Here is a 71569-nt window from a genome sequence, read left to right on the forward strand (position 1 = left end):
AGACTTAAAGGTTCTTCTTCTTCTTCTTCTTCTTCTTCTTCTTCTTCTTCTTCTTCTTTTAGTAATTTTTACACTTAATGTGGGGCCCAAACTCACAATCCCAAGATCAAGAGTCCCATGCTTCTCCAACTGAACCAGCCAGGTGGCCCAGGACTTAAAGATTCTTAACATTACACAGAGTTCCTTTTCCAAAAGACCCATCAAGATTCTTCAATAAACATTAAAAAAAAAAATTTTTTTTAATGTTTATTTATTTTTGGGAGAGGGAGAGAGAGAGAAAGCAAGAGAGGGAGAGGGGCAGAGAGGGAGGAAGACAGAGGATCTGAAGCGGGCTCTGCACTGACAGCAGAGAGCCTAGTGCAGGGCTCGAACCCACAAACCGTGAGGTTACGACCTGAGCCAAAGTGGAACGCTTAACCGACTAAGTCACCCAGGCACTTCTCTTTAATAAATACGGAATCCTTATTGTGCTTTGCAATGCTCAAGATGCAGAAATGGAGGAGATATTTCTGTCTTTGAAAATAAACTTACAAAAAAATTACAATGCAATGAAGCAAGTACTTGAATATGGGCCTTTTCCTGTCACCCCAGAAATGGATATCAGCACTCAAAGCTGAGAAAAAGCATCATCAAATACCCCACCAACTGAAGAAAGTCGAAAACAATGAGGAGTCAGGCATTCCTCCAAACTTCTCACCAACCCGAGCACTTTCCCAGCCTACCTACACAAGCCACCCGCTCCTTCTGCCTACCTCACAGGGGCGAGCAGGGGGATGGTGTAGAGTAGTCTGCCCTCCCACCTCTGGTGTGGCAAGGACATGGTGGGCCAGCAGTCATCCTCTCCCTCCTTGTTCATTTTCCCTTCAGAGGCCTTTCCCACAGCCTAAAAAGCAATCACCAGCTTTTCTGACAATGCTTTAATCATCGATCTGGCTTTGAGACAATCTGAGATACCCTGGAGCTGCATAAACCAATATGGTAGCCATTAGCCACACGTGGGTATTGAATATTTGAAATGTGGCCAATAGGAACTGAAATGTGCTGTGAAAAATATACACCGGAGTTTGAAGACTTGGTACAGAGGGAGCAAATGTAAAATATCTCATTAATATTTTTAAATTGATTATATGTTGAAATGACAATGCTTTGGGCATAATTATCTGGATAAAATATATTCTTAAAATTAATTTCACCTGTTTTACTTTTTTAGTGTGGCTAGACCGTTGAAAATAACAAATGTGGTTCACGTTATATCTCTATAGGATGGCTCCGCCCCGGGAGTTACAAAACCAGAGCTGAGGAGCCCTGCCTAGTCCAGTAAAGTTTTATAACGCATGGAACCATAGGGGGCGCTAACGCAGAGCAAAGCTTCCCCCCGCGGGACTCCAGAGGGAAGCAGGCTGGCTTCTTACATTTTTTAATGCTATCGTTTAAAGGTAGTTTTAAGCTCTAACATTTAAATGGCTCATACTGTATTAACATAAGTAATTTCTCTAGGCAGAAGTCCGAAACTCCTGAATTACGACATTCAAGACTAGAATTTTAAGGACGCTGCAAGTTTCACTGTCACAGCTAGGGACAGATCCTTTAACCCAGTAATTCCATTCTAGTAATTTATCATAAGGAAAATTTTAAAGTGCACAAACATTCAGCTACAAGGATACTCACCCAGCATTTGTAATACACCCCCCATCCTGCCAAATCGATAAGCAAACTGGACATTAATAAGTGATTAGTTAAATCAGTTATGGTACAGCTACAATGTGGAATGTTTTGTAGCTATTACCATGAATGTAAATGGGTACTTACTGATATGGAAAGACATTTATGCTAAATTCTGTGAAAAAGGCCAGCTACAGAACTGCATGTCCAGTATGTGTGTCAATTTTGCCTTAAAAAGAAATAAATAAATAAAAGTGTACATTTGCAGACAATGGGCTCAAAGGATATTCTCCAAAGACTTTTAAGTCTTCTCTGGACAAACTATGGGTGGCTTTCTTTCCTTATTTAAAAACTGCTTTTTTAAAGTTATTTTTAAGCATCCCTACTCAGTCTTCTTTACAAGTGACACCTTCTTTCCCAAACTTTCCTGAGCCCTCACCAAAGAAGAACCAATAATCAATGACTTTGTTAAAATCCCGACACTTCCCAATATGTAGCTTGGAGCTTTAACCGCGTTCCGGGTGGCCCTCTAGCCCCTGTGTGCACATCTTCTCCCCGACACACCTGGGCAGCTCGGCACCAGGGTCCTGAGTCTCTCTTCTCTGTCTCTGCCACACCGCCTGGATCAGACCCTGCCTGACCCCGCTGGGCTGTTGTAAAACGCAAATAAGATCTGGCCTGAAGGTTTCGGAATCGGTTGAATGGGAATCCAAAGGTTGACACCGCTGAGACAAAGTGCCAGGCCGGGAACCAAGAACTCGGCGGCCCAGCTGCACACCTCTCCCCCGAAGGGGAGAACGCGGCGCCGCCAGCTCGTGGCTCTGAGGGTAGCAGGGGCGGAACGAACTCCCCCGAACACAACGAGGAGTTTGCGCGGCGAAGTTTGTCCCTCTGGAGGCGCCGTCCCTGTCTGCGCTCGGTTCATGTCACGTGAGCTAGACGCGCTCCGGGCCTGGGGCGCCGAAGGACGCTAAGAGCTGCGGGATCCCGAGCCGCGCGGACGGCGGGCGAGATGGAGGCGACCTTGGAGCAGCACTTGGAGGACACGTGAGTAGTACGGCCTCTTGGCTGACCTGAGGTCGCGGCGGGGGACTTGAGCGGGACAAAGGGTGCGCGCTCCGGGTGCGGGCTAGGCGTGTTGGGGATCCTCTGGCCGCGGGGTGAGGCCGTGAGCCCTGTCCCGGGACCGCGGAGTGGAGGGGGTGGCCTGGAATTAAAATCCCGCCAGGGCTCCGCACCCTCCGTCCCAGAGCTGGTCTCCGCGGCCCAAAGCCAAGGCCAGAACCGCCCGTCGTGTTGCAGTTGTCTGTATGGGCAGGGTCGTTCTTCAGGAGTTTTCAGAAATGGGTTCATTTGGGGGAAGGTTGTACCAGGGGTGCAAAGCGAGCCCTGCAACGTAAATACAAACACACACGTATCTCCTTCCGTGTGTAACCGATCAGTTACTTGGCGCTTGAGAAAATGAAAGACATCTCTTAAATTTTCGAACAAGTTCTCTCCACGTAATAAGCAATTGGAAAACTATGAGGGGTGCCGGGGTGGCTCAATCGGTTAAGCATAGGACTTCCGCTCTGGTCATGATGTCTCGGTTCAAGGATTCCAGCGGCGGGTTTGGCACTGTGCTGACACAGAGCCTGGAGCCTGCTTGGGGTTGTGTCCCCCTCTCTGCCCCCGTTCCCCATTCGTGCTCTGTCTCCTCTTTTTAAAAAAATGAATAAACGTTTAAAACAACAACAAAAAAGAACCAGAGAAGCATGAGGAGGCGTACAGGGAAACAGCTCGCTCCCACCAATGCGCCTCAGTTTCTCCCATTTCCCCTCCTGGAGACAACCAGCCTTACTTTTTGTGCATTTTTAATAATGGTGACAAAATACTGATATTGCAATATTTGCAGTCTCCCAAAGCTCAGCGGCACCCAACACAATCTTTTCTCCCGTCAGACATAAATCGGTTTAGCTATTAAGTTTAAATAAGTTCATTGTAATTCAGTTTTTCTCGGGGGTAGTGGGGAGTGGGTGATAATGAAAAAAGATTGAGAAACACTGGTTTAAAGCCCAGCAATGCCTGGTGCATAGAAAAACCTAAATGTGTTGTTGTAATTATTTAAATTCATTTTCTGACATCATCTGCTTCGTTCCCTGGGTGTTCCTGGAATTTTAGAATGAAGAATCCATCCATTGTTGGAGTCCTGTGCACAGATTCACAAGGACTTAACCTGGGCTGTAAGTATCTTGACTGTCAACCCTTTGTTGGATTGCATAGCATCTGATACTGATTCGGAGCCTAGTGTGCTGTTCTCCAGTTTTTACTTCCTGTTATCCTGCCACTGGGTACTTTTGTGAGAGTACAGTTTATCTCCAAACAAGATTAGAAAATTAAAATTTTTCAACTGGTATTTATGAAGGTAGAAATGTGCCTTGCAGTTCTAGTGCTACAAAGTTGTTTCTGCTAAAATAGTATTCGAATGGTTTTAAATTGGGTCTGGAAAGGACTTCACATAATAGCAGCAGGAATCATTTATTGAATGTGGACTGCTAGGCTTTGTATATACATTGTCTCTAATTTGCACAGTAACCCAGCAAGATGGATGTTGCTGGGTTTTTTTAGTTCACCTACACTTAACAGTAAGAGAGTAGGCAATAAAAACAGGGGTTTCGGAGTTCGACACACTTGGGATCAACTCCCTGTACTTCCCTTTGCTAGCAATGTGAACTAGGACCAAAAATAGCCTTTCTGAGCCTCAGTTTCTTTACTAGGTAATGGTTGGTTGGTTGGTTGGTTTTATAGATTTATTTTCAAAGGGCAAAAACACTTAAGCAGTTTAAATGCAAGTTTAAACAGAATTACTCTGTCCAAGTCAGCAATAATGCCAAAACACATTCTCACTTCCAGACACTCACCAGTATCTTCCTTGTCTTCTCTCAGTGAAGAAAGGGGGTCTGATATTTTATTCATATACATCCTCCTTATCTGCATTGTAATCTACAATTTCTTGTGGATGCATTACCTTCTCCGTATCTGTATCAGGAATTTCAGCCCAAAGTCGTCCTCCATGTCCATGATAGTCTCTACTTGGTCCAAACGGTCTAAGCTGTTTGGTCTTTTCATTAAATGGGAATTTATTTAGAGCTTTTCTGGGTCAGTTTTATCCTTAAGTTTTAAGCCATAAAGAATATGGTCCTTGATTCGCTCTAACGTCAAAGGAGGCATGTCATTATACTGGCAGCCCACTTGGGTAACTGTACCCGGAAACTGCCTGAGCACCAAGGCCACCCGCAGCGCCACAGTCCTCGTCCAGTCCCCGGGGGGGGCACAGGATGGTGCTGAGCAGCCAGGCCTTGGCCAGGGTGGGGGCCTTGGGCAGCAAAGATCAAGAGCAGTTGGCCGACATGCATGGAAAGGACACCGAGCTGCCATGGCTGTGCCGACCCAGCATCTCTTTACTGGGCTGTTGTCTAATAATGACAATAATTACAGAATTGCATTTATTGAGCTCTTACTGTGTGCCAGGCATCATTCTAAGTGCTTTACACATATTGAGACATTTGATGCTCATAACAACCCTGTGAAGTAGATAAAGAAATCAACGCACGGGTTGAGTAACTTGCCTAAGGTCATGCAGCTAGGGTTGAGCTAGGATTTGAGTCTTGCTCCAAAATCTCTTAGTCACAGTGCTAGAAGATTATGTAATATGTGTAAAACACTCAGCACAGAACCCAGACATAATGCTCAATAAATGTAAGAGTTACGGGTGAGGAGATAAATCCTGAAAAGTAAGTATCTAAAGCATTCAAATAATTCATGTCAGAACTCGTAAACCAAGGACTGCTGACTCCTTACTCCTCTTTACTGCAGGAATTTTTAAAGCTCTGAATTTTTGCTGGGAGCGTAACTGAAAGAGGGCATCTGCGTAACTCCGATTTCACACAGCTCATTAACTTGGGAGGAAACAGGCAGGTTTACTCGGGGTGCTTGCTGATGAGAAGGCTCAAGTTCAAGTGTGGAAATCTAAAATGAAATAAGTTCCTTCAGGAAACCTTCAAGACCCGAAAGACTGCACTGTCCGTCCAACCAGTGTTTTATGTAACAAGAGTAAATCCACCAGCGCCATTGTGGCATATGCCTGTTACCTGACAGTTTCAGGCTTGAGCTTGTGTTGCCTTTATATGTGGAAATATACTGTGAACTTAGTAACTACTTTTTGTATCTGATACCCAAGATTTAATTATCTACCGGCTGAAACAAACATTAGCAAAAAGCCAGGTAGGTTGATATTTGAAAGCAGCCAGCTTATTCTAGTAGAAATAACTGCTCATAGAATATTCACGTATACTGTCAAGGTGATCTTACAGCTGAACTCCTGAATAAAGGCTTTTGAATCCTTAGAGGTTGAGCTCGGTGAAAGGAAATCAGATTTCCCATGAGGAATTAATTAGTTTCAACAAGGCTCTTGCCCTTGCTGACTGCTTTTTGTCAACTTCACCTCTGAATTTCTTGTTGGTTTCAGTAAGGTTCTTGTAAAATGATTTTATGCCTTTCAGATTGAGTTAAATTTACAGCTTCCTTATACGCTTGAGAAGGTGATTAGAGATGGTGATGAGAGCGACTGAAAATTGAGTGTCAGGGCTTTATTGATTTCAGAACTGTTGTCTGGTTTTCTCATTTCTGGAACCAGCCGAGTGGCAGGGCAAAAGTATTTCATGTCAGTACCTAACCTAAAAGACCGTGAACTGAGCCGCCTTTTTGTGACTACATCCTGAGAGATCATATTATAGCTCTGTCCTCCTTTTTGGACAATCAGGTGACATGATTACATCTCTGTCTTCCAGGCCGTGGGACCCTGTCAGATGAGCACGCTGGGGTGATATCTGTTCTAGCCCAGCAAGCAGCCAAGCTAACCTCAGACCCCACTGATATTCCTGTGGTGTGTCTAGAGTCAGATAATGGGTGAGTAGATGTTAACAGTTCCTCTTCTTTTTAATCAGAAAAACCCCTGGGAAACTTGCGTGGGGCCTGCTCTGTGTTATTAGTGATGGTGCATTCAGAGAACTTGGAGGAAGGTTCTTTACCCTTTGGACCACAGGAGGAAATAGACTGATCTCTGAAGCTAATGTGCTTTCAGACCACAATGACATGTAAATGAAGAGTAAAAATTGTCATGAACTATCAGTCTATAAAGAAAAAGAAAGTCATAAATAGCATAAAGACCAATCAAAGGACAGAAACTACTTCTGTAGTAATAGAAACACTAAAGATCTTCCAAGTGAGCATCCTCAGAATAATAGTAACAAAAGCAGACTACAGAACCATGCACAGTATGATCACAGTTTTGTAAAAAGAGGGAGAAAAAAATGCATGTATAATACACATGGAGATTTAAAAAACAGAACACATTAGTTGTGGTTTTCTCTGAGTGGTAGGATTATAGGATTCATTTTCATATTTTGTACTGTTCTGTATTTCCCATGTTTTCTTGCGTTCATATATTGCTTTCATACATAGAAAAAATGATGCATAATATTTTTTTAGTTGTGTCCTAAACCAAATAGCATCTTTAGTCTTCAACAGACTCGCACTTGTAACATTTTACCGACTATCTTCTGCTTTGCCTTTCAGGAACATTATGATCCAGAAACATGACAGCATCACGGTGGCAGTGCACAAGATGGCCTCGTGACATCTCATATCAGTTCCCCAGCCGCCTGTCATAGACGCTAGATCCTACCTATGTTAATTATCTTGTAGGACTAGGGAAGTCCCAGTAGTTCGGCCATTTATTTAGTGTACATTGGGCACTTTTCTGTCCATTTTAGAGTGAGTTGCTTTTTGACACTCAATGGGCTGACTTCTCAAAATATTAAGAAAGGATCATGTTTTGAAGCAGCAGGTCCAGGTCACTTTGTACATAGAATTTTGTTCAATAAATCTGGTCAACGGAAAGTGTGGATCTTTTCTGGGTTCCTTAAATTCTTAGCAAGTGTTCGTTTATTTCAATTATCAGAATATAATCTTTTTCTAAAGTCTTTGCTCCAAAGTACTCTCTTCTGTTTCAGAAGCTTCCCGAAATACGTATATTCTCACACAAGTGTCCGTGGATGTTAAAAGCAAATTAAGCTTATTTCCACCCCATAATAATAACAACACAATAGCTAATAGCATTAAGTACTTCTAGTATATATGGGGAAGTCCTTTAATTCTCACTGATAACCCAGATGCTATGTTCCGTTAGCTGCCCCAGTTTGCATGTGTCTTAACAAAGGCTAAGGGGTTAGCAGAATAGCCATTTGGACTTGAGACCAACTCAGGGGCACCTGGCTGGGTCGGTCAGTGGAGGCTGTGACTCTTGATCTCGGGGTTGTGGGCTCAAGCCCTACATTGGGTATAGAGTTTACTTAAAAGTAAAATCTTGAGTGGCACCTGGGTGGCTCAGTCAGTTGAGCGTCTGACTTCTGATTTCGGCTCAGGTCATGATTTTCTGGTTCATGGGTTTGAGCTCTATGTCAAGCTCTGCACTGACTGCAAGGAGCCTGCTTGGGAGTCTCTGTCTCCCTCTCTCTGCCCTTCCCCAGCTCATGTGCTCACTCTTTCAAAGTAAATGAACATTAAAATAAAATTATGTTTAAAAAAATAAAATCTGGGGCACCTGGGTGGTTCCATCAGGCATCCGACTTCAGCTCAGGTCGTGATCTCACAGTTCATGAGTTCAAGCCCCACGTCAGGCTCTGTGCTGACCTCAGAGCCTGGAGCCTGCTTCGGATTCTGTCTCCCTCTCTCTGCCCCTCCCCTGCTCGCACTCTGTCTCCGTCTCTCTCAAAAATAAACATTAAAAAAAGTTAAAAAAATAAAAAAATCTTAGGGTCACCTGAGTGGCTCATTTTAAGCGGTTTTTTGTTTGTTTGAAGATCCATAAGAACTATACTGAGAAGAGAGGAAATGGGACAGAAATAGAGCAGGGCACAAAGAGAACTTTAATGTTATCTAACATTTTATTTAAAAAAGTATTTCCAGAAATATGGAAAATATGAAAAGCCTACATATATTAAATCTGAGTGGTAGAGGGGTGCCTGGGTGGCGCAGTCGGTTAAGCGTCCGACTTCAGCCAGGTCACGATCTTGCGGTCCGTGAGTTCGAGCCCCGCATCAGGCTCTGGGCTGATGGCTCAGAGCCTGGAGCCTGCTTCCGATTCTGTGTCTCCCTCTCTCTCTGCCCCTCCCCCGTTCATGCTCTGTCTCTCTCTGTCCCAGAAATAAATAAACGTTGAAAAAAAAATTAAAAAAAAAAATCTGAGTGGTAGACACATAAGTTTCCACAATACTGTTCTCTCCAGTCTTCTAGATGTAATGTTTCATTATTTCCAAAAGTGAAGGAAGGTAATCTAGAACTATAAAGATATAGGGGTGCTTGGGTAGCTCAGTCGGTTAAGCGTCTGACTTTGGCTCAGGTCATGATCTCACAATTTGTGTTTGGGCCCTGTGCCGGGCTCTGTGCTGACAGCTCAGAGCCTGGAACCTGCTTTGGATTCTGTGTCTCCCTCTCTCTGTTCCTCCTCTGCTCATGCTCTGTCTCCCTGTCTCTCTCTCTCTCAAAAATAAACAGTAAAAAAAAATTTAAAAATAAAATCTTAAAAGACTCCAACTAAGCCTGTACTCTGAACACCCAGACCACTATAAAAATTGGCATGTTTGGCCAGAAAAAAATTCTACCATCTGAACATATAAGACATTTTCTTTAACCTTTATAGTTCTCAATAAAAGAATGGTGCACAAGCAGGCACAGATGAACTCATTTTGTTGAATTTGAATGCAGTTCCTGGTACTCTTTAGCAATTTAGTATTTGCGGGGTTTTTTCGTGTTTATTTTTGAGAGAGAGTGTGAGTGGAGAAGGGGCAGAGAGGGACAGGATCTGAAGCAGGCTCGGAGCTGACAGCAGCAAGCCCAATGTGGGGCTCAAGCTCACAAACCCTGAGATCGTGGCCTGAGGCGAAATTGGACATTCGACTGACTGAGCCACCCAGGCGCCCCCAGGAATTTCACATTTGACAATATAAAAAAAAATCTCCAGGATATTATTATTACTGATTCAAGAATGTCAAGCATCTACAAATCCATGAGGATACAAAGATTTTGCATAAGACCTGGTTCCAGCCTTTGAGCTCGTACTTTGATAGAAGGGGATGTGCATGTATGTTGTCTTCCCCGTACTTCACCCAAACTTGACACGTGGTGTATATGTTTGCTTTGTTATATAGTAAAATATGTTTGTGTGTTATGTTTGCCTGTCTTGACTGCCGTTGCATAGGCTTTGAGGACAGGAACTTTGTCTTATTCACACAAGGGTATTCCAAGTACTTAGAACAGTACTAGGACATAGTAGGCACTGAACACCTGCTGGATAGAAGAACATGTAACTAACACAAGGGAGTTTTGTGGTATGACATAGGCCTTTCCAGGCAGAGAGAGTGGCAACAGCAAACACCGGTGATAAACCAAGAGGAATATGTATGTAATACTGAATGCTTTAGTTTGGTCTGTGAGGCAGGAGGCAAGAAAGCTGGCAGGCAGGGCGGCTACCTCAAGGAATTTGCTTTCTAAGGGTCCCGGGCCTTATCCTGTTAACAGAATGGAGTTTGGAATACGTGAGCATCAAATTTGAGCTTAAAAGCTAATCTGACAAGGTAGACCAAACATGCTTTTTTCAGGCAGAAAAACTTCCTCTTACTTATGTATAGATGTCCAGTTCTTAGCCCCAAGTGACAAGAGCCAGCCTTTAAGTTTTGGCTACGTAATAGACCCAAGCTAAACAATTTACGTGCATTTAGCTCATTTAATCCTCTTACAGGGTATTATCCCTGTTTCAGAGAGGAAGAAATAGGCTCAGCAAGATAAAGGAGCTCAGGATCAAATATGAGAGACAATTAAAAAAACAAATTGGCAGGAAGGGAACAGAAGAGAATTAAGAATTAAAGATAATTGAATTGTCGAATCTAGAGAGCCAGCGTGCCTTGGAAAGAAGCAGTCAGCTCAGAGGGAAGGACTACAGAGCAAAGATGGCTGGGTTTGATTTTAGATAGGTCGAATTTCTGACAGGACGTGCTGGTGGTAAAGCTCAATAACAAACATGCACTAGGGGCTTTGTGGCAGGCACACCGCTGAACTTAGAACAAAGTCTGGAGAAGATATTTGCAAACCACATATCAGACAAAGGGCTAGCATCCAACATCTACAGAGAACTTACCAAACTCAACACCCGAAAAACAAATAGGCCGGTGAAGAAATGAGCAAAAGACATGAATAGACACTTCTCCAAAGAAGACATCCAGATGGCCAACCGACACATGAAAAAATGCTCAACGTCACTCATCATCAGGGAAATGCAAATCAAAACCACAATGAGATACCACCTGACACCTGTCAGAATGGCTAACATTAACAAGTCAGGCAACAACAGATGTTGGCAAGGATGCGGAGAAAGAGGATCTTTTTTCCACTGTTGGTGGGAATGCAAGCTGGTGCAGCCACTCTGGAAAACAGTATGGAGGTTCCTCAAAAAATTAAAAATAGAACTACCCTACGACCCAGCAATTGCACTACTAGGTATTTATCCAAGGGACAGAGGTGTGCTGTTTCAAAGGGGCACATGTACCCCCATGTTTATAGCAGCACTATCAACAATAGCCAAAGTATGGAAAGAGCCCAAATGTCCATCGGTGGATGAATGGATAAAGAAGATGTGGTATATATATACAATGGAGTATTACTCGGCAATCAAAATGAATGAAATCTTGCCATTTGCAACTACGTGGATGGAACTGGAGGGTATTATGCTAAGCAAAATTAGAGAAAGACAAATAAATATCATATGACTTCACTCATATGAGGACTTTAAGGTACAAGACAGATGAACATAAGGGAAGGGAAGCAAAAATAATATACAAACAGGGAGGGGGACAAAACATAAGAGATTCTTAAATATAGAGAACAGAGAGTTACCAGAGGGTTTGTGGGGGGAGGGGGGATGGGCTAAATGGGTAAGAGACTTAAGGAATCTACTCCTGAAATCATTGTTGCACCACGTGCTAACTAACTTGGATGTAAATTATAAAAAATAAAGAAATTACAGAAAGCATCTGCTCAAAAAAATAAAATAAAATAAAGACAACACAGTGTTAATGGTCAAAAAAAAAAAAAAAAACCAAAACAAAGTCTGAAATTGTTACCCTGGTCTCCCAAGCCTGCATGATCCAGCCCCCGCCCACCTCTTACGCCTCATCTCAGGCCCCTCTCTGTCCACACATATCCCCTCTGTCTAGCAAGGGCCTGGCACGAAGGAGGCAACTTTGTTGAATGAAATTAATAAGTGAACATACTTTCCCATTTAATCCTCCTAACAACCTTCGAGTAGGTCACAGTGCACCCAATTTTGCTGATGAAACAAGTGCTACCAAGGGCTCTGGGCTGGACATGGCTGATTTTCTCGTCTGTACAAAGCAGAAACTAAGGAGGACTGTGGGTGTGCATACACGTATGTCTCCTATGGTTCTATACATCTCCTACTGGTTCTGCTTCTTATACTACACACACACACACACACACACACACACACACACTATATATATATATATATATATATATATATAACAAAAATATATAACTGTATAAGAATATATATCTATATTGTTAGTCCTCACAAAAAATTTGCAAAGTAGGATTAGCCACATTTTACAGGTTTGAAAACAGACTCAGGGTAACTTGTCCAGAGTCTCCAGGCTTAAAAAAGAGCAAAGTTGAGGGGCGCCTGAGTCAGTTAAGTGTCCAACTCTTGGTTTCAGCTCAGGTCATGATCTAACGGTTCATGAGTTCGAGCCCCTTGTCAGACTCTGCACTGACAGCAGGGAGCCTGCTTGGGGTTGTCTCTACTTCTCCCTCTGCCCCTCCCCCCGCTAAAAAATTAAAAAACAAACAAACAGGGGCGCCTGGGTGGCTCAGTCGGTTAAGCGTCCGACTTCAGTTCAGGTCACGATCTCGCAGTCCGTGAGTTCGAGCCCCGCGTCGGGCTCTGGGCTGATGGCTCAGAGCCTGGAGCCTGCTTCTGATTCTGTGTCTCCCTCTATCTCTGACCCTCCCCCGTTCATGCTCTGTCTCTCTCTGTCTCAAAAATAAATAAAAAAAAAATTTAAAAAACAAACAAACAAATAAAAAACCCAGCAAGGTTGAGATTCTAACCAAGTCTGTGTGTCCCACTACACCTGAAGTGTCCCTGTATGACGTACGTGTTCCGAGTGGTCCATCCCTGAGGACTCCCAGCATCCAGGAGTGACTAACTGTTCTGCCACACTTCAAATCTGACCTCCAGCCCTCAGCATCAGAGCTCTCTAACAATACAAAGGCTAGCTGGGGACGCCTGGGCAACTCAGTCAGTTAAGTGTCCGACTTTGGTGCAGGTCATGATTTTGTGTTCATGAGTTAGAGCCCCACATTGGTTTTTTTGCTGTCAATGTGGAGGCTGCTTTGGATCCTCTGTCTCCCTCTCTCTCTGCCCCTCCCCTGCTCATGTTTCTCTCTTTCTCTCTCTCTCTCTCAAAAATATTAACAAAATAATAATAAAAGGCTAGCTAGCCTCATGCTGCAATCAGAGTCATAGACAGCCTTGCTTTAAAACAGCAACAAGTGCTCTCAGCTACAGCTAAGGCCGTTGCTGTGTAACAGAAGTCCCTAGACTTTCTTGCTAAAGTGGTTTTAGATAATAGAATTGCTTGCGATTACTTGTGGCTGAACAAGGAGGAGGCTCTACTATAGCAAGTATCTCCTGCTATAACCTGGATCAACACCTGGTCTTACAACAAACAGAAGAAATTCACAAGCCTCTTGGCTAAAGCCAACAGGACACCATTAGACTGAGGGGGCTCAAATGCCTGGGCAGCCTACATAAGTAAACCCAAATCTAGGCCTGTACATGCCTGAAGGTTATGAAGTTGTAATTTATGGACAATCACGGCCAACTAGGCTTTAAGCTATATCCAATCAATAGTTTCCTGGCTTCTGCCTTTTCTCTATAAAAGTCTTTCCCGGAATTCCTGTTGGCAGAGTGCTCGTAACTACTTCTGGTTTGGTGCTGCTGCCTGATTCAAATCAATTTTTGCCCAGACTCTTATAGTTTATCGCTTAACACTATGCTGAAGGCAGAGGTTGGGGCCCCAGAACTCTGGTACCTGTGCTTTCGCTGCTCCTCTGGGACTTCCCAGAGGAGGTCATGCTTATTTTACAGAAAACATACATGTCCCCCAGGGTTTGGAGAGGTTTCCTGGCTAGAAATGGCAGTCTTCAGTAAGTTCTGTCTATTTGGGTGACCTCTTGTGTACTCACTAGAGTCTACTTAGCAATCTGGAGTTGAAGTCCCACTTCAATTGCTTTTTAAAACATTTTTTTTAAACATTTTTATTTATTTTTGAGAGACAGAGTGAGACAGAGCGTGAGCAGGGGAGGGGCAGAGAGAGAAAGAGAGACAGAGGGAGACACAGAATCTGAAGCAGACTCCAGGCTCCAAGCCATCAGCACAGAGCCGGATGCAGGGTTTGAACCCACATAACTGCGAGATCATGACCTGAGCCGAAGTCCGACGCTTAACTGACTGAGCCACCCAGGCACCCCTCAATTGCTTTTTTAATTCTTGATAACCTTAAATCCAAACACCTCGCATGGAAAGTATATACTTGCAATTTTAATGAAATTTTTCTTCTTGCACTTGGGAAATGGTTTAATTTCCTAGAAAATTACTAGGATAATTCAGTTTTCTTATCCCGTTTTCTTCCTCTGTTCCACCCTCCACATCAAAAAATAAAATATAATTAAAAAAGTCAACAGAAAATTGTCTCTCATCTCCCCAGCACCAACGTTCTAGGTTTTAAACCAGAGGTATTTTAGACCAAAGTGTGTTTTTCTTGTATCATGCGGAAAATCCGCACATATTTATGTATCTTCTTTTAAAATTTTTTTAAAAATGTTTATTTATTTTTGAGAGAGAGAGAGAGAGAGAGAGAGACAGACAGCACACAAGCAAGGGAGGGGCAGAGAAAGAGAGGGAGACACAGAATCCGAAGCAGGCTCCAGGCTCTGAGCTGTCAGCACAGAGCTCAACGTGGGGCTCCAACCCATGAACCACGAGATCATGACCCTAGCCGAAGTAGGACACGTAACTGACTGAGCCACCCAGGCACCTCCCCCACTTTTTTTTTTAAGTAAGGGGCTTCTCAGGCTCTTAAAACCAAACTCTATAATACTTTTTGATTAAAGTGCTAGCAGAAGCACAGCTTAGTGGTTTGGGAAGATGCCCTGTAAGTGTTAACAAAGGAAAAGATCATGCAATTATGCGGTGCTGGTGCTAAGGATCCAATAAACCTTCAGGAGGGGGCAAAAACCCTAAAAGGAGAAGGTGAAGGTTTTTCAGACAGTTGCTTGTCATTACTAACAATGTTTCTAATTGTTAGCGTGTTGTACTTACTAACATCCTAACAAGCATATTTTAGTAAACATCTGTGGGACTAATTTTTTTGGAGTATTGGTGGGGAGGGGGGACATTTGTTCTTTTACAACAAGGCTTCTATGATCTGATCACAGGATGAGATGAGGCTAGCTAGCCTTTTTTATTATTTTTTAAATATTTACTTTTGAGAGAGAGACAGAGAGAGAATGTGAGTGGGGGAGGGGCCAAGAGAGAGGGAGACAGAGGAGCCAAAGCAGCAAAGAGCCCACTGTGGGGCTCAAACTCATGAACCAGAAGATCATGACCTGAGTCGAAGTCAGACGCTCAACCGACTGAGCCACCCAGGCGCCCCTAGCTAGCCTTTGTATTGATAGAGATCTTTGTATTGATGAGGGCTGGAGGTCAAATTTGAAGTGTGGCAGAATAGTCAGTCACTCATGGAGGCTGGGAAGGCTGCACAGTCCTCACGGAAGAACCACTAGGAACATGTGCATCACACAGGGGGCTCTCAGATGTAGTGGGAAACACAGACTTGGTTAGAATCTAACTGTAGATTCACCAATAGTTGCCAGAATAACTGAGCATTGTCTTCCTGTGCATTAACATAGAGAAAAAAGCAAGTAGAGAAAAGGCAAAAAGAATAAAGGTTTCATATTGAAGATGAATTTCTCGATCCATGATCTCAGGAAAGCTGTCCACCTAAGGATGCTATCTCCCTGTAGGAGAAAACTCCTCAGCCAATTTTAATTTTATTTTATTTTTTTTTAATTTTTTTTAATGTTTATTTATTTTTGAGACAGAGACAGAGCATGAATGGGGGAGGGTCAGAGAGAGAGGGAGACACAGAATCCGAAACAGGCTCCAGGCTCTGAGCTGTCAGCACAGAGCCCGACGTGGGGCTTGAACTCACAGACAGTGAGATCATGACCAGAGCTGAAGTCGGACACTCAACCGACTGAGCCACCCAGGTGCCCCGCCAATTTTAATTTTAGACCTCCAGCTGGTATACTGTCCCAAAGTCTGGAGGAGCCGTTTTTAATTGGATGTGGACCCAGGGTTCAAGTCCCTGAAATTTGGCTGCCAAATTTGGGTAGTAAGATGGACCTGGTATGGTCCTTTTCCCTCTTTCCAAGGTGGTTCAAGGGCCTTATTTGTTCTTAGTGATTTTAAATCAGAAGAGTGGGTGAAAGTTAGAAATGTTTCATAGCCAGGTATCTGAGATAACTAGAAGAATTCAGGATCCAGTCTGGTTTACAGGTGTGTAGCAAAACCTCAAAGACAATGAACAGCACTAGAATTTGATATCTGTTGGGGTGGAAGAATTTACTATGCCCTTCAGGGTCCTTCTAGCTAGACTAAGGGAAAAAAGGACATAAGATTAACAGGAGAAAATTAAATTTAGTTTCGTAAGTACAGAGAATCCGCACAGACGTGAAATTGCAAAGACAGTGAAACAACGCGATGCTAAGATGAGTTAAGGAGAGGGGCAGGGGTCTAAGGATACAAAAGGGAGAAAGACCATCAGCAGGAATGTGAGAGATGTTTGGAAAACAACAGTTGCTCAATTATGCAGATAAGTTTCTTAGGGAAAGAGGAATCTGTTAATAGGGCTCTTCCTGATAGAAGGAGGCGGTTGAAGGAGAGGTAAAGACCTTTTCCTGAATCTGCTGACTTTTGATTGGTTTTAACTCAAAATAACGTTCATACCAAAATGGCTCATCTTGGGGTGGCCTGCCCTTGGCACCTATGGGTTCATGGGTCAACTGTAATTTGTTTGCAAAATAAGTCCAGTCTCATTAAATTTAGCCCAATTAATTACACAGGTGCGCTAAGAATAGTGATTAACTATACAGGCTCCTATTTATTTATTTATTTATTTATTTATTTATTTAATTTTTTATTTATTTATAAATTTTATCTAAATCCAAGTTGGGTACCATAGAGTGTAAGAATGGTTTCAGGAGTAGAATTTAATGATTCATCACTTACAAAAAGCACCCAATGCTCATCCCAACAAGTGCCCTCCCTAATGCCCTTTGTCCATTTAGCCCATCCCCCCACCCAACACGCCTAGGCTCTTTTCTGCTTTGCTGGAAGTTTTTATAAGGAATATTAGATTGGACTTTTAAAGCCTCTCCAGGTCAAGGAAAAGAAGCAGCCAAGTCAAGGACTTACCATCAGACTTCAGATTTGGCTTACCACCTCTCTTCTTGAGGTCCCCAAGATATCCTGAGGTTCCTGGGTCTGCTACAAAGCAACTTTCCTGACTCACCTGAGAATCCTGAAAACAGGATATTAGGCCAGTTTTTCCAAAGTGCTTTATTGGCCCCATAAAGTCAACTTTACTTCCTTAAAACAAGCTGGTCATATGCGTTATTTTATGCATATAATTTTACGTACATATTTTATGCCTGTGCTCAAACATGACATTCAAGTCAAAGCCTTGTTAATACAACCAATGTTTTCAATCCTGTCCTGTTATAAGGGCAGCTTGCTATTGACCTTTAGGCAAGTAACTATATTGTCATGAAAATAAGACTACTCAACACATTTCTATATTCTGGAGGGATCAGGTAGGGAGAAACAATAAATGTTTCAATTGTTTACAAAGGTATTAGTTTACTCAATTGCCTTAAATCATTAATAACTTAAAAGAAAAAAGTTTCCAGGGCACCTGGGTGGCTCAGTTAAGCATCCAACTCTTGGTTTCAGCTCAGATCATGATCTCATAGTTCGTGGGCTTGAGCCCCACATTGGGCTCAGAGCTGACAGCACAGAACCTGCTTGGGATTCTCTCTCTCTCTCTCTCTCTCTCTCTGTCTCTCTGTCTCTCTGTCTCTCTTTCTCCCTTTCTCTGCTCCTCCCCAGCTTGTGCACACATGCTATCACTCTCTCTCTCTCAAAATAAATAAACTTAAAAGGAGAGAGGGAGAAAGGTTTCCTTAAGTCTGGAAAACAAAACATTAAGGAACCAATAATGTTTCCAAGAAAAAGTTGTAAAAAGAGAAAAATTATAATCATCTTTGTAAATTCATTTAATCCCCTCTTTGAATACAGTGAGAGGGAAAGCCGGCAAGAGCAGATAAAGGAGGCCAGCCAGTCCTAGGCCGGATATTCCCCTTGCATGCTTTTCCCTTCTGTGATCTTGCTTGCCTCGTGCATCAGCCAACTGCCTGCCTAGCTCAACTGATAGTGCCCCCCCCCCCCAACAATGTTTCCAAGTACCCAGAAGCTAGCCAGGCATAAAAGAAGGCTAGCACCAGGGCTCATGGCTCAGCTTTTGGAGGTGACTCCACTGGGCCGGCACCAGTGTGAAATAAACAGACTTTTCTGATTCCCCGAGTGTGTGTCACTTGCCTGTTTCTAGGTGCTGAGTATTTGCTATAACACAGTTTTGTAAATTCTTATACCTGGCTCAATTTTATGATCTTAAAGTTATCAGAAACTTGTGTTCTAGAGTACATGTCAGAGTCCTTTCCATGCAGCTCTCTAAAGATGAAGCACTCTCGCAAAGGCATCATAATAAAACAATAACGGTGGCAAGAAGACTTAGGGGGAGATTTGTCCTTCATGCCTTTCTTTATCTAAAAAATTCATTCTACTTTCCTTACCTACTTTTCATACACATTGTTTCCTTTCACCCTTATCATTTCTAAATAGTTTTAATTACATATACTAATTAGAATCCTTAACCCTTAGAATCCTTTTTTTTTTTTTTTTAACATTTATTTATTTTTGAGACAGAGAGAGACAGAGCATGAGCAGGGGAGGGTCAGAGAGAGAGGGAGACACAGAATCTGAAACAGGCTCCAGGCTCTGAGCTGTCAGCCCAGAGCCCGATGCGGGGCTCGAACTCACGGACTGAGAGATCATGACCTGAGCCGAAGTCGGACACCCAACCGACTGAGCCACCCAGGCGCCCCAACCCTTAGAATCCTTAATTTCTTATGGAAACAGAGAAGTAAGAGATTGTGGACTCTTACACTAGCGTTTTGTGGATTGGCCAATTATAATGCATCTCATAATTTCCATATCCTTCCTCTTAGTAAATCTTCCAGTGAGGCACAAAACGCACTTACCAGTAGATTCAAATATCTTTAGTTCCTCTGTATAAAAAGCCAAATGTAAATAAACTTATGTTCAATAATTAATATTGTATTTTATTTGGAAATGATGTAAATATTCAGTGACTACCCCATCACTTAACCGAACTTAGTTATCACTGTCACCCAGTTTCCAAGTAGCTTGCCACACACCCCTCCCCCTTCCTCCCTTCCTTCCTTTTTGCTTTTTGTCCTTCTGATAAGAATTACTTCCTTGAAGCCTGCATTTCAAAGAAATGGCTCTGTGCCTAGAGAACAGGAGTATAACATTTACATCTCAAAGGCACAGAGAAAGGATATAAATTCCACCAAGACTTTTATTCCCTAAATCCAGGTGTTTTACAGTATCTGCAGGCTTTTTGAGATGAGTAGGAGAGGTTTGGGGATTGGTCAAATGGATAGTGGGCTTTGAACTGTTTCTAGAGCCCCAATTCTGTTCTTGTAAAAACCTAGATTTTTCAGAGAGTACAGTTGTTTTTAATTCCTCAAAGAACTGGGTTGCAACCTGAATGATGAGAGGCTGACACTCCATCCACCTACAATCTTCAATTTGCTTCTTTGTATCAGGGGGATCTCAACTAAGATGGAAATTAAAAGATCCCCATGTTCTAGATTTCGAGCTGTGTGCCTTTATGATTTAGTAAATCCTTCCACCTTGGTTTAGGAATGTTTTTCTTTCCCTTATGGGCACACAGTTTCACTTTAGTTTAGGGGAAAAGGCCTTTTTAAAAAGTTCCTAATCAGGCTCTGAATATCAGCTTCCAATATGGCCAACTTCTAACCACAGAACCCGTTAAAAATCCTTTCAGATGACTTATTAACACTTCTTATCTGGACAAACAGTAAATATTTTTTTTTTCTTTTAAACCAAAGGTATCCCTACTGACGAGGAGGCGTGGGGGCAGGCTGAGGGGCAAAGCACAAGCTAGGACACCCCATCCCCCCAGATGGGACATGTAGGATACTCCTTGGACACTCCCAGCAACCCCAAAGTGGGAAAGGACAAAATACAAATGGTCACACTGAAGAGTCTCCACCAGTTTACCAGAAAAAGGCAATCCCATCATAGCCTAATGTGCAGGAACTCCCTACTGTCTTAATGTTAATGCTTTGCTAGAGGGAAAAACAACCTTAGCCTGACAACAGCTAGGCCTCCAGTAAGTCTTTATGCAAGTGAAAGTCTCTTTGGAAACCCCCTCTTGACTTTATCTCCCCCGAGTTCATAAGACACAAAACAGTCACCCACACACTTGCAGCGCAGCTCTTCCCACCCATGGGTCCAGTCCCCGAGCTTTAATAAAATCGCCTTTTTGTACCAAAGATGTCTTCAAGAATTCTTTCTTGGTCGTCGGCTCCGGACCCCAGGAACCCCACCATCACCCTAAAGCTTCATCACTATCAAATGACTCAACACCCAAACTAACAAACGTTTTATGACTTAACCATGGACAGAAGAGGCGTCCCCAGAGAAGGTGCAAGAGACAATACCTCCCAAGATCTAGAGTTAGTCCCAAGGAGAACAAAAAGGAAGACTTAAGACAATCTCCTGAAAGCTGGCAGTGTCTGGTAGGACACTAGCTGCAAATGGGGTACAACCCACATATCTGTCCAGCCATAGTTTCAGGGCCCCCAACCCAACAGTTAAGCTACCTGCACTTTGCAAGAACAACCTGTGTGCCCAGTCAGAGAAGCCAAGCCAAGTTCTCAGGACACAAGATGAGACAAAGGGAAAAGTGGTAACTATCTCCAGGAAAGAAAGGATTGATAACCAATACCCAAACATAAATTCACGAGCCACAATTTAAAGATCTAATTCTTTTTTTTTTTTTTTTTTCAACGTTTATTTATTTCTGGGACAGAGAGAGACAGAGCATGAACGGGGGAGGGGCAGAGAGAGGGAGACACAGAATCGGAAACAGGCTCCAGGCTCTGAGCCATTAGCCCAGAGCCTGACGCGGGGCTCGAACTCACGGACCAGGAGATCATGACCTGGCTGAAGTCGGACGCTTAACCGACTGCGCCACCCAGGCGCCCCTTAAAGATCTAATTCTTACAAATGTTTTTCTCCTGTTAATCTCAATTTGGAAAGGAAGAGACAGCACGAAAGTTTACTTTCCAGAGATCCCGGGTGGCTTAGTCGGTTAAGCGTCTGACTTTGGTTTGGGCCATGATCTCTTGGTTCATGGGATCGAGCCCTGTGTGGGGCTCTGCACTGACAGCGCAGTGCCCGTGTGGAATTCTCTCTCTCCTTCTCTCTCTCTGAAAATAAATACATAACTTAAAAAAAGAAGAAGAAGAAAGTTTACTTTGCTTTTTCAACCAAGGACCACAAAGATCCAGGAGAGTGAACTTTGATGAGAATTCTCACCCTTTGCTGGCTTCTGCCAGTTTTCCCAGGATCCCATCTGCAGGCTCTGGAGTGGGTGGGGTGTTTCCGGAGATCTCATGCTGGTGGCCAGAAATTGTAGAGGAGGAGAAATGGCTTCCCCCTACCTTTTATAGTGAGTGCTTGGCTAAGACCCATTTTTCTCTGGGGAACCTCATAAGTGGATACATTTACTGAGTTAAAAGTTCCCCACTGTGCCCACTATCATTCAAGATCACTTCTGGGAAGGTTAACTTGTTTGTTCAGCCTTAAAACAATATTTTGTTCACCTGATGCCTCATCCTGGACCCAGACCAGTTGAAGTTGGACCTAGCCTGTCTCCAGACCCGAGACAGGTTTTAAGTTGAACCCAGTCCGTTTTCTGGACCGTGTCCCCAAAAAGAAATGCTCAAATAAAGTTTGACAGTTTACAACGCAAACGCTGTGAAGCTAGAATCCAAGAGGGACTTTGCCTACAACCTGTGACCTGCCGAGGTGACAAGAAAGCCTCAAGCTTAGTGGGCCCCGTGGGCACCTGCACCTGGTTACTGGTTGCTCCTGGGGGGTACTCAGGGGTCTCCTTCCTTTTTTCCCTCTTCTGATACCAGAACTGCTCAAAGATAAACTGAAGCATATTAAAAATGTTAAGAATTTAGGGGCACCTAGGTGGCTCAGTCGGTTCAGAGTCCGACTTCGGCTCAGGTCATGATGTCACAGTTCGTGAGTTCGAGCCCCAGGTCGGGCTCTGTGCTGACAGCTCAAAGCCTGGAGCCTGCTTCGGATTCTGTGTCTGCCTCTCTCTCTGCCCCTCCCCTGCTTCTGCTCTGTCTCTCTCTCTCAAAAGTAAACATTAAAACAAAATTTAAAAAAAATGTTGAGTTTATTTCAACACAAACCAATTCACATCAGGCAGTGTCAAATCAGAAGCGATTAGCAGCACTCTCTCGAAACTCCAGGGAGATGTTTTTCTAGAGAAAGGGTAGATGCAAAGCAAGGTTTTGTTTGGTTAGTTTTTTTGTTCATTTGTTTTCTTAGGTAGTTTATTTAGGGGCACATAGGTGCCCCTTGCTTACAGAAACCACCTTGACATTAGAGTCCCCTCAGTGTAACAGCTTCCTTGCTTGGACAACAGTTACCGAAAGAATTTTCTACTCGGTTTACTCTGATGCTTGCTTCTGAGTCGATGGTGAAAACTTCTTTCTGAGTCTAGGTGATTGGAGGGAGGGCCTGGGTTAATGTCAGTCAAATCAGTGTTTCCTCCTCCTCCCCTTAGGAAGTAAAGTCCACTCAACCTCACAGACTTAGAAGGCTCGCTTGTTTTTGCTGTGCAGCAGAATGAAATGCCTTAAAAAAAAACAGTGACTTTCTGAAAACTCGTAGACTTTCTTTTCCTTCCCAGATTGCCTCATCTGGATTCCTTTGCTGAACACCACATCAAAGGTAAAACAAAAAACGAGATGGTGTGTTGGGGTGGGTTTTCTGTAATGTTTTGAGGGACTGGCATCTCCCCCATTCCCCGCCCCCCATGCCCCCTGCCTGCTCACCAGGTCATTCCACATGTGCTGGCAGCTGACTGTTTTTTTCCAGAAAGCAAGAGCCTGCCTGCCAATCCGACAGTGGGAAATAAAGAAAGCTGTGTCCCTTCCTCAGAACATTTACCTTTCTCTTTGCTATTTCTCTCTCTCTCTCTCTCTCTCTCTCTCTATATATATATATATATATTTTTTTTTTAACTGAAGCTTTTGTGAGAAAACAGCAGACTCTATGATACTTTACTCCTGAGTGCTTTCTAGCAGGCACCTCCTAAGATCAAGAACATTCATTCTCTCGCAGAACCATAAGATCACCATCACACTTAAGAGATTTTTTAAGTTTATTTATTTTGAGAGAGAGAAAGCATGAGAAGGGGAGAGGCGGAGAAAGAACCCCAAGCAGGCTTGAGATCACGGTTCATGAGCTCACGTCCTGAGCCGAAATCAAGAGGAGTCAAACTTTAACCTACTGAACCACCCAAGCGCCCCTCATACTCAAGAGATTTAACCCTGTCGACTGTAAAGTCCGTAAACAAGTGACCTCCCAAACACTCTTCCAGCCTTTTTTCTGGTCCAGGATTCATTCGAGGAACAGTCATTGCGGTTTACTGGCACGTCTATTTAGTCCCTGAGAATATTTTCATTTCAGCAATTGCTTTGCAAAGAGAATTCCCGAACCCGAGGCTACCCGTCCGTTTCTTATTTCTCTAAAGAGGACCACAGAATAACACAGAGCTTCCCCTAGGATGTGGCTCACAGACCAAGGGGGAGAACAGCCACAGAGGACAGTGCTATGAGCGGGCCACCCTACAACCAGTGAGGTCAGCCTTTGCAGATAACTTCTTTGCAATTCCTCCCTGAGATAATCTGAGTGGTGGAAGAGAGATCTCTGTGGTGACTTTGATATCCCTCAAATTGCGGCCTTTCATTAGCTTTTTCTCCCCTCTCCCATGGTTCTGCCTGGATTGTGACCATGGAATAAACAGGGATAAGGAGATATTACAGTCCGGCAGACTTGGTAGGTAACTAAGGGCACATGCCAAGAGAACTGTCAAAGCCATCTGGGCTTGCCAGGTGAAGCTAGGCAGCAGGCCTCTAGAAAGATCTCCAAAGATGGTACAAAGTCCTGTTTGCATTTTTGAGGCTGAGATCAGGGAATGTACACACAATTTAGAAATGAGGACATCACCCGCCTTTAAAGGGGAGGGCTAAAAGAAATTACAAGTGGTTCTGTATCACGGAGAAAAATAAAGTTTACAAGTTTAGATCAGTTTCTTGTCAACTGAATCAACTGCCTCGGATTTGTCACAGAGACCGACCATCATGCAGCGGAGGGCAGGGAAGGCCCGGCCTTACACTAAAGCCCTGGATGGAGGTTGGGGATGGATGGTTGTATTTCATTTCTTCCTGGTAAGAATTTACTTTCCCCTTTCCTATTGCTCGAAACAGCTCTCGGGAGAAAGGCTCAGAGCAAAGCTAGGAACTGCCAACAGCTGCCAAAGTCAGCAGCCCACACCGAACCTGGGAGAAAGTTGAAAACGGTCCCCTTGAGTGAAGGCCCAAGTGTTCCCCTCCAGTCTCCTCCTCGCTATCATCCCGAAGCCCAGAGTGCCCTAGCCACCATCCTCAGCTCTGCCCTGGCCACATGTGCAACCATACAGTTAAGCACCCCGGAAGTAGCACTGGGAGGCGCCAAAAAGTGCTACTGGGGTGGGTTTCCACCTCCGCCCAGCACACACGTGGCAGCAACCTCCCTCTCCCCTAGGGGACGGGGACATTTCCTCTCTGTTCCGCCCGCTGTCCGCTTCACAACCCATCCCCACAACCATAACTTATGAGGCCCAGTGTATATTTCTTTTCTTTTTTTTATGTTTGTTTTGATTGAGAGAGAGCAAGCTTGAGCGCACACACGTGTGGCTGCATGTGGGGGAGGGGCAGAGAGAGAGAGCGTGAGAGAGAGAACCCCAAGCAGGCTCCACGCTGTCAGCTCAGATGCAGGGTTCCATGTCACAGGAACCATGAGGTCACGCATGGCCTGAGCCGAAATCGAGTCGGATACTTAACCAACTGAGCCACCCAGGCGCCCCCCAATGTTTATTTCTGGCATGTCTGGAAAAGGAGAAGATGGAGATTCTGAAACTAGAGCTTGATTTATGTCCTTCATCTGTAAGCAACTGGACTAGGCACTCTTTTTTAATGAACTGATCCTCCCAGAAGCTCTTCAGGTTGTCGTGAGCCTGGCGATCTCATTCTAGAATATGCGAGGGCGCCATTCCAGCTGTGCCCCAAACAAGCCTGTGACGGCGGTGCCAGCCCCAGTTCCTCATCAGTGCTCCCAAATGCGTTAACTTTCAGATGTGTTCACAGAGATATCCTTTCCCTCCTGACCCTCCTCCCCTGCTTAGCCCTACGGGAAGCAGCTCACAAAGATGGGAGCGCGGGTCCTGGTGACCGCTAATAATTGTACAGACCACAATGGGGTAACTAAGAACTCTGTAAGCAGGACGATGGGAAACCATCAGGCCTCCTCCTTAGTGACAGAGGGGAAAGGAGGGGCACAGGACCTCAGCCAGAAGTTATGTAATACAGATCTCCTAACTGGAGGACTATTTGTTAAACATTAGCTTCATTACCAAAGAATGTGGACTTTTTTTTTCCCCCTCCCCGAAATGTACTAATAAGAAAATGAAGGATGTCCTAGTGCGAGAGCCCTCCCTGTGGCTGGGCCACCTCCGCAAATCACAGGCTTTGCAGAACTGGCCTTGCTGGTGAGGGTCTCCAGATCTCCCACCTCTCTCCCCAGTGATGAGCCCTATTTTTTCCTACATTATCCTCTGAGGACAGAAGCGACTTGACCAATTTAGTAGCCGGTAAGAAAACCGTCTAATAAGCAGATAATTAAGGTCCCACTTTTCTGTGTGATGTCACTTATGAAAGCACAAAAAAATATACCGAGTCCTCAAATGTTAACAATTAACTCCAGCTAACTAACTGCAGTACATAGATGCTTAAAGGAGTGTGTGGTTTGGGGTCTGCGTGAGTTACAAGTATACTTTTCTACAATAGATGAATTCCTGGAAAGGGGAGTGAAACATCCAGTACCTGGTAGCTATTAAGCACTTGAACATATGGCTAGTGCAACGGAGAAACTATATTATGGGAGTTTCACTGTAGTTTAGTGAAACTCAACTGAAACAAAATAAGGCGCCAAAGTGCAAAATGCATTCAAACAAACACCCTCAGGAACACATTCAAATCAAGTGCAAACTCCATACCCCTTTTCCAAGTCCTCCCACCCTGGGCCTTTAGTGTCCCCTGCATGCACACTTAATTTGGAAAAGGAAGCTCCAATGTATTTTGACGTATTAATTAGCACCCAATTAAAATTGCATTAAAATTAATTTAGTATTAAACAGCCACATGTGACTAGTGGCTATATGAGAATAGTTGTATAGTCTATCCTGTGACCTATTATAAATGTTTTCAGATTATCAACCTAAGAATTATGTGTTTTAGCCAGCTAATAAAAGAGTGGTACAGAAAGGCCCTTGAGATGAGTTTAAAAACTCAAGTGCACAGGGGCATCTGGCTGGCTCAGTCAGTAGAGCATGTGACTCTTGATCTTGGGATCATGAGTTCAAACCCCATATTGGATGTAGAGCTTACTTTATTTTTTTAAATGTTTATTTATTTTTGAGACAGAGGGAGCAGGGAGGGGCAGAGAATCCCAAGCAGGCTCCACGCTGTCAGCACAGAGCCTGACGTAGGGCTTGAACCCACAGAACTAGAGATCATGCCCTGAGCTGCAATCCCCACTTGCCTATGCACACACTCCCTCCCTCAAAAATAAACAAAACAGAAAAACAAAACAGAAAAATCCAGTAACAAAATATTCTTTGGGAGTGCTCTACTTTAACAAAAAGGACACATTCTCGGGATGCCCTGGCTCAGTGGGTGGAGTGTGTGACTCTTGATCTTGGGGTTGAGTTTGAGTCCCATGTTGGGTGTAGTGATTAAAATTTTTTTTTAAATCTTAAAAAAATAAAATTAAGGACTCATCCTAACGAACTTGCCAGACTTTGTAACTATATATTTGCATGATTTTTTTTTCTGTATTCAGTCTGTCTCGCTGGACTGAATGTCCCATGAGGGCAGGGGCCATGTCTGTTTGGTCACCACCGTATACTCACTACTGTAAGCCCAGCCCCTCATAAACAGCCTCGAATATAGTAAGCATTCAATAAATACCTGTCAGTGGATGGGTAAGACGGATGGAGGGATTGATGGACACACTTATGAATTAACCAGGTGATGAATAATGAGATTGGAGAGATGAGCAGGGGCCTTGTAGGGCATATTAAAAATAGTTTTTTGGGGGCGCCTGGGTGGCGCAGTCGGTTAAGCGTCCGACTTCAGCCAGGTCACGATCTCGCGGTCCGGGAGTTCGAGCCCCGCGTCAGGCTCTGGGCTGATGGCTCAGAGCCTGGAGCCTGTTTCCGATTCTGTGTCTCCCTCTCTCTCTGCCCCTCCCCTGTTCATGCTCTGTCTCTCTCTGTCCCAAAAATAAATAAACGTTGAAAAAAAAAATTTAAAAATACTTTTTTGTTGTTGTTGTTTTTTCCATCTTGAGGCTGAGGAGCTAATGAAAAAAAAAGCAAGGGAAATGATAGGATCAGATGTGCCTTTTAGGAAAATAGCTCTGCCTACAGGGTGGATGATGGTTGGTGGGGGAGAGGCCTGGAAGCAGGGAGATCCACTGGAATGATGCTGTAATAACCTGGGTGAGGAAAAAAAGGCCCTAAATTAAGGCAACAGCAATGAGGATGGATGAACTAGCAATCTGTGCAATATTGAGGAGACAGACTGATAGGACTTGGATGATAACTGAATGTCAGAGAGAGAGGGAGTCAAGAGTGCTGGGCTGGTGGCTTGGGCAACTTGGAGAAGGACAGGTGTCACTCACTGAGCTGGAGGACACAAGGGAAGGACATGAGAGGATGCTTGCATCGCTTCATCCTGGACAGTCTGAGGGACATGTGATGTAACCACTAATGTGTTCAGCAGCCCACGAGCATGTGGAGCACAGGATCTGCACACGGAAATCTGGGAGTCATCGGCATACGTTGGCTGGCTTGTGCCAACGGGCAGGGGGTGCAAAATGGCCAGGGAGGGGGAAGAAGAGCAACTTGGCAGAAGCCTGGGGAAAATCGATGTCAGAGGGTGGGCGGAGAGTAGCCCAGAGGAAAGGGAGAAGCGTCGATGCAGAAGCAGAGACAGAAATGTCCAGGAGGTAGGAGTGATGAACAGGTGCTGCCGTGAGGTCAGATGCCACAGAAATGACGGGTCATTAGGTCAGCGACAAGGAAGACTCCGGTAGCCTCGCTAAGAATCGGTAGCCAGGGGCGGGATGTGAGGAAGTGGAGAGAGCCTAGCAGACTCCTCTGAAGTTTGTGCAGACCAGGAAGGAAGGAAGAGCTGGGGTGATAACAGAGAGGGACCCAGGGTAGAAGGAAGTGGTTATTAAACAGTAATTACCCCATCATTTCCGACAAAGCCTGATACTCTCTATTCAAAAGGGGCCACTGTGGCTGATCCAGTGCCCTTTCCCAATACAATACTCCAGTCAGATGGACCTGGTGAGGGAGCTCTCACTGCATGCGCACTGGGGTTGGGGTGCTCTTAAAGATACAAAGAAGGGGCGCCTGGGTGGCTCAGTCGGTTAAGCATCCGACTTCGGCTCAGGTCATGATCTCGCGGTCCTTGAGTTCAAGCCCCGCGTCGGGCTCTGGGCTGACAGCTTAGAGCCTGGAGCCTGTTTCAGATTGTGTCTCCCTCTCTCTCTGCCCCTCCCCCGTTCATGCTCTGTCTCTCTCTGTCTCAAAAATAAATAAACATTAAAAAAATTAAAAAAAAAAGATACAAAGAAAATGAGGGGGCTGGGTCAGTCACAGGAGAATTTCTAGGGGCTTTTATTGGGGGGCAAGCCCATTCACAGTGTCTGAGGTGGACTCTGGGCCAGGCCTGAAACCCACCCGACGCTGGTGGAGAGCCTGGGACAGCGTAGTAGAACCCAGCCTCCTCGGATAACGAAGGGAAAATCCAGACCTTGGGAAAAAGAGTTTTGAGATAGGAGTCAAGAGAAACAAAGTTGGAAGGTTACAAGTTAAGGGAGGGAGGCAGGGCACATGCAAAGGCTGTGGCCTTGGCTTTCTTGACACACAGTGAGAACGCAGAGCCAGTTATGAGACAAGTCCTACCCACCCACTGCTGCTACGCCCACACATCAAGGACAGACCAGAGAGGAAAGGTCCTGTACTGGGGGACAAGAAGCTAGCCAAATTCAGGTGGCTAAGAGCAGACGTCAGCACCCGTGTAGATGCCAGCCCAGGACCCGGGTCCACAGAAAAAGAGGAAGGGCATTTTACAGAATGATGCCTCACCGTGGTGTTCCTTGCTCACGAGATGATGCAATCACCACTCTGCACTTGGAAATGAGAAAAACAAGTCTAGGCCGCCCAAGGCTTGCTCTTGTTCTCTAGCCTCGGTTCCTGATAGAAGCACCTTTGAGGAATATTAGGATTACAAACGGCCTGAATGAGACCCTGATCACATGTCTTTTCCACTTGTGAAGGTACAGCCCAGGTGTCCATGGCACTGTTCACTCCAAATAAGGGGGATTTTGTGGCTACTATCAACTCAGAATGGGAAAAATACACTAAGGGACCGCCTTCTCACCGTGCCCAACTTTTTGCAACACAACCTTGGAACACTACTGATTCTTAGTTCTTAGTCCACACAAGAAATAATCCTCGTCTGAAACAAGGGTCGAGTGAAGGGGATAGAGGGGGAAGGTCTTATTTGGCATGTACTAGCTGAGGGAATGAGATGCCTAAGAGGAGGCAGGTGAGTGGGTGGTACCAATGAAAAGAGGAGGCGTGGGATAAGGGAGAGGAGTTCAGTTTTGGATGAGTTGATCTGGGTTAGATACAGTTGGCTACGCAAGATAACAAAATCACAGCTAACAGCTTGAGCATTAAATGCTATAAAGAACCCGAATTTTCTCAATCTTCCTGTTCTCTGAGCAAGGTAACATTTCCTTTCTCCCGGCTTTACAAAAGAGAACGCTTAAATTCTGTGAAGCGGTTTGCCCAAGGTCACATCCCTAACTGGAAGTGGGGCCAGGATGCAGGCCAACAGAGGCTGACTGCAGGAGAGTGCTCACACCTATTATGCTCAGAAACCCTGAGTGACCGGCTGTCTGTGGAGTGGGCACAAAGTGAGATGAGGGCAGAGCGACAGGGGGTGATACTTGCCACGTGGACAGAGCTAAGTGGAATTAGCAGGGTCTGTGGTTCTTAAGTGATGCCAGGCTGAGAGCAGAGAGCTGAGAAAGTGGCCTTGAAAAGTCAAGGCCACTGACAAAAAAGAAAGCGGAAGCAAGGAAGCCCCTGGAGACAGTGGATACACATGCTCGGCTCTGAGAGGCTGCAGACCCTGGCTGAGTGGCTTCCCTTCCAGTTCCCCCTCCTGACCACTGATCTTCAACTGCCCCCAAACTAATCAGAATTCTCAGAAACCAATGTTAAGAGGCCACAGAAAGAAAACTTGACCTCAAGAGGAACATTCCTCCTAGTAGAAGGGAGAAGGGTGGTGTGGGCAAGGAGGGTTAGGTGGGACAATAGAAAAGGATGGGGCACATGACCAACCGTAAGTAAGGTGACCCTCCAACCTGTTAACCCTTGCTGCTCTGGCATAAATTAGTAGTGCTGTTTTCCACTCTCAAGTGTTTGTATTAGGATGATAAAGTGAATGGTAACCCTACTTGTCAAGTGAGGAAGGGTACTCGGTTTAAGCAAAGTTAAGGCAAAGCTAATCTAAAAACCGATGGGAACAATTCTTCGTCTCTTGGATCAATGTGCTTCTCTCACGAAGGTAACTGTAATTAGCGGTCTTTAACAGATGCTTTTTTTTTTTTTTAATTTTTACTTATTTAAGTAATCTCTACACCCAACATGAGGCTCAAACGACCTTGAGATCAAGAGTCACTGCTCCTCCAGCTGAGCTGGCCAGGTGCCCCTAACAGATGGTATCCCAATAGGACGGTAGAGTGGTTGGTCTGGAGTCAGTCTATCTGGGTTCAAATCTCACCTCCAGCATCCCTATCTTGAGCAACTTTTAATCTCTCTAAACTTCACATTCCAAAAAACCATCTACTCCGTAGCCCTGTAATGAGGATTAAATGAGAGATTTTGCATAAAGTAGTTCGACACTCCGTGGGGATGGCCACCCCCACAAAATATAATAAAACGAGGAAGCCTCAAATTGGTAAATCCTGGTGAGCTGGGGGTGGTGGTGTGGGGGGGTGGTCATCAACATGAGCATCTGTGACCTTCTCTGTAATGGCTCACTCATACCGAACTTTGGTCTGCTTTGATTTAGGTAAATGTGTTTGTGATGGGAATGACCAAGACGTTTGCAATTTTCTTTGTGGTTTTCCAAGAAGAATTTGAAAGCAGCTCAAGGCAAACTGGCTGGATTGGATCCATCATGTCATCAATTAGTTATTCTGCAGGTATAAAGCTGGCCATAAGCTTGCCATCCAAGGAAAAGAACCACATAGGGAAGTTCCAAGAAGACTCATCTGTCAGTCATTTAAGATTGAAGCTTGCTAAAACTCAAATCATTAACAGGCAAGACTGAGAAAAGTTCAGGGCTTGCAGTGTTGAGCCTCTACTTGGCACAATCAGAAAAATTAAGATTCAAAGAAAGTTGAAGAATTCAACTATTTACTTCCATGATTCAATTTTTCATGCCTTGTTTCTTTCCACAGTGCCTTAACAACGGTTCAGTGAGTCAGTCTCTCTGGGAAATCAGGCCATGAAGTTGTGGGCCCATCACCTAAGCACACTTAAAACAACACAGAGAACCAATTCCTCTTTCTTTGCTTCTATTTTGGGTTAAAACATGGTAGAGTAGATTAATGACTGAACCCTGTTCTAGTCCTAAGTCACTAGATGCAATCCCATTTTGTGTTACTGTTGTTAGATTTATTTACGTCATCTCTACACCCAACACAGCGTTCAAACTCAAGATCCTGAAATCGGGTCACATGCTCTTCCGAAAGAGCCTGTCAAGCGTCCCTCAGGTTGCGGTTTTATAACGCATTTTCAAACCAGCTTATTTACAATTCTCTTTAAAGCAAAACAGCTCTTCTTCCAAAAAGCAAAACAGAGTATTAAGAAACCCAATCCAGACACCTTTCTAAAGGATACACAATACTCCCAAGTCCTTTTCCTTCGGTTGCTTTAAATTGTGCATCAGGAACGCCAAAGCACTTACCCAGTATTTGCCTTTCTTCCTTTTTCCGAGGACCTCTGGTTACCATGATTTGTGACATAATCGGAGAGAAGACTGCCTCCATTCTTGGGGCTCTCCTTGTTACTGGTGGATATCTGATCAGCAGCTGGGCCACTAGCATTCCCTTTCTTTGTGTAACTATGGGACTTTTACCTGGTGAGTCCATCGTAAAAACCAGACTATGCAAGATGGAACTTTACCGTCTCGTCCATGGGCCCCAAAGGCCTCCTTCTACATCTCAGGTCAGGGAGAATAGATCATCTGGTACCAAGTCACTTCATGTGATTCCACACTATTGGGTTTTTGTTTTTGTTTTTTAGGTTTGGGTGCTGCTTTCTTGTACCAAACAGCTGCTGTGGTAACTACCAAATACTTCAAAAAACGACTGGCTCTTTCTACAGCTATTGCCCGTTCTGGGATGGGACTCACATTTCTCTTAGCACCTTTTACAAAAGTCCTGATAGATCTGTATGACTGGACAGGTGAGTCATTCTGTTTCTAAACTATCAACTCTGTAAGATTTAATGTTTAGCTTTCCCCCCGCCCCCCACTCTGATGAGTGCAAGGGAAGGATTTTTGAGCCAGGGAGGAAATAAGCATGACTTCTAAAGCAGACATGCTCCTCCTCTTCCCTGGAGAACACACAGCAGAAGAGGTACTGAACGATTTGCGGGTTCTGCCAGCTGCCATGAGCAACTCTGAGTTCAGCAAAGGGAGGGCACTCTGTGCAGCTGGGGAAACACCTTGCAGGGAAAGTGATACTCATGGGGACCCGAGGACTCCCTCCTCCTCTTTCACCATGAAAGCATTCTCTTTGTACATCTTCCCTTAAGACAAATCTGCATTTAAAACTGCCTTCCCCATCCAGCTCACCAAAACAGACAAAAAAAAAAAAAAAAAAAAAAGGGGAGGGGGTAAAAAACAGCATTATGTTAATTCATAGCCTTTTATACAGCTTCGACTATAGAGTTTTCACAAACAAATGAACACCATTTGACTCCACAATTTTCTTTGTGCCTACGCTAAAACATTTAAGGATTAAAATCATCTTAAAGTACTAGAAAACCATATGTGTATCTATGGGCAGAAGTACATATGTAAGAATATACACAAGCCTATTTCTACCTGCAGAGCGTTCTTGTTGACTCTTTCCTTTCCCAAGTGAAAACCCACCGGTGGCCTCACGGTACACAGAACGAGCCAGCAAATCCATAAGGCAAGACAGCCGAACCTACAGCCAATTCCATCTCTGGAAGTACGAGACACAGCCCACAGCTTTGGTCAGGCCATGCTGAGACCAAGCAACTACTCAGCTGCCAAGGCGAGACTGGCATCGGTCTTCTTTCAAGGAATTTTAAAAAGTCATGAGATGAGAGGCTTGCCCCTTAATGCTGTATTCTCTATCCCTAAATCTGTATCCCTACTTCAGGATATCCTGAATCGCTATTTAAAACACACTGTAATTCTCTAACATTTAAAATATCCCCCCCCCCAACACACACACCGCATGCTCCCCACCCAAACCTCTTCTTTTTTCCTCTTACACAAATAACACTCTCTCCTTCCACGCCATCTCCTGGTGCAGCTTTCTGGTTTTCTATTTTCAAAGGATGCCCTGTTTCCACAAGGATACAGTGGTGTGCAGGGCTAAAAATGAAGTCAACAGATTTAGATACTTCAGTTAAATTTAGGGGACAAAGTAGTGTCTTCAGGAATTATTACACTATGACAGAATACATTTAGTGGTGGGGCCCCTTCTGAGCCTAAGAACACAGAGTACTGTGAAATGAGAGGGGTCATATTTAACTTAACTTCTCACTCTCTCTCTCCCCTATTTAGGTGCCCTTATACTACTTGGAGCACTTACACTGAATTTGGTGCCTTCCAGTATGCTCTTAAGACCCATCCATATTGCAAGCGAGAACAATTCTGATGTTAAAAATAGAGGTAGCCGCTTGTCTACAAGTAACCCAGGGGCAGTGTGTGAGACAGAAACGTCATCCTGCAATGAGACACAAGAGGTCACCACCATCAGGGACAGTGCTATGCAGAAGGCTGGACAACCTGGTCCAAGTTTAATAGTGTCACAAAATAAAAGCAAAGAGTTCAACAATGGGCCTGATGGAAACAGTGTGTTCCTAGTAACTAATGAAGATAGTTATGAGAAAGAGGCTATTTCACGGAGCTGTAAGCAAAACTTCTTTGACATTTCCCTTTTTAAAAATCCCTTCTTCTACATATTTACCTGGTCTTTCCTCCTCAGTCAGTTGGCATATTTCATCCCTACTTTTCACCTGGTAGCCAGAGCCAAAACACTGGGGATTGACTTCATGGATGCCACCTTCCTCGTTTCGGTAGCTGGTAAGGAAGCATTACTTTAACCTCAAACTCAAAAGGAACTTAATTTTACAAGAAGTTACCAGATTTTATTTATAAACTAAAGAAAAGCGATGGTTTTTAAAGGAGTTGTGGGAGGGCCAGGGAAAAGGAAGTCTTTGGAGGCTGATGGGAGCACCTGGCGTATCCCTCCACAGACCTGTCACTGTACCTTACACACAGGCTCCCTATAGCAGACAGTGGCCCCCAAGCAAGGCTTGTTCATTTTTTTTGTTTTTAATTTGAGGGTTGTTTTTTTTTTAATGTTTATGTTTGAGAGACAGAGTGCGAGTGGGGGAGGGGCAGAGAGAGAGGGAGACACAGAATCGGAAGCAGGCTCCAGGCTGTCAGCACAGAGCCTGATGCGGGGCTCGAACTCACGAACTGTGAGATCATGACCTGAGATGAAGTCGGACGCTTAACCAACTGGGCCACCCAGGCGCCCCCGTTAAATAATTGTTGGATAAATACTCGGTTTTAAAAAGCTGGTGCCCAGTGGCAACAGCCACTCCAGGAAGCAGGAAAACCATAGGCAGACAGCATAGGACACAGGTTGGTTCTGGAGTTAGACTTCCTGAGTTCAGGGTTTTGCTCTGTATTTCCTACCGGTACAACCTTCAGCAAGTTAGTCGTGTTCCCTGTGCCTCAATTTCCTCATCTGTAATACAGTGATAATAGTACCTATCCTCATAAGGTCACCAGGATTGAACGAACAATGCATGTAGCATCTGAAATAGTTCCCGGCCCATCGTAAGCATTCAATAATGTTCTATCAGTATGTGTAGCTAAGAACTTTTTCCCTTGAACTCACAGTAAGACAGATAAATATGTCTCTCAAGGCTAGTCACTAATGGGCTGGCTGATATTTAAAAAAAATTCGAGGGGCGCCTGGGTGGCGCAGTCGGTTAAGCGTCCGACTTCAGCCAGGTCACGATCTCGCGGTCTGTGAGTTCGAGCCCCGCGTCGGGCTCTGGGCTGATGGCTCGGAGCCTGGAGCCTGTTTCCGATTCTGTGTCTCCCTCTCTCTCTGCCCCTACCCCGTTCATGCTCTGTCTCTCTCTGTCCCCCAAAAAATAAATAAACGTTGAAAAAAAAAAAAAATTTAAAAAAAAAAAAAAATTCGAGGGGCATCTCTGGGTGGTTCAGTCAGTTGAGCATCCGACTTTTGCTCAGGTCATGGTCTTGCAGCCTGTGGGTTCAAGACCCGCACTGGGCTCTGCACTGCCAGTGCGGAGCCTGCTGGGGATTCTCTACCTCCCTCTCCGTGCCTCTCCCACTCATGCGCTCTCTCAAAGTAAATAAATAAACTTAAAAATTTTTAAATAAATTTGAATGTTAAGTTAAAAATGAAAACAATTGGGGCGCCTGGGTGGCTCAGTCGGTTAAGCGACCAACTTTGGCTCAGGTCATGATCTCACAGTTCGTGAGTTTGAGCCCCATGTCGGGCTCCGTGCTGGCAGCTCAGAGCCTGGAGCCTGCTTCACATTCTGTGTCTTCCTGTCTCTCTGCCTCACCCCTGCTCACATTCTCTCTCAAAAATAAACATTAAAAAAAATGAAAACAATCATTTTAGTGTGTATTCATAAAAATGTAAGAAAACAAAATGCTTGCTTCAAAAGAGATGGGTCCTCTCAAAGGACCAAATAGAGAACTTAAGAAAATGAAAAGGAATGACATGGAACTGGATTGTTCTAAACATCTGGAAATTCTAAGTAGCTCAATATTAACTTTTCTCTTGCGAATTTCTTGAAAAGACTGCTTACCAAGTCCTTACAAAACTGACCATACCCCATTTCCAACTGCAAAGATACCTCACTTCAGTCAACTAAAGCTTGTGTACACAAGAAAAAGATACAAAGCTGAACTGCTTCTTTTCACTAAAATGCCTGGCAGTCATCAATTTAGATCAGTTTAGGGCTATGCAACAAGACCAAAGAACCTAACATAAAGTTTCCATAGGTACCCTAGGAAATAACTGTAAGAACAGAAATGGAATAGTAGGATGCATTTTCTGTCCCGCTCCCCCTTTTTTTGTGGAACAATTCATGTCTAAAACCATAGGAAGAATTACAAGTATCAAACAACTGTAGCTTATGCTACTCTTTAGTGAAAATCTTTCATTATTTAACTGCTGCATTAGCTTATAATCGATAAAAACTAAGAATCGTCTATTATCATGCTACTGAATGGAAAATGTGGTTCTTAAATTTTATTCAAGATACACCATAGCTCCAATGTTCAAAATGACCATGCACTTCCAGATTTCCTAATTCCAAGTTAACATAATAACCTTTAGAGGAGGAATTAATTACCAAACCCTCATACACAATCATAATAAAGAGTCCCAACATCTATTTTTTTTTTCAACATAAGACTTTATTATTTATAGTCTCCAGTCTTCCACCATATGACTTCCCCAGCACACTGACCAGAGAGTCTAGGAGTCTTTTAGAAAATTCACTCCCTCCCTTGCAGGACCTCTCTGAGGAAGGCCTCCTGAGCAAATGGTCCTCTGTAAGCAGGGATTCCCAGTCAGGAGGTATGAGCTTTCCAAATGCAATCAGGAAAAAAATACCTGAAGGGTCTTCCACCCAACTCTGAAGGAGCCTTTTTGGTATTTTATTAGACGTATTTGGAACAGGTACAGAAATGATAGAATCCATCGACAGACAAATGAGACCATTTTTCTCTCATATGTCCTAGCCTCAGGACGAAGCCATATTACTTTTAGGAAAGGAGGTCTAATGCAGCTACACTTCTCGAAGGGGCTAGGCAAATGGAATTAGGATTTCATAAGGTCTTTCAATGCTGTTCCAGGCATCACTGAGACAGTCAGTCAAATAGTCTCCGGATGGGTTGCTGATCAAGACTGGATCAAGAAATATCATTACCACAAGTCTTACCTCATCCTCTGCGGTTTCACTAACCTGCTTGCTCCTCTGGCCACCACATTTCCACTACTTATGACCTATGCCATCTTCTTTGCCGTTTTTGCTGGTGGTTACCTGGCAACGGTACTTCCTGTACTGGTGAGCAGACACACTCATTAACACATTAAAGCATTCAGTAAAAACAAGCATTAATGATAACCTCCCCAAAGAGAATAGGTATTTTGTAGTAATTTTATAATTAAAAAAAAAAAATCATACGCAAGGCTGAAGAAACCCTGCAGCTAGCTATATATATATCCTGCCCAGTGATTCATCTTACCTTTGGGGGAAGGGATGACGAGAGAATTACCTACATGGGACAAAAAAGAAATGAAAGCAAAAAAAGGATCCGTAGGATTCCACTTTGCTTCTCAGTGTCCCAGCATGTTAGGTCTGTGTTTACTGCTTCCCTAGGCTCTGGAAATTTCGTTGGCTCCTTCTAAGACACCATCTTGAAGAGTTCCCTGAGAAAAACCTGGGGCTTCCTGACCAGTGTGACTTCTCTCTTGTTAAGACAAGTTCTGTGTACTTTACCAGGGACATTGTTTAACCACTCTCTACTTTTACCTCAAGCTGACATGAAGTCTTGGTCCCAAAAGGAATCGAAATTGCTCTTCTTGGAATCCCATGGATTCTTCTCAGAACTAGGTCCTGAATCTACTGCAACAGAATCCCAGGGAAACTTCTGGCCTGATATCAATATTAACATAAGGGCTGTAGGATATCATACTTACTCAAGAACCAAGCTTTCTAAAGCTGAAGTCAACCTGGGAAAACTGACTTCTTACAAACCAATGACTGGTATTTAGCCATAGGTGGATTCAGGAACACCCGTCTGCTTAGAATGTAAATACCATTTCCTAACAGAGAAGAGCTGTGACAGGAAATAAAGGTACATCTGAGTCACCTCAAAGATCACAATGAAAACACTGCCTGCCTAGCACAACGACTCTTCCCTGTTTGCCTCAGCTTTTCTATAATGTCAAGGCAAAAAGCCATCCAAATCACCTTGGAAATCAACTGTTCATAGCATCTGTCCCTTTGTAGCCATAGTCTCCATAGAATTTCACCCTCAGTATGGCTAACACTCGATTCTTATCCCTATAGGTTGATCTGTCTGGGAGTTCTAGAATACACAGGTTCCTGGGACTTGCCACTTTCTTTGCTGGGATGGCTGTCCTTTCTGGACCACCTATAGCAGGTAACAGCTTAGCTATATTCTGAGCAAACTTCAATAGCAATGAAAGAAAATGCTGACCCAAATGGTGACATGCAATGAATGGCAACATCAGGTTAAAAAACTGATGCTACCTCTGCTGTTCCTATACTAACTCTCACACTCCCATCACCAATCCAGAAGGATCTGAGGATTAATGCAACAGATAAGAACAGATTAATTAAGCAGTTTCTGACATTATCTTGGGAGTCTTAGAGCAAGGATCATGTGCTATGTTTACCTGCCTGGGGAGATAATCCAGATTTTTAGAAGATTCTCAAAGACCTATGATGCCTTAAAACAAACAAACAAACAAACAAACCACTAGCATCTTCTATCTGAGCAGGAGTCAATATGGAGCTCGAAGGTAGCAAGAGTGCCCCTTTTGCTCTTCAGATGTAGCATACATACAGTTGTCCAGGGTTTCTCAGCATCTCTTATTTTCCAAGGGGGATGATGGAGGCCCTTCATATTCTATCTGTACCAAACGCAGGAGGATACTTGGCCTACAGGCCAGAATCCCTGTGGAGAGGAGGCGGTGGGGCCACTGGTGAATATTAAATGCAAGTGCAGGAAAAATTTGGGACTTCTGATGATTTCAGTTAAAGACTGAATTATTGGGGCGCCTGGGTGGCGCAGTCGGTTAAGCGTCCGACTTCAGCCAGGTCACGATCTCGCGGTCGGTGAGTTCGAGCCCCGCATCGGGCTCTGGGCTGATGGCTCAGAGCCTGGAGCCTGTTTCCGATTCTGTGTCTCCCTCTCTCTCTGCCCCTCCCCCGTTCATGCTCTGTCTCTCTCTGTCCCAAAAATAAATAAACGTTAAAAAAAAAAAAAATAAAATAAAGACTGAATTATTATTTTATATGCACTTTTAACCCAAATGCACATTTTGTCCATTGCTTGTTGACCATCTAAGCCAAGACTATCAAAAGACTACTCAGAAATACTTCTGGGGAACAGACTTAAACTTTAGTATTTTACATACTACAGGTTCTCAACATGCTTAAATGTACAAATTACTACAGCATTTCCAATTATCCACAGACAGGAATTCAGCTTCCTTTTACCTCCTTCAGTCCTGAAGTGAAATAGAAAAAAGATAGGATCTTGCCTCACTATGATTTTTTTAAAAACTAAGTTTTATAATGATATTACTTAGGTTTGCACCTAAATGTTAAGACCTGGAATAGGCAAATATCAAAAGGAAAAAATAGTATCAGTAACAAAAAATTATTAACGGAAGAAAAAAAATGCACCATAGTCGGAGGTTCAATTTAGGTGTACCTAAAGGAAAAGTTTATACAAATATACAACCAACTCCTATTTGCATTTATGAGCACACCTCTGCCCATGTGGTCTAGCTCAGTCTTTACCTCACACCTGGAAAGCAAGCTCGAATTTTAAAGTCAGGCTCAGAACTGTGACATAGGGACCAGTATCAGAAGACTAAACACCAGAGATGCTTAGCAGAGCAGCTCCGTGGATAGTGTGCAGGTCAGCAAGCTAGAAAAAATGAAGCTCAAGTATAGCTCACCGATGCACTTTTTTCAATCTTGACCCTTCTTCACAGGCCATCTCAGTGACACCTTAAAACTTTCCAAGCCTTGGGGCGCCTGGGTGGTGCAGTCGGTTAAGCGTCCGACTTCAGCCAGGTCACGATCTCACGGTCCGGGAGTTCGAGCCCCGCGTCAGGCTCTGGGCTGATGGCTCAGAGCCTGGAGCCTGTTTCCGATTCTGTGTCTCCCTCTCTCTCTGCCCCTCCCCCGTTCATGCTCTGTCTCTCTCTGTCCCAAAAATAAAATAAACGTTGAAAAAAAAAATTTAAAAAAAAAAACTTTCCAAGCCTTTTTGGGCCCAAAGTATCAGAGGTAACAGATAACCGGGCACAGAGTATCTTACTCAAATGATAAAGGGATGTAACATGTTTAGAGATTTCATGTTTTATATGTTTTTGTACACATCTTAAAATGTTTAAAGAGTTCAATACACGATGGGGTGCCTGGGTGACTCAGTCGGTTAAGTGTCTGACTTCAGCTCAAGTCCTGATCTCATGGTTCGTGAGTTCAAGCCCTGAATCAGGCACTCTGCTGTCAACACAGAGCCCACTTTGGATCCTCTGTCCCCCTCTCTCGCTGCCCTCACTCCCCGGCTTGCTCTCTCACTCAAAAATTAACATTAAAAAAAAAGTTCAATACATAAGAAGGCAAGGCAAGTTTTGTGAGGAGTTATTACTTGAAAGGGAAAAGTTATAGATATGTATGTGGGTCTTGAAATCCAATTGTATGGTCATGACCTTTAAAATTTTTTTAATGAAAAAGAACAGACTACAACAGAACAGATTAAAAAACAGTGTGCATCACTTTATTTTAAACTTTTAGTTCATACACACACACACACACACACCCCATATAAAATATAGGTGATGTAAAACACATTTCTTACTATCAATGAGTCAAAAAAAATTTACAAGCCTTTTATTACCCAATGTCCATAATACCCTAGCACTATATGTGAGGAAAAGGACAGCTCATGAAAGAATTTTTACCCACTAATTCAGAAAATATTATTTAGGCAATCATAATTTTTTTTAATAAGTTCTACAAGATAGTCAAAGAAATCGATAAGGCTGTTGCTGACAGCTTATATACAGATTTTTATTTTTTTTTTTTTTTTTTTTTTTTTTATTTTTTTTTTTTTTTTTAAATTTTTTTTTTTTCAACGTTTATTTATTTTTGGGACAGAGAGAGGCAGAGCATGAACGGGGGAGGAGCAGAGAGAGAGGGAGACACAGAATCGGAAACAGGCTCCAGGCTCTGAGCCATCAGCCCAGAGCCTGACGCGGGGCTCGAACTCCCGGACTGCGAGATCGTGACCTGGCTGAAGTCGGACGCTTAACCGACTGCGCCACCCAGGCACCCCTTATATACAGATTTTTAAATCTGGGAGTTGCTCACAGTATCTTAAACAAGATTATTATTATTATAATTAATACAAAATCCAGTCAAACTTCCTTCTCTGTAACATGATCTCTCACTGACTACGCTATGCCAACTAAGCATCTTGTTAAAGGGAGAAACTTCAGTTAAGTTTTTATTCCTGTAAGTCACTCCTCTGTGGAACGACAAGAGGATTTTACAAAAGCCATTAGACTTGTTCCTAACTTCTGAGTCCAGCACAAGGACCATAGAAAGAACAGAAATGCTGATTTACATACAGATTTACTCAGCTCTCAACAGGTGTGGGCCGTTGCACTGTTGCCTGCAGCTTTAACTAAATCACAAGGCTTACTGGTTATAAAGTATTAAATTCTCAACCAAACCTAGATTCTCAGAACTGTAGGAGATTCTCATTTTGTACTTACCCAGATCTGTTATTATCAAATTGCAAAAGTTGAAATTCCTATAAAAGATTACAGGTATTTTAAAATTAGGAAGCTAGCAAACAGTAAAACTTTTCACAATAATCCTTAGTCAAAACACTAGTTAAAAACTGTAACATCGACTATATGAACAATATTTTCTCCCTCCTGTATGGAAATGAAAGAGAAAAAAACAAGTTCATCTGACAGAACATATTTTAAAAATTCAAGGAAAGAAAAAAAAGCATAAGAAACCCATAGAAATCATATGACTGAGTTAAAAAAATACTTATAATAAATGTAAATGGAGCCTATGGGCAAGAAAACTATTTACAGACCTTCATTAACTGAATATGCGAAGAAACATAGTAGCAACAAAATCTGCACCATCTCTGATGCAAATAACTGACAGGGACTGAAATGGATCAAAGTTAAAAATCATGCCCCCCCCCCCCCCCCCCACACCACTTCTTCCGCCCCACACCCTCTCCTATTCCTTTTTAATACTCAGTTGACAAATTCAATGTTAGTTTAATAATATGATCTGCTTCAGACTAGGACAGTATTAGGGTCGCTCCAGGTTTCCTGACCTCGGGTGGTCAACAGACCTAAGTGCAGGTCAACTAACCCTGCTCTTCCAAACCCCACAATTATCTGTTGGTAAACAGTATCCAGAACTACAAGTTGGCCCAGACAGAAGTTTTGGAAGGTTGTGGAAAAGTAAAAAGTACTGGTATTTTAAAACCTTATTGTATTTCTAGTAGATCCCTGTTAACAAATATGAACCTGCAAAAAGTAATACAAATACAAAGATCAATCACTGAGCAAAGCATATAATCATATTCTCCAACGTACAAGCAGGAACGTGAAATTTTTCATCTTGTATCAGGCATTGGACCTGTGAGCTCAAAAATGCTAAAGGCTCAGTTTCACTCCAAAATAAAACCACCAAGGGCCCATATTAGCTGCCTATAAAATAAAACTGAATGCAGTTCCCTTCTCTTCCACGTGCCCCCCACTGCCACCTGATGAATCCCTCTATTATGCTAATATACATATTTTATGTATATTTAAACCAATCACAAATATCTGAGAAGTCCTTCAAACATCATAATTACTTGATTATAGCTTAGTACTCGTTCAATAATTATCAAGCAACTTATTAGCACAGCCCTCTCCTAGCTATGCTAGGAGGAACACAAAGCTATGGGGAACACAAAGAAAACAAAAATTCTCTTGGGGCGTCTAGCTGGCTCAGTGGATAGAGCCTGCGACCCTGATCTCAGAGTTGTAGGTTCGAGCCCCACGTTGGGTGTAGAGATTACTTAAAAATAAAATCTTAAAAAAACAACAAAAAAACAGAAAAAGCTATTCTCTTAATGTTCTTCCACAACATATGGGGTCACGGTATAGCCATCACTCTGTCACATATACTTCCAGAACTTAATACTCAGGACAAGGGTCAAGAACCTCTAAAACTAAGAATTATTAGAATGTACATTCTTTCTCTACTTCATTAACTGAAAATTTGATTAAGTCACTATTAACTTGGTTATAGTGCAAATTGGTTAACTCTTGTTTTCTTACCTTTGAATGAAGACATCCTGAGCTGTGTTATAATAAAAATGACCTTAAAAAAATACTGAAGCTTCACTCAATTAAGTAGGTATTTCACAAGTGATTTTTTCGACAAACTCAAAGAAAGTCACTTCTAACGCCAAACAGCTCTAAGTTGGTTGTACCCCAGAGTAAGTTAAAGTTAAGTAGTTCCTAACGGAGAAGTACATTTCTCTCCGCTTTTGTCAACCTCACGCCTCACCAGAGAGGCCATGGAGGGAAACTGGTAATTTTATACTAACTCTTCATCTGTGTTTTATAAGAACAGACAATGGCTAAAATGGAAATTCATTCATCTAAGCTTGTCTCTGTGCCATTAACACAGATAAGTTCATTTCCTCATGAAATGGCACTTCCTATTTCTAGCCTATCCTCATTTCAGATATAACATGAAACAAATATTCCACCTGTTCCTCACTCCACCTTTCATCAACCATGCCCTCTACAGTTTTATCATCTTGGCCTATAGTTGAAAATTTCTCTATGGCCTGAAATTTTATTTGGAAAACAAATAAAATAACTCCACTTTTTGATGTGCTGTAAATCCACTCTGCAGGTTAGGGTAGGTGGGGACAAGTAAGAAGGCAGAGCAAAGTTCTCTGTCCTCTAAACCCGGAGGAACATATTATTCCCGTAAATCATTATTTATTCAGTGATTATTTTCCTCACAAACAATAAAGCCCCCAAGAATTGTATTTGGATTCAGTGTTCCTAAGATTGACGAATCCCTACAAAAACATCGCAAATAAATTCCAAACAGCTCACTATTCTCGTTAAAAAGAGGGGATGGGTGGGGTAGTCTTTCCTTCACAAATATATTCCTTTACAAGGCCAAAAAAAAAAAAGTCAAGCTTCAAAATCCTAACACAGAACATAATCCTTTTAATGAAACTCATAGCATAGAGCAAATACTTAAAGCACTGCCAGTAAATCTTACTACAAACTTCTATCAAGGGGCCTTGAGAGAGCTCCTGTCTTCAAAGGCAGTGAGGTTTAACCTGGCTAAACCGTTTCCCAAGACTTTTCCCATCATGGCACATATAGAAAATGTTTATAACAGTACGCCCTAAGTAAAATGACAAGGCAGCTAATAGCCAGCAGTGGCTCCCGTGACTCCAGGGAGGACAAAAGATCATTGTACACCTTGGAAGTCTGCCACTATGCTGTAGCCCAACAGCTAGAAGTTCTGGTTCAAAACCCTCAAGTCACTCATGGAACTCTCAACCACTAATTTGAACCAGCATCACGGAACTTGGGAATTAAGGGCCTTCTGGGTGTATTTCAAGTTTTAACAAGATGACCAATGATAAACTTACAACAGTAATCCTAATAAAGAGGATTCATAACTCGGTTCAACAATCAAGTTCTGAGCTATCAGAGGTACTTTTTAGACAGGATGGTAAACTCATTTTTAAACACGTATGGCTTTACCCATAAAATGATGAATAGTTTAAAAGTGTTGACATTAAAAAAATAAATGTACAACCCTCTATTAAATATCAAGTTTCAAATTGACTATAAAAAAACTAGTTTGCAGAACTGTTTACGGAAGCTGAGCCCTACCTTCTTAGTTGTTTTCAATTAGCACAAGAAATATCGTTAGGCATTCCTGCTTAAAATAAGGGTTATAGCCATAGCCACATGAAACTAATACGGACTATAATTTTATTGTGCATGAGAATCAACTGGGTGCAACCCATGATGAATTATGCTTATGGAAAGCCAATGAATCTGCACGATTAACATGCATCTCAGGTGAATTTGAGGCAGGTAGTCCAGAAACACTGAGGAAATGCTTACAGGGCACTTCTTGGGTCTTAGGCAGTCGGTACCAGCTGCCAGGGTACTCCTCCTCCTGAGTGTTGGCTACATATGGTAATACTCAGCATGGAGCGGACACTTAGATGGACACACGCTCTCCTGGATTATGGCTGGTACATCATCTCATTTTTCTCTCTCATCCACAATGCTTTTGCTGTCCACAAAGCAGCCCAGTCTTTTGAATGTCAACTTAGGTGTTTACATATAAAACGATTAGAATACGATGGGTTCTGAATTACCAACAGTCATTTATTTTTTTTAATGTGTATTTATTTTGAGAGGGGGAGGAGGGGCAGAGAGAGACAGGGAGAGAGAGAATCCCAAGCATGCTCCGTGCTGTCAGCACGAAGCCCATGTGGGGCTCAATCCCAGGATCGTGACCCAAGCAGAAATCAGGAGTCAGACACTTAACTGACTGAGTCACCCAGGCGCCCCAACATTCTAACTTTAAATGTATTTTTATATGTGAAATGAAAGGCTTATTACCAGTTTTCTGGGATTTATAAAGACAACCACCATCACCACCCATTTTCACTATTTTCAGCTATGCCCTCCTGACTTTTTAGCAGCACTATCCACTTCCTTGTCTAAAAACTACTAGTCTTTTCTGGAGCATTTCTTCTAATGTCCCTATCTTATGCTTCGCAGGCTATGTATATATTGGTAAATCTGCTGTACTGGTGGGACTAAGCAAGAATGACAAGGGATAGGAAAGGGTCTGGGTACTTTCTACACTTCCTCCTTTCTAGAAATTTGAGCGACTGGTCACCTACCTATTTCTCTCTTAGATATCTAAAGGTCAATCACAACCCACATAACACAAAGACTTGTCCTACTCCATTTCTCTCCATGCTTAACTCCAAGAAACATTTAAATGAGGTCACTGATCGAACAAGGAGTCAATAGGTAAAAAGCAAGCTAAAGTTAGCTGAATTTAAGAGGCTATAAAACATTCCATTCATTCATTATATCAGTTAACAGGAAACATAAAGCTAATGAAGCAAACAAAAAAATTATCTGTATCAAAACCAAATTAAAAAACAAACGACAGGAGATAAAGACACATACAATCAGACCAAAAAAAGAAAAGGGTATATGCTAACATTCAGTGAGAAACCATGTTCCAAAATGAAAATCAGGGATGTCTGGCTGGCTGGGTCAGTACAGCATCTGACTCTTGATCTCAGGGCTGTGAGTTCAAGCCTCATGTTGCACATGGAGCCTACTTAAAATAATACGTAAGCCCTATGAGGGCAGATATTTTCATCTGGCATATAGCACCACAACTTCTTCAATAAATGATCAGAATAAGAGCTTTAACTTTTTAAGGTTTTTTAGGATTAAAAGCCAATTTGCATCTACAAAGATAATATGCATATAGTATCTTAGAAAAGAAGTTCTCGGGGCGCCTGGGTGGCGCAGTCGGTTAAGCGTCCGACTTCAGCCAGGTCACGATCTCGCGGTCCGTGAGTTCGAGCCCCGCATCAGGCTCTGGGCTGATGGCTCAGAGCCTGGAGCCTGTTTCCGATTCTGTGTCTCCCTCTCTCTCTGCCCCTCCCCCGTTCATGCTCTGTCTCTCTCTGTCCCAAAAATAAATAAAAACATTGAAAAGAAAAAAAAAAAATTTAAAAAGAAAAGAAGTTCTCAGGATGCCTGGGTGGCTCAGTCGGTTGGGCGTCTGACTTCAGCTCAGGTCATGATCTTGTGGTTTGTGAGTTCGAGCCCCGCATCAGGCTCTGTGCTGACAGCTCAGAGCCTGGAGCCTGCTTCAGATTCTGTGTCTCCCTATCTCTCGGCCCCTCCCCTGCACATGCTCTGTGTCTCTCAATAATAAATAAACATTAAAAAAAATTTTTTTTAACAACAACAACAACAACAAAATTAGAAAAGAAGTTCTCAGAGTGTGGTCAGTGGACACCCAGAGGTCCTGAGACCTTTAGGATGGCTAGGAGGTCAAAACTATCATAACAATACTAACACATTATTTGCCTTTCCATAGGGCTGACTTTTATAACAATGTTTGAAGGCCACACACAAACATTCTTGCCTTGCACATTCTTTGCCACCATACACAGTTTTTAAGAAAAGTGTTTCAGGGCACCTGGTGGCTCAGTCCGTTAAGCATCTCCCTCTTGATTTCAGCTCAGGTCATGATCTCATGGTTCATGAGTTTGAGCCCCACATCAGGGTCTGCACTGGCAGTGAGGAGTGTGCTTGAGATTCTTTCTCTCCCCTTCTCTCTACCTCTCCCGTGCTCACAGGCATGCATGCTCTCTCTCAAAATAAATAAATAGACATTAAAAAAGGAATTAAAAAAAAGAAAGTGTTTCGTTTAAAAACGGCACATAATAGTATGTGCCATTAGCCAAATGGTGGACCCACCCATTCTTGATTAAAGAGCATTTTGATTTCAGGGGGATTTATAGTCATCATTTAACCCACTTGACTAAGTCACTTCCTTTTCATATGCTCTCACAGCCTCCTGAACCTTCCCTTCATAGCCCTGATGGCACGTGTAATTCACGTGGTTAATACCCAACTCCCCACTAAACTGTACAGTCTGAGGGCAGGAACCATGTCTGTTTTGGCTTAATATCATTACCTTCTTCAACAACTGTTGGGAACATAGTAATTACTGAAATGTTTGTTCAGTGAGGGGAAAAAAGATAATCAATTCTCTCACTTTTTTCTTCAGGAAACAGTAGCAATTCACAATTGTTTTCTTTGTAAGAACAGTGCCCTTCGAATAAGATTCATCATAAAATCAAACTGTAGGCGTCCCTGAGTTTTCCAAATTTCCACTATAAGACAAGATGAGTTCTGGCTCCACAATGGCTTTCTTCTCACAGGGTTAAACCCCTAACTCAAGCGGAACAGATTTAACTTCATCAATCCAAAATATCAGGCAAGCAGCCTGACTTTCTGTTGGGTCACGATACCTACAAGTACAGGAGGCTTCTTCCCTCAATGAGCAGTATATGGCTGAGAATTACTAACTGAAAGGTTTGCTTTGCTAACAGAGATCATTCTTTCCTTCCAGGCTGGTTATATGATTACACCCAGACCTACACTGGCTCCTTCTACTTCTCTGGCACATGTTATCTCCTCTCTTCGGTCTCCTTTTTCTTTGTACCCTTGGCTGAGAGGTGGAAAAAACAGAGCCTGACCAGGAAGAGAAAGGACTGCAATGAAGTGAGAGCTTAACAAAACAAAATCTAAACAAAGAAGTCACTGGAACAGCAGCTTGGAAGAAAACAGTTTCTGGGGCGCCTGGTGGCTCAGTCGGTTAAGTGTTCAACTTTGGCTCAGGTCGTGATCTCACAGTTCGTGAGTTCCAGCCCCGCGTCGGGCTCTGTGCTGACAGCTCGGAGCCTGGAACCTGTTTCAGATTCCGTGTTTCCCTCTGTCCCTCCTCTGCTCATGCTCTCTCTCAAAATATATAAACATACATTTAAAAAATTTAAAAAAATAGTCTATATGGAAAAATTATTAAAAAAAAAGTTTCCTCATTTATAAAATGAGAAGGCAAAGCAGACAGTTTTTAAGGTTCCTTTTTGCTTCAGCATTCTGAGCAATGTCTAACTACTAGTAAGAGTAATAAACACTTTAAGTCCTTTATTAGTATTTAATCAAATAGGCTAAACTCTTCATCAGTCAAAACAACTACCTTACATATTAAATAAAAATCAGAATGTACTGTAATAATAAACTGACCAAACTCTCAACTGTATCAGGGTAATTCAGTCACTAAAATATGTAAAGATGAAAAACCACTCTTGTTAGCTTAAAAAAGTGTTAAATGTAGGAGTGCCCGCCTGCGTGGCTCAGCTGGTTGGGCATCGGACTTCAGCTCCGGTCATGATTCTGCGATTCTGCTGTTTGTGGGTTCGAGCCCCGCATCAGGCTCTGTGCTGATGGCTCAAAGCCTGGAGCCTGTTTCGGATTCTGTGTCTCCCTCTCTCTCTGCTCCTCCCCCACTCCTGCTGTCTCTTTCTGTCTCTCAAAAATAAATAAACGTTAAAAAAAAAAAGTATTAAATGTAGCTACTGGTTGACTATGACTCTGAAATCTGAATGAATATTAAAACTTTATTTAGTGATTGGAATTGTATAATCCCCCCCAAAAGTTTATTTCTCCTTATTGATTAGAAGTAATCTTTGTTTTCATTATGTTTCCTAAATTTTCTGTGATGAATGTATATTGCTATGTAATAAAAAACAGAATTGCTAAAAACCTCCTTTATGTCAAAATCATTTGAATAGCATTCCTGCCTTTCCAAACAATATTACCTTTCACTACATCTAACTATCTAAAATATTCAAGGTAAATGATCTAGATGTGTCTTCAGAACTACAAGTTTTATATAATGGTTGAATAGGTAGCTTTTACTGGAAGATAGATTTAAACTAAAAGATATTTCTTAAATATGGAATAAATATGTTACCTAGGTAATAACATTATTCAGACTAAGCAATACATGTGAATAGAGAGCCCTTCATTATTTGGGTGATTTTAAGAGGAAACAAAAAATCCTCGAGTTCTCTGTAACACCAAGCTCCCTTATAATCTCTTTCAGAACACTCTTGAAAACTACTGTTATTAAAAATAATAATTAAAATTAAACAAAATAATTAAAATTAATTAAAAATTATTATTCTAAACTTCCATTCACCTCTGCTTTAAAATATTATTTAATATTAATAATCATTTTAAACAACCGCCTTACTATAGAGAGAAAGACTAAACTGAAACCCTGGCTTTGACTCTAAAATACCATACCCTCTCAACTCCCTGTGTAGGCTTCTGTGAAAGCTTTGCATAGTCTCACCCTTCACAACCTGACTCACTCAAAGGCCACCTCCTGCGGAGACCTCCCCTAGCAGGAAGTCATTCTCTGGTCTGAATCCCAACTTTTTTTTTTTTTTTTTTGAGAGAGAGAGATTGAGAGAGCGTGCGTGTGAGCTCGCACAAGCAGAGGAGGAGCAGGGACAGAAGGAGCTCCACATTGTCAGCGCAGAGCCCGACGCAGGGCTGGAACCCACGAACCGTGAGATGATGACCTGAGCTGAAGTCACACACTTAATTGACTGAGCCACCCAGGTGTCCCCCCATCTACCTTTTAACAGAGTACTACATGAGCTTACATGTCGCTCCGCCATTAAATCTGCAAGATCAACAAGTTGGATGGTGTTCTACTGATCTTTGTATGCCCAGCATAAACTTTGGAACCAAATCAATCTGGGTTCAAATCTCAGTTATCTTAAAAACAGTAGTTAGTCCTATTTAAAACCTAGGTTTTAGGAGTGCCTGGGTGGCTCGGTCGGTTAAGCATCCCTTCAGCTCAAGTCATGAGCTCACGGTTCGTGGGTTCGAGCCCCATGTCTGCTTGGGATTCTCTTTCTCCCCCTCTCTCTCTGCCCCTCCCCTTGCTCTGTCTCTCTCTCTCAAAATAAATGAATAAACTTAAAAATAATTTTTTTAAAAAACCTAGGTTTTACATTTTTTTTTAATTTATTTTATTTATCTTTTTAATGTTTTTATTTATTTTTGAGACAGAGAGAGAGAGACAGCATGAGCAGGGGAGGGACAGAGAGAGAGCAAGACACAGAATCTGAAGCAGGCTCCAGGCACCGAGCTGTCAGCACAGAGCCTGACGCAGGGCTCGAACTCACAGACCGTGAGATCATGACCTGAGCCGAAGTCGGACGCTCAACCGACTGAGCCATCCAGACGCCCCTAGGTTTTACATTTAGACATAAATGTCTAACATTATCTTTCTATTTTAGACATAAGACAGTATGAAAAAAACAAACACTACCCCGCTTACACACACAAACAGCAAAAACAGTTAATAAATTCCCACTCTTGTTGCCTGTTGCCATATCACCTCATGAAGGTTATCAACCTGGGTGCCACTTTTATCCTCCATACATGAGGTTAACAGCACTATCCCACCTCACAGATACACTCTAAGGCCTAAATGAAAATACACCTGTACTAAGCAAAATAACCCTCATACACAGTAGCCGCAAATTTCCTTTCTTCTTTCTACATCCAAACAGAAGCTAAATAAATCAGTGACTTATTAGGCACCACTCTCATCCATCCCCCTTTCTCTTGTAAGCAATAATTTCTCAAAAGCGACTTTACCTAGGACAACGAGATTCCTTCCTCCTATGAAAGCAGACTGTACATTTTAAGTAGGACCAACTGAAGAATTCCAAGTTGAATACCGACTTGAACAAACTTTATGAATCTTATGCAACAGAGCAACTCTTCACCCTGCTCAAACCTGGGTGGTGTGCAGGGGCGCCTGGGTGGCTCAGTCGGTAAAGCGTCCAACTTTGGCTCGGGTCATGATCTCGCAGTTTGTGAGTTCCAGCCCCGCGTCGGGCTCTATGCTGAACTCAGAGCCTGGAACCTACTTTGGATTCTCTATCTCCCCCTCTCTCTGCCCCTCCCATGCTCATGCTCTCTCAATAATAAAAACGTTAAGAAAAAAAATTTTAAACCTGGGTGGTGTGGATTAAAAAGTCTGATTTCCTAGGCTACAAGACGTTAAAGACAGCTATAATTAATGTAGTCCTTGTTTTAACAACTAACTTATGATGTTCCTATTCATTTATTACTTTTCTTGGACAATATTCTAAGATGTCACCACGTCTCTTAAGAATCCGTAACCTAGAAATACTATTATTCCAGAGTTTCAAGAAAAGCAAAAACAGTTCACTGGTCTTCTTTCCCCTTCCCCTTCAAGAGATCCCTAGGAGACAAAGAGGAAACAAATATTAAACTAGGATACACAGCTGTGTGTGTGGAGTGGTAGGGTGGTGAACAACTTTATTTCAACATCCAATGTATACTACTTACTGGGTGAGGCACATTTTATATATTATCGTATTTAACCTTCACCACCTTTAGAAGCAGATACTAGGATGCCCATCTTACCAATCAGTAAGGCTTAAAGTCAAATTAAGCACCCAGTAAACACTGGAGTCACAATTCAAACACAGACTGACAAGAAACCCTACACTTTCCTCTTTAGATCACCCTGACTTCTTGGCAGTACACAAGATCATGAAGTTAATTTAACTGAAAGCAGTTATCTTATAATAAATTTGTTCTAACTCAAATCAGCATAAAATGTTATATCTCGACTGAAATGGAAAGGAGAATGCAAAGTACCTAAGAACCAGAACAAATTAAAGCCACAAAAGACAATTTGCTACGGTGCAGTAAAAATGTAGTTGTTATGATAATTAACATTTTTAGGTCTTCTAATATTCACCGAATCTTAAGCAAAGAAGGTAATGTCTGAGTATAGGCCACCTGTAGTTTCTCGATACTAAAATATTAGTCGCCATGTTCATAAATTGTAACCCTTGACATATATATAGATTTTTTTATTTAGTAGAGCTATGACAACTTGAACGTAAAAGTTCAGTGTACTTTCCTCTCAGCTACATATTGGCTTAAAACTGTTAAGATGCCACCCCTTGCAGCTCTTACTCTAAGAAATGCCATACTAACATTGTAAAAGAAGGAATTTTCTACGTATGTTCATCACTAAGGACGATTTCTAATACTCAAACTCTAGTTTTTCTACTAAAACTCTAATACTAAAACTCTAGTCATGGTACCTTTAACTTTTTAAAGTTCTTTCCTACCTAATACCTCATTATCATCGAGTCAAGCCTTTAAGGAAGTTGGGTAGGTATTATTATTCCTATTATATACTGAAGGAACAAAAAGCAAATTAAGACCAAGTAGGGGCGCCTACTTGGGTGGCTCAGGCGGTTAAGCATCCGACTTCGGCTCAGGTCATGATCTCATGGTTTGTGAGTTCAAGCCCCACATCGGGCTCTGTGCTGACAGCTCGGAGCCTGGAGCTGGCTTCAGATTCTTTGTCTCCCTCTGTCTCTGCCCCTAACCCACCTGCATTCTGTCTCTGTCTCTCTCAAATATAAATAAACATTTAAAAAAATTAAAAAGAAAATTAAGACCAAGTTATTTGCCTAAAGTTACAAAGTTAGTCCTTCACAGGGCCAACTCTGAAACCTAATTACCAGTGTTGATGAGATCATGGTCCCTGACTTTCCTTCTTTAAGGATTCTCTGGAGGTTATGGGGCACCTGGGTGGTTCAGTCAGTTAAGCGTCCGACTTCGGCTCAGGTCATGATCTCACAGTTTGTGAGTTCAAGCCCTGCGTCGGGCTCTGTGCTGTCAGCTCAGAGCCTGGAGCCTGCTTCCGATTCCCTCACCATTCTCCACCCATTCTCTGTTTCTCTCTCTCAAAAATAAACAAACATTAGGGGTGTCTGGGTGGCTTAGTCGGTTGGGTGTCCGACTTCTGCTCAGGTCCTGAGCTCACGGTTTCTGGGTTTGGGCCCCACATCAGGCTGTTTGGGATTCTGTGCCGCACCGCCCCCCCCCCCCCCCCCAGTTCATGCTCTGTCTCTCTCTCTCAAAAAATAAACATAAAAAAAAAAAAAAGATTCTCTGGAGGTTAAAATTTAATAAAAGCTACAACTAAACTTAAATGGACCAAAATGATAATTTTGCAGTATTTTTCAAATAATCTAGGTATATTAATATATAGGATGCTATGTTTACAAAAATTAGTTTACTTAATGAACTTGTCCAGTTGTAAAATCAACTATTTCCATGAGAAAAAACACACCATGTATTAATATTTTAGTTATTTTTTTTTTTTTAATTTTTTTTCAACATTTATTTATTTTTGGGACAGAGAGAGACAGAGCATGGACGGGGGAGGGGCAGAGAGAGAGGGAGACACAGAATCGGAAACAGGCTCCAGGCTCTGAGCCATCAGCCCAGAGCCCGACGCGGGGCTCGAACTCACGGACCGCGAGATCGTGACCTGGCTGAAGTCGGATGCTTAACCGACTGCGCCACCCAGGCGCCCCTATTTTAGTTATTTTTAAGCAAGACATAATACAAAACATGGACAATGGTTTCTCTGAAATCTTCAATATAAAACCAAAGCCCAAAACTTTCTAAAAACCTTAAGTGTGTTTCTCTTATGCCAAAACCAACTGGTAGGAGGCTTTACGTCTACATATCTGCCTACTTATTTCTCACAAATATCTACCCAATTGTCTCAGATTTATGCCTAAGATATTAACATATACACAAATGCAAAATAACAAAAGTGGTTGGAATCAATTTCTAAATAAATCAGTTAAAGTTCATGTTTTATTTCTGAGAGGTAAGCTGCCATTACCTGGGATCACTGAGGCAAATGACAACCATTTCTTAAAGAAAAAAAAAAGAACCTAATCCATGGCAACATTCCAACAGAAGCCAATATATTGTGAAATCTCCTCTATACACAATAATGATGAATAGTAAGTTAGTGAGGCCTTTTTAGGGATACAGAGAATAAACTAAGACAGGGTAACCAACTGTCTGGGTTTGGCTGGAAATGAGGGAGGTTCCTGGGTCACGGGACTTTCAGTTTTAAAACCAGGATGAGTTGGCCACCTTTACTAAGGGGTAAAGAACACATCTGGATGTTTAGATGGTTGATAGCACACAGCTAAAACCTGAAGTTTTTTTCCTACCTGCCCTCTCCCCGTCCCCCCAAAATCACAAATTCAATTCTATTTTTACCTCATTCAAGCCCCAGCGAGCAAACAGAAACACGATACACATTAGTAGTTAAAGAAGGGAGGCGTACATTTTTCATGAGAATCTACTCTCGGCCATGAACCGACCAGGGACTTGGAAGTGAGAGAAGACTTCCAGCTTTCACTTCTACAATTTTCATAGAACTGACGATTTGAGCTGAAATCAAGCCAAGAGGTCCCACTCTTTGCTACGTGTCAACCAACATCGTTGCTGTCTTAGCAGGAAGAGAAGTCTACCCCTTAAGAGAAATATGTCAGGACCAAGGAAATGAGATAGATACATTTTAAAGGGCAAGAGCCAATACTGCCTTCTTTCCAATATCTTAAAGCTAGTCCGAGTTTAGTATACATTATCTACATACACCAACCTGTAGATCGGAGTGTATCACACTTGATTACACAATTTCAAGCCTAAATGCCCCAGCTGTGTAGCACAGCCCTCTGAAGCCATAGCAGTAAGATGACTCACCAACTGGCAGGTGTCTTAGGGTCTACAAATAATGGATGTCTGCCTGGATGAGAACAAATGTATGTGCCCAACAGACGACCTCATCCTGCTTGGCAAAGAGAGGAGAGAAACTAAAAAACTGGTCAGTAGTACTGTACTTGTTTTATAACGGAAAAAACCAGACTTAGCTCAAAAGAAGAGACTTGTAATTCATGCAGACTTTTAAAATGTCCTCTGTACATACTTTATATTCCAAAATTTTCACTTACCAGAAAGGTACAATAGAATAAGATCTAAGAGGGTAAAAATCAGCTTTATAACCCCCAAATTAGAAACAAGTGAAAGTGAGAATTATCAGACTGAGTTCACTGTTTCAAGAAATGTGAAGTCAGAGTCACCAGAAAAATAAATCCATATTTAAACCCTCCTACTATATTTAATGACCTGATGTCAGTTTCCACTCAAGTGAAAATTAGTAGCTCATGTTTGAGTTCTAGTTCACTGATGTAGGTCTTTATGTGGAAACTGACACCATGCCAGTTAATAAGATATGGGTTTATAAATATGGAGTTTGAAAGAAACTTACCCTTTCCCTTTGTGCAGCTCTGACTTCCAACCCAGTTTCTATAGAAACAGGAGGACAAGTGCCAGTGCCAGAAGTCTGCCAATTAGAACTCATCTTTTAGTTGCTGAATAATAAAGCCGTATCCCAAAGTCGGCTATAGGTTTTTGATTGTCAGTAGTTCCTAAAAAGAAACCCAGGAGGAAAAAAAGATGTTTAACCAATTATTGTACTTAGAAATGCTCCCTCCTTTAAACTTGGCTATTAAAAAAAGCAGAGGAGGCTGATCCAATACCATATATGTTTAAAAACATTATTTATTAGAGCTTCAGACACTTCTAAACTTAAGGAGCACCAACAGAAGAAAAGGTGTCTTGGTGAATGTTTTTTTTAAAATCTTCTATCATAAAAATCTACACATTAAAAATCATTCCTGTATCAAAACTGATATATTGCAATTTAGAGTATTCTCTGAACATTCATACCAGGCCATTCCCTGTAATATATAAATCTTAATATTTATTGTGTTATTTATCACTGTGATTAATATGAATTAAGAGCTTGATTCTTATTGCTATGTGAGGACAACCAATTTATGAAGTTACTATCACACTACAATTAAAAAAACAAAGGCAATCAGAATTTACTCTCAATCCTTTCCACATCCATTCCCCTAGAAAGATCTAAACCTACTTCTACCAAATATTCTAACGTGTGGGGCACCTATCAGCAAACAGTGTCTCAAGTATCCTCACCATTATCTGTAAAAAATAACACAATGAAAAAATATCTCACAATGAAGAGTGGACTAGAACGGAACAGGAAGGAAGAAAAAAACACATAAGCGTAACAAAATAAGCAAGAGCCAACCAAGACAGGCAATAGCAACCCCTCCCCATCTAGGTGACAGAAACCTCTGGTAATTTTCTGTCACCAGAAGCTCACTACCTAAGAACTCTTTGTTCCTACTTGTTGGAAATATTTTCTAAATGCTTTAAAGTGAATGTCACTGACTATCTGAAAATGTCACTGAAATCTGAAAATCTTATGTATGAGGTATAAGATTCTAAACATCCATTTTTATTACAGAGAATATGTATGTATCTACAACTTAAGCAGCTTTTCTTGAACTTTAAAGTACATACGAATTACCTAGGGATCTCATCCCATGCAATGGGTCAGGGTGAGACCCTGTAATTCTTTACACTTCTAACAAGTTTCCAGGTGATGCTAATGGCTGCTGGTCCGAGGTCCACACTATCAATAGTAAGGCTACACTCTGAAAGTTTTGGGTTTTGATTTTCAAACAGTGCTTAAGAGGTTGATTGTACGTGTTTGTACGTATGCTTATGACCTGTCTCTAGAGCAACAGATCTTAACCCTGGCTACACATTAGAATCATTTGGGGCACTTAAAACAAAAATATAATACCGGGACCTTGGCAGAATCCCACTCCACCTAGATCAATGTAAATGAATCTGAGAGAGGAATTTCCAGGTTATTAGTATCAAGAAGTTCCTTAGATGATACTAATGTACAGCCAGGTTTGAAACCTCTGCTGTAGAATGCAGAAAAATTCCAGTCAAGGAGCCTTTGTTTACCGAAGTATTTCTGATATAAAGAATATACACAAACTAGATGCCTATCCTGGAAGCAAGGTAAAACTACATATAGCAATTTCTATATGCTAACATACAAATTTTACGGAACACCAATTTCCCCAATATGCATTAAAGTATGTAATTAAAAATATGTACGTATATAGCACCTGAGAGTGTTAATTTTTCCTGTAATGATAGTTCTACTCCGGACATATATGTAATAACGTGCTTATGCACTCAACTTTTTCATTAAGTCCTTCTTTTGAGAAAAGAATTGTCGGTCACCTAAGAAAGGTCATACACCAATTCAGCACTTAAAACCTGAATACATATTTATACCTGGTTTGCACAGGGTGACAGCCATTCCACAAGAAGACCCACTAAATCGCTATTTAGCATGGAAGTCTAGGTTGATACCACTAGAAAGCTTGCAAGTTATGAAATATAGAAAGCATAGTCAGGGTGTTATAGCAGAAACTATACATGACCACAGTGGAAACTCTCCTGACAATAGCAGAAAGAATAAAAAAGACACGTTGAGAAAATAAGGATGGACTAGGAAGAAGACTGCCCTCAAATCTCAGGGTGGCCAGCAATTATGAGCCTGAGAAGAAATAAATCTCTACTATGCTTATTTAAATAAAAGAACACTGCTGAATCTCTGAACAAGGACAGTTTCAGTCTTAAAGTGAATCTGAAATGCTAATTTATCACTGGAGGAAATATCTTGGACTTGTAAATAGTTGAAAGATTTCCTATTTTGAATTACTTATATGTTTGTCTTCAATTGGCGTAGCGAATTAATTCTTCAAATACTTGGGTACCTCTTGTATGTATACATAGCAGGCATTATTCTAGATTTTGGGACTAGGTGAAGGATAGTTGTGTTACTTTCCTGAGACTGGTAGTCAAATCTTGATCAAGTCACATCACTCTGCCTCCTTGAAACTTGCAATAGCTTTCTACTACATTCAGCATTTGTCCTTGGCAACTGGCCCTGACTTACACTTCACTATCTCCCTTCTTCCATCAGAATGTCAGCTCCATGAGAAAAATTTGTTTTCTTTACCAATATACTCCCAAGATCTACAATAACTCCTGGTACATAACAGATACCTAAATATTTGAAGAATTAGCCATACTAACTGAAGACAAACCCAGTTTAGATAATGCAAAATAGGAAATCTTCCAACCATTTAGAAATCAAAGATACACTCAACTTTATCTATAATTCCATTCTGCCTCAATCCTGTTAGTAACCTAGTTAGGAGGTAGCAGATATAGGTGTGGTTCATTCATGGAAAGCAACTTGCACATGTACATGCACGTATATATTCATATCCTAGAGTCACTTTCAATTTTAATTTCAGACAGACTACAGTCACGTTATTTTTAGATTAACATCTGAAAACTCAAGAATATCCCAAATCAGTTCCTGGCTCTGTATCCAACAACCAACTCACAAAACTTTTCTCGTATCCCTTTAGCATTTCATAAACTGAACAGTGGCCCTTCTCACAGACTGTTATGAGGCAAAATTACATACTAAGCTGGATTGAATTCCTTGGAGAAATAATTACAGGACTATAAAACTGTGACTTAAGTGACAATTTTCAGTGATAAATTCCATGGCATTTGCAGTTTCACTCTGCTTGTCTCTGTAACAGCTTTGAATTTATCTTCTGCAAATTCCTTCTTTCAGCCTCAGAGACAGAAAGAACATTATTCTGGCTCTTTCAGCTGGGATTCTTTTCCACACCGTCTCCCCTTCCCATGCCTTATATACATTACTCCAAGTTTATACGTCAGTACTCTACTCTCTGGGGGCCAGTGATGCTCAACACGTGGCCAACGACCACGGACTACATCAGAATTACCTGGGAAGCCTGTAGAGGAACAAAGACTCCGGGGCCGTGCCAGCCCGAACAAATCCCAGAGTGCCTGGGGTTGGAGCCAAGGGCCTGCATGTTTCCCAAGAACCACAAATGTTGATACACTCTACAGTTTGAAACCCGCCCAGACATCTTCTCAAGTTTGCAGCTTTACCCATCCCAGCCTCCAGAAAAAAGTAGCAAGGCAGGTATGGCAAGACGGCGACCAAGAACCCTAGCTGGGACCAAGGCCTGGCTAGAACCCTGGCTCCATCAACCACTAGCTGTCAGAGTATGGTCTGTGGTGAGACTTACAGGAGACAATGTGTGCACAGGACCTGGCAGAATGTTTGGCTTAAAGTGGGTATTTAACAAATGACTGCTATTATTAGTACCGTCACTTTCTGTCAACATGCCTCAACCTGATTATGCGTCCTCACTTCCCACCTTGCTCAAACTGCCTTGCGTTTCAGGATTCCCTATTTCTGTTGTTCCAACCATTTTACAAGTTGCCCAGGCTTCAGCCTGCTCAACTTTCCCAGTGATCAACCAGCTGTTACAGTATTCATGCTTGTCTGCCTGACATCTCAAGCCCTACCTCCCTCACCATGCCACATCCTTCTCCAACTAACAAAATTATTTTGTAAAGTTTTTCTTCACGATCGCAGCTTCAAGTAACCTTTTCATGTGCTCATCCATACACCCTTATCTCCTATAAAAATCCACTGGCAATTAATCAAATACTGGCCTGCGACAGCTCTTCTGCAATTGTCTTAAACTGTGAACTTCTCCCCTGATATTTCACCATTTACTTGTTTTTATATTGTAATTACAGTATAAGCTGCTAACACAGGTAGAGACTATTTGATACTTTCATCTATATGCTCAGCACTTTACTTGTTAATATGCGGTCAGCATTCAAATGATTAGACAGAAACTCTACTTGAATGCTTAATTCTAAGCATTTGAGTAGAAGAAGCATGTTAAGTAATTTGACCTCAAGGTCAAAATCTTTTCTTGGCTGCTAAGGACAATCTTGTCTGAGGTTTGGAGGAATTCTGTTATACAACGAATTGCTTAAGGAGAGGAAACTGGAATGGGAGGGAGATGGAGGTAGTGGTCAGATAAGCCATAATCAGATATCCTATTGGAAAAAGAAAACTAGATGCTGCCACGAGCCATAAGCATTAAATTTACCACCTCAGATAAACAGCCTGTAAACAGTAATGTCACTTAAGCTACAGAAGTGGCACTTTATAAAACCTAAGTTGTTATTACTAAAGTCACAGTACTCCCTATTTTCAATTTTAATACAGCCAGGCTTTTCAAAATGAGCACAAGTCAATTCAGAGGTGTTACTGGAATTGTTTCCTTTACAGTAGAATCCTAAATTTAGACCATATGGAAGACACTGGAAAAACACACAAATAATTCAAAAGGGCAGGTCTCAATTTATAAAACCAGAACTCTAGATCTAACACTCAGCCTAATTAATAATTTTTCGTTCACGGTGCAGCTAGAAACAAAATGATTTCATGCGTAGTTTCAAAAGATTGTCATGCTGTGTACCTTCCCATTTTGCATGATATGATCTCATATACAAATAAACAAATGTTCTATTTGTAACATTTCTTCTTGTTCTTGAGATGAAACCCAAGACCTTAGAAAGATAACCAAACATGCAGAAAGAGTATTAACATAATCTTCCTTAAACCATTACAGTGACTTAAAATACTTGTTTGCTAGTTGGAAAAACTACTTAATGGGCTTTCAGTGTGGACTAGCCAGAGGAAGAAAATACACTGGAAATTGACATTTTCGACAGGTATAAAACATCTGAAGAAATATAGGTGGGACTATTTAGCAAAGCTTTAGATGACAGCCAACTCATAAGCAAATGTTGTAAATGACACACTGAGAAACTGAAAAACAAAAACAAACACCCACTGTACTTCACTTTTCCCCTTTGGAAAGAGAAAACAAGAATTTCGTGAAGAGCAAAATCCTATTCAAAATTTCAACATCACTTAAAATAAAGGAAACCTAGTTGTATTACACATTAAAAGTCATGCTCGTGTTAAGTTGCCAAAGCCTGACACTTGATTAATGTTGGGGGCGTGAGAGATTGGAAGGGCTCGAAAGGCTGGTAGGACTAAATGGACAATGAAAATGGGAAGAGCAGACAAAAGCTGGATTTCTCATAACATTGCCTAGTCACTTCCCACAAACTGTAGTTATTTTTATAATTTAATCTCATTGGAAGACAAGGAAAAATCTAACCATTTTGGCTAAAATATCTATCATTCCAGTCTGATGGTACTTTTCTTCCCTCGGGCGCACGCACGCACTCACTCTCTCTCTCTCCCTCTATGCTGACCTGCAGGTTTAGAATCAGTGTTTGTAATGGCAACATTTTATAGCAGTTAAGTTCTCCCAGTACCATGAAATCACCACAAAGGGTGAAGGCCGTGGTTAATAGAAAACGTCAAAACTTTAAAGGACATCAAGGCTGTAAATCCCATCCCAAATCCATAACCAGGATTTTACTATTTTGGCTCCCACATGAAAAAAATTTTTCAAATGCAAATTAAGAAAAAAAATACACACACACACACACCAAGTAGCACAAAAGCTCCCCCTGGGATTTTGCAAACACAACACACTTGGGCGAGGGGAGAGAGCTAGTAAAGGCAGCAGAGTGCCTAAAGACTTTTGCAATCAGAGAAACAATACCCCAACCAGCCAAAGCCCTCACCCTATTCATCAAATGCATTTTTGACCTCTAAAAACCCTCTTACCTGTTTACAAGAGTTTACACAGCTGTTTGCCACTGGAACACCACCTTGCAGAGTATAACCGTGGCATCCTTTGTTGATAATCACCTGTTGCCTAAGTAAGCATCATCCCGCATGGAGACAGACAGCACTAGGGCTCTTCCATCCGAGGTTAAAATTCAAAACAAGCCCAACAAGCCTGCATTTCAAGGTGGTCTTCGTCTGCAACTAGTTAAGTTTAAAACTGGCAAACGACAATGGCGTCTGAAGCCCACGGTGCAGCACTGCTGGCTTCCTCTTGAACTCCAGCGTTGTCACTGTGCACCGAAGTCTCCTGCTGCAAACAGGGGAGTTCTCCTGTACTGGGAACAGCTTCCAAAGCTCAGGAGCCCCTGTACAGGATAACGCAGGAACTAAAGGCAAACACTTTTTCCTCCTTAAGGACGCCTCCATTTTTTCCTCACACTCTGTACTACCAACCGAAGTGACTGGGCCTGAGTGTGCGTTCGTACCTACGAAACCGTCACGGTGCATGCACATCCAAGGCATGTGGAACCACAGGTCAAATAAGGCACAGATACCGAGTAACGGTTCTAATTACAAACGCTAGCTCTCAGGAACTCTTCATCCATTCAGCACTAAACCCATCACTGCATAACTCTGGGAAGAAGCCCCTGGAGACGGAGGAGCTTCTCCAATGTGTCAGGAAAGGCTTTATTAACATCATCATTAACATTTAAAAAGCAAACGGAGCATTTCTCCTTCTTTTGGCAATTTGGTGCAAATGTTAAGTGCAAGATAAAGCAATCTCAAACTTTTCTTCAAATTAAAAATGAAACTAAGGCCAAACGTGATGGGTGAACAAAATAAATCAAAACTTAAATTTCAGCAACTCCGGCTCTTCAAACCAGCAAAGCCCCCGACTCGTGCACTGTGGTGAGGCTTACGGTGCTTGCCCCAGCTTCTTGCGTGCCAGCAAACAGCACCATTTCCTCATCAAGTTGAGGACCGAGAAGCAAATGATCCCCTTCTCTGCAAACAAAGGGGGTCACAGTAACACTAGTGATCCTTCAGAATTGACACACCGTGATAGTCAAAATGATGGTCTCCCTGCTTCTTGCTCAAGACATACAAGATCTGAGCAGCAGCAAGAACCCCCTCAGCTGCAAACAAAGGGGTCAAAGGTTTGCCGTCAATTCACTTCCAGGCAGAAAAACATTTTCCTCAAAAGAAACAATTTATTTAGAATAAAACAAAAGCAGCTCAACTGTGAGCGCACGTTTGAGTGACAGCTACTTTTAAGCTGTGTGAGCCATAAAAAGGGTTTTTCTTTACTTTTCCAGAAATCTTGTGTACACAGCACAAAGCAAGAGGTCATTTTTTTTCCACTTAAAACACCGGCATTGGCATCACAATAGCAGATACACAACTTTAAGCTGCCATTTTAGTAAAATGCACAAATACTAAACAGATTAGCTTTCTTCCATCAAGAGGCCCATGTAAACTCCACATAAGCCATAACTTCTCTTCAAAAAGGTCCATTAGAGCTTTGAATTCCATATCTTCAATCCGCAGTTCACCAGTTTTGCTTGCGGGGGGGAAAAAAAGGTTATTCAGTACAAATGTTTACAATATTAAAAATATATATATTTCCCCTATGCCATTATAGATGAACATAACATTAACAAGACCTTCCTGGATAATCCAGCTTGACTTCAAAAAGCACCAATAATACCCACTGGCACATACCTTGAATGAGTTTACCATATGAATAGACAAATAACAAGTAGAACAACAGGGTGGACTTTTTTAAGGACTGCCACTGAGCGAAGATTACAGGACTGAAAATACCCCTTGTACTCATGTAACTGAGTAAAACATATCAAACAAATTCAGAAAGACAGGAAGTTTACAATCAATTTATGATCAATATATTCTAAATAGAACTTAAAAAATGAAACTAAAAAAAAGGTGGAGTCAAACTTTTACCCCCTCTGTTTTCGTTCTGTAATTTATATGGAACAATACAGAACTACTCTGTTGCTATAGAAAGGGGTCAAGATACAAAGCCATTTAAAAATCCACCTTCATCTGGGTTACCAAAGACAGCCGCTGTTATTTTAAGAAAACACTCGTACAGACAATTGCTAAACACCCAAAGAACGCTTTAGGACTTTTACTTTTCAACTCTGTTTAAACCAAACGTATAAAACTTTTTACTCAGCTAGACAGCTCACTGTGGTTACCTGAAATCATTGTCTCCCTTTAGAGACATCACTAGAAGCAGACTGCTAACGGGGCCAACTCCACCCTACTTCTCTTCTTGTCCTCATACCCAACTGCTATCTCAAAACCAAACACTGTGGCAGAAACAGAAAAAATCGTCCAGAAGTTCTCTCCCAAACTTTTCACATAAAAAGGTCATTAAGGCCCTCTTCTCAAGAGGAGATCCTAATTCTATCACCACAGAGGTTTCGGTGAATGGTCCCTGTATGGACCCAAATTGCAGTTCAAGCTGAATTTGCATAATGAACAATTTCACGGTCTAAAAAAAGTGGATTTCAAATTTTAAAAAACAAAACAAATATGGCCAGTGAAAACCTCCTCATAACATTTCAAAATAAATCCAAACAGTGTTTGACTCTGAAAGCAACAAACACACACCTTATTTTTCTTACTGTACCTCAAGTGATCTGAGTTAAGGGCCAGAGTATGTGACCTTCAAAATGTAACAAAAGCTTATACCGGCCAGAGGATGGACATTTTAATACGTAATCCTTAAAGCGAAAACTCTATCTACACAATGTAGACACACATGTAAAACCAGGAATTTAAATTTTTGTGTGGAAAACGCTTAATAGGAATCCCAGTTACAACTAACAAAATAACAGTAAAAAATTGGCCAGGAGCTGAATGCTTGCTTAATTTTCCATAAACTTTGAAGTTGTGGATCTCAAGTCTTAATTAGCTTGATGTTTTTCACCAGTAATACTTAATATGTCATTATATAATATACTGAAGAAATTTTCTTTGCATTCATTTGAGCTGAGTTCCAGAAAAATCAACCAAACGAGTATTTTTTTTTTAAAGTAAAAGAAACAAGTAGTTGTTATAAAGAACATCCAATATTGAGATTATGAAATTCTGGCTAACGAGAATTAGAACCAGATAGCTTTAGACTCTTGCTTTTCATTCTATTCTGAAGGCTTAAATAGTTTAACAATATTAGGAACCTACGCAGCGGAATGGGCAACACAAATTAAGAGATTCATCTGGACGATGGCACTCTGTAAGTAAGCACCAAACTAAACATAATTAGTTATTTCTAATACATACATTTAGAAATGGTATCAAGCCATTGTTTCAAAAAACTGAAGCACAAATTGCCCAGACCTAACAAAAACCACCATGTCAGATAAAGATTCAAACAAACATGGAGCAAAAACCACAGTACTCTTCGGTTGGTTGTCACATCAACTAAAAAAAAAAAAAGGGGGGGGGGGAAAGAAAGAAAAAAAAGAAAAAGGGGAAAAAAAACCCCCACACTTTAGAGTAAAATTATATGTCGTGGACTTCACTCTCTAAAAGAGCAAAATCATTTGTCCAGCTTTCTTATCAAAAGATATTCAAAAGTTAATGGTTAGTGAGAGTATTTAAACTGGAAAAATGTATCTAACCAAACTGTACTTTGACCCCACGTACGCAGACTGCAAACTCACGTTACTTTCGGAACAGTGTCTCCTCCATATTAGTGTGGCAAGTACAGGTTTTTAAAAGCAAAAAGCACCAGGTCTTAACTTGTAGGATCTCAGGTATTTTCCCTACAAGCACACCAAGGACCTTTGTGCTCACAGCCTAGTACCTTCCTTCTATCAAAATGGCTAGTTTTTCCAGTTTAAAAACAACAAAAACCCTAGAAAAACCTCCACACTTAAAAAGAAAGTTTATAAATGCATAGTGAAAACCAAAAAGGATGACACAGCAGTGATGAGGATTTCATGCTGACATGCATTAGACACCTGTCATAACGGAAAATAAACAAATTACATGACATTTCCCTGGGTTATTATTGGTGCTATTTCAAAACTACCAGCTTTGATAACAGAAAGAAAACAGTTGGGTTCTGCCAGGCTTTCTATAAGTCACTTTCACAGAATAGAAACATGACCATGATCCAAAAGGTCCTAGAGTTTCTAATCATAATTAAATATCAAGGGCCTTAGCTAAAGTCCTCAGCATTTAAATCAAGGGGGAAAACATACTTACTAACGACCTGAGAAACTAGGGGTGAGGACAAGGATAAAGAAACAAGACAAAAAAAAGAAAATCATCCATTACTGTTATGCAGCAAAAGCCCTTGTTAAGAACCAGAAATCACTATAACCTTCAGCTTTGGAAAAAAAAAAAACCAAACTGTGAGGTTGGGTTAAATTATTTGGTTGGATTAAATTATTTTGTATTAATTCCAGGTGTCTGGGAAATAAAACAGTAAAAAGGGGTTTTCCTACACTGACATTTCAGTTCTCTGTGGTTTGACACCAGTGAAAAAGACATTCAAAACATTTTCAATAATGTAATGCCATCGCTACCGCTTATAAATGAAAATAAAAATACAGGCAAAATTTAAAAAGAGCATGTCAAAGGCATTTCACGATGACTTAAAAAATTTCTGCGATCCAGATATGGCTAATTAATGCCCACTAAAACAAAAGCTGACTTATGAGCCTGCAGACAACTCTTCTTTCTATTATTGAAATCAGAAATTTGCATGGATACAAAAACAAAAACTCATCTTTGATGAAAAACACTTAAGTTTTGAAATACGCACAATTAAATTAGAACTGTACCTGCTATACCTCTCTGAAAGTCAGTAAAAACACCACCGCACACCAATAACTAACCAAAGAATTCTGATTTTAAAAACACCTACCCACTTCTTGCATACTAGCATAAGACATATATGGTTTGTAACCTACTCCTCAATTTTTACTGAACAGTTACAGCTACAAACCAAAAGTGCATATACGGGATACAGAACTTAACTAATGATAAAAATGTGTTAGAGCAGACACTCGGGGAATGAACCGTGTATTTTAAGAGAAATACTCAAATACCTGATTAAAATAATTACATTGCTATACAATTTACCAGTTTGTACTTTGAAGATTCCTGATCAAATTTCAGCCATACAAATAACACTTCTGGTATAGGAATTATTAACCTAAATACCAATTCAAGCCATTTTTAGGTATATATTATCATCTTTATATAGTCAAGTGGGCTCTTCTCCAAATCCCAACTTTTCAAAATTTTGGGCTTGTAACTCTGAGGATTTTTTTTTTTTTAAGCTCAACGTTAAAAAAGAAAAAAAAAAAAAGAAAATGAAGAAAAAGAGGAAAAAAAGTTACTCCTAAGAGTGGGAACTCCTAATTAAAGTAAACCCATCTGCTTGCTACCTTTAGGGCATCCCTTTCGCTTAAAATAATAGCTAAACTGTCCTGACTTCTATTTTAAAGGTTTATAAAAATATAAAAAAGAGAAAAGCTACAACTAAACAACTAATTCAAAAGAAAATTTCATCTGATGCTGTATCCCATTATACATCACAAAACAGGAACCATGTCAAAGTAGTAAATACAAGTTACACATGGACTTTAGGACGCACCACGGACAATGATCATGACCAGGTAATCTTCTTCAGATTTGGCCAGTGCCTTGGCAGGGGAATCCAGGAACTGCTGGGAGAACTCACAGGGTGGAAAAGCGTGAAGGACTCCGGTGTTTTCCTTGTCTTTATTGCCCCCCACAGGGAGGCTTATCACCCCAGCGGCCTGCTTTTGCTTTAAATAGGACACAAGGTTCCTAAGTGGCCTCTGAGTAGAGGTGGCAGTGTCTGATGTGGCTGAGGAAGAGGAGGACCTGCTGTCAGAATTTCCAGGCACAGCCAGAAGAATGGCATAACCATTGGGCCCTGCCACTTTGATGCGTCGAGTTACTTCATCCAACTTGGGCTGGTCCAAACGAAGACGCTGCGTGATCTTGAGCTGGGCTACTTTGCCTCCGGTTGAGCCCTCCACAAGAAGACTGCTAGCCACCTGGAGGTCACCCTGCAACAGATGCATGTTGGAAGGAAAGTTGCTGTTCTTCAACAGAAGCATGCCCTGCCAGGCCAAACAGAGTTTGGGAGAGGCTGCGGCTGCAGGGGCTGTCCCACCATCCTGTTTCTGGGAAGGGGACTTCAGCTTCGAGGAAGCAGTGCTGGTGCTGGGTGCACTCCCATCAGACCGGTCTTCTTTTTTCAGAGGGCTTTTTCCCTCGGTGGGAGCAGCTGTCCGGTGCTTCCTATCCCGTTCAGCTGATGCAGAGTTTTTACGGTCCCGCTTGTCACCCTGGCTCTTCTCCAAACTACCTCGTCTGTCTCTGACTGGAGAGGGCCTTTCCAAGAGAAGAAGACGGGAAGATCGATCATTGTCACTGTTGTAGCGATCCCGGCTACTGCTCAATTCTGGACTGCGGTCGGGAGAAGGAGCACAGTGACGCTTTCGGGGACGGTCGCTCTCAGGGGACCTCTCCAGGTGCCGGCCCCCGCTCTCCTCAGGTGGCCTTCGCTTCCTAGGCTGGTCTCTGCTGCTGGGCAGATCTCGATCACCTCTGTCCCGGTCCAAGGACCAGCCATCTCGCCTGCGATCCAGGCTATCCAGTGGCTCATAGGCAGGCACAGCAGTAGCTGCAGTCCGAGTGCTGCGTTCGCGGACTGGGGGCGGGGGTGGCACCCAATCAGAATCAGGATAAAGGTCTCTATCACGATCTCTGTATAGCAAGGGTGGTGTCCTATCCCGAGCACCCCTCAAAGGGTCAGGTGCCCGATGTCCAAAAGCATCCGTCACCAATTCATAATGAGTCAAAGGCAGAGGCTGCAGATATTGCTGCTGGTATCGATGCTCTGTGTCTGCAAAGTCTACTCTAAGGCGTCGATCTGGGCCCCCGAGTGGGAAGCCACGCATGTGGGTCCAGGCAGCATGAGCTGCATCTAGGCTTTCGTACTGGATATAAGCCCAACTATCACCTTTGCGGTAGTCTATGGTGCGGATGGTGCCAAATCGGTCAAACTCTCGAGCCAAGGCAGCAAGAGGCACCCAAGGTCCCAGACCACCCACCCAGAGGCGGGTGGTGGGTGTAGCTTTCCCATAACCAATTTTGATAGGATTCCGAATTATAATTTTGCCAGACATTGCTAGTTTAGCCCGGTGAGACATGTCTAGGTTCTCAAACTTGAGAAAACCATAGGTACTGGTCTGGCCCCGAGACGGCCTCTTGATGTCTACTTCTGTGATGACTCCAAAGCGGTCAAAAGCCCTTCTTAGATCACTCTCTGTCACAGTGATGTCTAGGTTGCCCAAGAAAAGCGTCCGGTTAGCTCGCTGATCATCCTCGGGTGAGATCTCATCCACTTCTCTGAAAGGAGCAGCACCTGCTCCAGCTCCCACCCTTGGCTCAAGACTGTAAGCTGGGCGCACTCTTTCATAAAACGGGTAGTCTCGCTCTCTCTCCAGCTCACGGGGCAATGGTGGTGGAGGTGGAGGGGGCAGGCGGCCAAGGGCCAACTGCTGCAACCGGTAGTCTCTGTATCCCAGGGCTGCGCCACCAGGGGAAAGCGATCTCTGGCCTCCACCGCCTCCAGGGGGGTGCCGGTGACCACCTACAGAGGCCCCGACCACGCTGGCAGACGGAGGATAAGTATCTTTGTCTAAAGGGGAGCGGCTGCGGCGCCGGCTCACATACACTGCTTCTATCTTCAGCGGCCGGTCATAGAGCACTAGGCGGCCTCTGGCATGCTTGGCCGCCCGCGCGTCCTCTGGCCGCCGGAAGTTCACAAAGGCTACTCGCTCATCCCCGCTGCCGGAACCCGAGAGATGACTGATTTTGACACTTACATCACCGAAGCGTTTGAACTCGTGAAACAGTCCGTCCTCCACCGCTTCGTCACTCAGCTGGGACCCCAACTCGCTTATCTTCAGTGTCTTGTATTCCCCGCCGTCCCCGCCGCCAGGAGCTGAGGAGGCGGCCCCAGAGGAACGTGACTCCCCGCCTCCACCCCGGGAGCTGCTGCGCGACTCGCCCCCGCCCGAGGAATTTTTGGTGCTTGGGGAGCTGTAACTATGCAAGCGGCTACTGGAGCTGCCCCCACCAGTGTCATACTCGCGGCTGCCACCTCGGCTGCTGGACTTGTCCAGATGAAGGCTGCGCCGCGAACCGCCGCCGCTGTCGGTCTTTCCGCTGCTACTCCCATTGCTGCCACCAGAGCCCCCTAACTTCTTGCTCCGCTCCCCACGGGAAGTCGAGTCCTCACCACCACGGGAGCGTTTGGGCTTGACTGGGGAGCGCTCTTTTCCCTTCATTGTTGCGGGTCGTCGGAGGTCGTCTCCGCGGAGATGATTAACCCGCCGCCCCGCGCTCGTTTCACACAGCGGAACCGCACGCCGCCATCTTGGACTCCGCCGCGGCGAAGGCTCCCGCCCCACAGTCCTCATTGGTCAATTAGCTCCTCTCTTCTACAGTCTCATTGGGAAAATGATTTGTCTGTCTTTACATCTCCCCGCGCTCCGGAAAGGCGCCCGCCCAACCAATGTTATTGGGTTCCCAACGCCCTAGTCGGTGTACTTCATTGGTTATAATCATTGTCCATCTTAACGGTTCCTCGCGCCAGGCTGTAGCTCCGCCCCTCGCACTCTAGGGTCACCTGACCCAAAGTCTGGAGGCGTTGATTGGACAAAAAGTCTGCCCTGTAACGGTACTTCTAGCGCGGTAAAAGCAGTGATCCCACCTCCTCATTCCTTTCATTGGTT

The 71569-nt window shown here is 42.5% G+C and overlaps 3 protein-coding genes across 3 annotated transcripts; 2 read left to right on the plus strand and 1 right to left on the minus strand.

Annotated features, from left to right (window-relative positions):
- Window positions 1-2591: 2591 nt before the first annotated feature.
- On the plus strand, window positions 2592-7602 carry LAMTOR5 (late endosomal/lysosomal adaptor, MAPK and MTOR activator 5). The gene is made up of 4 exons (XM_047085410.1): window positions 2592-2709; window positions 3823-3884; window positions 6492-6609; window positions 7279-7602. The coding sequence occupies exons 1-4, from the start codon at window positions 2675-2677 to the stop codon at window positions 7337-7339; spliced, it is 276 nt and encodes a 91-aa protein (XP_046941366.1). The 5' UTR covers window positions 2592-2674; the 3' UTR covers window positions 7340-7602.
- Window positions 7603-24290: 16688 nt separating this feature from the next.
- Window positions 24291-49021, plus strand: SLC16A4 (solute carrier family 16 member 4). The gene is made up of 8 exons (XM_047082305.1): window positions 24291-24552; window positions 31582-31714; window positions 32512-32655; window positions 32820-32981; window positions 34339-34860; window positions 37693-37904; window positions 38913-39006; window positions 48858-49021. Exons 1-8 carry the CDS (start codon window positions 24466-24468, stop codon window positions 49019-49021), a joined length of 1518 nt encoding a protein of 505 aa, XP_046938261.1. The 5' UTR covers window positions 24291-24465.
- A 14920-nt stretch (window positions 49022-63941) lies between these two features.
- Window positions 63942-71361, minus strand: RBM15 (RNA binding motif protein 15). The gene is made up of 2 exons (XM_047084468.1): window positions 68389-71361; window positions 63942-64311 (listed from the first exon to the last, which is right to left on the minus strand). Exons 1-2 carry the CDS (start codon window positions 71252-71254, stop codon window positions 64265-64267), a joined length of 2913 nt encoding a protein of 970 aa, XP_046940424.1. The 5' UTR covers window positions 71255-71361; the 3' UTR covers window positions 63942-64264.
- Window positions 71362-71569: the final 208 nt, after the last annotated feature.

This window comes from Lynx rufus, unplaced genomic scaffold (genome assembly GCF_022079265.1).
Source record: "Lynx rufus isolate CCGP_SWC_20201006 ecotype Redwood Valley unplaced genomic scaffold, mLynRuf1.p SCAF_2, whole genome shotgun sequence".
NCBI lineage: Eukaryota > Metazoa > Chordata > Mammalia > Carnivora > Felidae > Lynx > Lynx rufus.

Excerpts from the sequence above, each read along its gene's own strand:
- SLC16A4 (XM_047082305.1), top strand. The coding sequence starts at position 24,466 with ATGCAGCGGAGGGCAGGGAAGGCCCGGCCTTACACTAAAGCCCTGGAT. Across the intron at positions 24,553-31,581 it reads TTGTATTTCATTTCTTCCTG|GTAAATGTGTTTGTGATGGG; the intron begins GTAAGAATTTAC and ends GCTTTGATTTAG. Across the intron at positions 37,905-38,912 it reads CAACGGTACTTCCTGTACTG|GTTGATCTGTCTGGGAGTTC; the intron begins GTGAGCAGACAC and ends TTATCCCTATAG.
- RBM15 (XM_047084468.1), bottom strand. The coding sequence starts at position 71,254 with ATGAGGACTGTGGGGCGGGAGCCTTCGCCGCGGCGGAGTCCAAGATGG. Across the intron at positions 64,312-68,388 it reads GGTCATGATCATTGTCCGTG|CAAAACTGGTGAACTGCGGA; the intron begins GTGCGTCCTAAA and ends CCCCCCCGCAAG.
- LAMTOR5 (XM_047085410.1), top strand. The coding sequence starts at position 2,675 with ATGGAGGCGACCTTGGAGCAGCACTTGGAGGACAC. Across the intron at positions 3,885-6,491 it reads ACAAGGACTTAACCTGGGCT|GCCGTGGGACCCTGTCAGAT; the intron begins GTAAGTATCTTG and ends TCTGTCTTCCAG. Across the intron at positions 6,610-7,278 it reads TGTCTAGAGTCAGATAATGG|GAACATTATGATCCAGAAAC; the intron begins GTGAGTAGATGT and ends TTTGCCTTTCAG.